Source organism: Anas acuta, chromosome 3 (genome assembly GCF_963932015.1).
Source record: "Anas acuta chromosome 3, bAnaAcu1.1, whole genome shotgun sequence".
Lineage (NCBI taxonomy): Eukaryota > Metazoa > Chordata > Aves > Anseriformes > Anatidae > Anas > Anas acuta.
Window position 1 is genome coordinate 30,404,093 of NC_088981.1, and position 72,089 is coordinate 30,476,181.

At 37.5% G+C, this 72,089-nt stretch overlaps 2 long non-coding RNA genes across 2 annotated transcripts in view; both read left to right on the forward strand.

Annotated features, from left to right (window-relative positions):
- The first annotated feature begins 6,941 nt into the window (after positions 1-6,941).
- LOC137853718 (uncharacterized) lies at positions 6,942-46,571 on the forward strand. Its single transcript, XR_011094677.1, has 5 exons — positions 6,942-7,071; positions 28,455-28,683; positions 30,811-30,910; positions 43,704-43,853; positions 45,496-46,571. It is a non-coding gene; the product is annotated as an uncharacterized lncRNA (long non-coding RNA).
- An 11,745-nt stretch (positions 46,572-58,316) lies between these two features.
- Positions 58,317-72,089, forward strand: part of LOC137853719 (uncharacterized) — a 17,401-nt gene continuing 3,628 nt past the window's right edge. Inside the window, exons 1-2 of the long non-coding RNA XR_011094678.1 lie at positions 58,317-58,604; positions 67,834-67,925. This is a non-coding gene — a long non-coding RNA (uncharacterized lncRNA). The remainder of the gene's footprint in view (positions 58,605-67,833; positions 67,926-72,089) is intronic.

The window sequence follows — 72,089 nt, forward strand, 5'->3', positions numbered from 1 at the left end:
CTGCATCTTAGCATCTTCCTTGGCAAACAAAACAGGCTCACAGTGTGCTCTGTCCTTCAGAACAACTGAGCAGGCTAGTTTGGAGTTAGTGTGGGTCTGGTCTGCATGGTGTGCTGGGCAGAGCCCCTGTAACCTGCAAAAGGAGTACCTCCCTGTGGCAAAGATGGCCAGCTGCATGCTGATATTAGCAGGAGTGCACCCAGCAGGGCAAGGGAGGTGAGGGCCACGAAGTTGATCAGAGGGCTGGAGCACCTCTCCTGTGAAGAAAGGCTGAGAGAGCTGGGGCTGTTCAGCCTACAGTAGATAATGCTCTGGGGTGACCTCATTGCAGCCTTTCAGTACATAAAAAGGACTTATAAAAAAGATGGAGAGCAACTCTTCGCTCAGTCAGATAATAACAAGACAAGGGGTTTTTAAACTAAAAGAGGGGAGATTCAGGTTAGAGATTAGGAGGAAATTCTTCACTCAGAGGGTGGTGAGGCACTGGAACAGGTTGCCCAGAAAATCTGGATGCCCTATCCCTGTAGTTGTTTAAGGCCAGGTTAGATGAGGGCCTGAGCAACCTGATCTAGTGGGTGGTGTCCCTGCCTATGGTAGGCGGGTTCATGCTGGAGTTTCCTTCCAACCCGAGCCATTCTATGATCTGGAGTGCTGTGTGTGGTTTTGCATCCTTCAGTAAAAGGGTTCAAAAAAGGGGCACCAAGATGGCTGGGGCTGGAGCGTTTGGTCTGTGAGGAGAGGCAGAGGAAGCTGGTCTTGATCACCCTCAGGCTTTGGTGGGGGGACTACTGGCAGCCTAGTCCCTATGAAGGTCCCTATGAGGTTATGAAGGAGAAGAAGCCAGGCTCTTCTCAGTGATGCGTGGTGGGAGTACAAAGGAGCATAAGCTAAAACAGGAGAGGTTTGGATGGATGTAAAGAATAGCTTTTTCATCCTGAGGACTGCCATGAAGTGGAAACGGCTGTCAAGGGAGATTGTTCCATCTCCATCCTTGAAGGACTTAATGACCCAAAGAACACCCAGCTCTGACCCCAGAACTGACCATGGTTTGAGCAAAGGGCTGGAATAGAGACCTCATGAGGTCCTTCCCAGCCTGTGTGTTCCTGTGATGCAGTGGCTTTAAGACAGATGATAGATTCATGAACGGAGTCCACTCCCAGATCACATAACTAGGATTAACTACGCTGGGCATGATTAACCAGATGAGGGGTCTACAGCTCTGTCAGGACCTCAAGTAAATCTGTGGCTAATGAATGATAGGTCTTAGTAGGCTCAATTGACTACAACTTCAAAGTTCTCTTTAACTTTATTAAAAAATAAATTTATTAAAAGCAGGTATTTGAAACCATTCTAATTTCCCCCCTTCTTTATTGCCTTGTCTAAAATTAAAATAATTTGGCTTTCAGATGGGGAGTATGATCTGCCAGAAGAGTGAATAGTAACTCAGGAGACCCAGTTTTCCACTGAGCTCTTTTGTATTCTGTTAATGAAAATGGATACAAATGAACAGGATTATGTAATTATCCCACTGAAAAAAGCTCTCTGCTTCTATCTGTGAATCAGCTAATGCTGGCTGGTGAAGAGGAGAAAGTTACTACCTTACTATTGGGAATTCATATGGAAAGCAGTATGAGAACAACAGCAATTTAAAACTTTTATTTTAGGAGCTCTAGGTGATCTCAGCAGTAAAATATGCTTCAAGAATCTGATGCCTTTTTTTTCTGTCAAGATCAGAATAGAAATTATATAGACAGTTGCAAACAAAATGCAAAATAAAAAAGTCAAAAACCTCCAAACCCACATTATATATATCTCGCCTAACTTTGTATTTTGTAACAGGTTATTACTCTGACTATGACTAACTACAATGACAATTATATTTATAGTTGTTGCTGTTACTATTTCTACTACTATTACCACTATTATTGCTTCCCTGGATGTAATGGCTTCAGTTTTGAGTACATTAGGATGATTTTCAAAATGGCCATGAGTTCTGTTTCAGTAAATAAAGACTTTAGGTGATCACAACAGCTCTTTCAGATGCTTGATATGATAAATGCTAATTTTATTGTAGGCTCACGATCTTTTAAATTTAAAAGATTCTGTGTATGCCTGTATGCCAATCAGTTGTCATCTGAAAGTATGCACACCTGCATTGTTTTAGGAATAAATGATATATTATTATTATTATTTAGAAAAATAGGGGAATATATAGATGCAAATACTGGTGGCAGTGTTGGGATAGCGGGCACTCTCTGTGGGCAGAATTTTCCTATGCAAAGTGGGGTGTCTGCTCAAGTCGTTATCTCCTCTCTCCACTCTCTTTGCTTGTTACCTCCCTTCCGCTGGAGGGCACTGTTCTGGGAGCACAGGGTATGGTCACAGCCTGGTCAGCTCCTAGAAGAATCTGCAGCATCAGTTTAAAAAGTCCACGAACAGGGTTAGTACCAACTCATGAATTTATATGTAATGGATTAAGATGTGCTTGGCTTTCTACCTATAGAGTTGGACCTCACAAGCTGCCACTGATAGGTGGAGATGAGCAATGCAGTAATGGTGTTATTTTCTGCTGGCACTGCTAAACACACTGGAGACATTGGGTCCATGAATGCAGGAAGGGAAGTGCATAGTAGCTTTTGACTTGTGCAGTAGGCATATGCTGATATAATAATATTCTAAGCAGTGAACCTGTTTTTAATGGCTGATCAATTACTCATTTACTTTTGCTTTATATCTGAGTGATCAGTTTGTGAGGTAAATTTGGTTAGCAGTTTCTCTTTTTTTTCCACAGAATGTTTATGAAACTACAGTACAATGGCTGCTATGTAGATGCTGATGAAGAAAATATGCATTTATTGTGAAAATACTTACAGTTGGAATGACTCCATACTGGCCCACAAAATGAATAAAATCACAGACTTTTGAGTAATGTAAAATATCAGTGTTGCCCATTCATCACTTTTAGTACAGACAGTCACACTTAATTGGCTCTGGCACTAAAAGAAAAGTCTGGTATGGACCAAAATCAGTCTACATCAACAAGAAGGCTCTGAAAATAAAGCCCAAGGTGAGACCCATATTTTCACAGGGTACACCAGACATATTAATTTCCTCATCTTTCCACAGTGCAGACCATCATCTTCCAGTTGCTTGCAGTTTATTTTTTATGATTTTGTCACATTTTACATCTACAAGCTCTCTCACTGGGAGGTAGGTTGAAATTCAATTATTTCATTCCATTATGACTGCCTTGCAGCTTGAGATTTCTTTTTCTGCAACCAGTTCAGATACATATTTGAACCTTCTCTGTAACCCTTTGATATCTTTTTGATGATTAGCAACTAAGTAGACTATTGTTTGACTCACAAATGCTCTCTAAATGATCTTTAGACAGAAGTTGGGAAAACAAACATCAGGAACTAAAGGGAGAATCCAGAGGAAGGATACCAGTGTTTGCAAATGAAAACTGAATAAGCTTCTTTAGCTTAAATATGCATATGAAGGTATCTCCTTCTTGTATTCTGGCCACACATACTGACTCTGCTAAGGCAAACAACCTCTTCAGCCAAATAACACATAGGTTGTACAGTTATGGATGTTGTATACATACGTATGCTATATAGAAAATCTAGACTAGACTAGAGTAGGTCAATAGGAAGGGACCTTCAAAGATCAGCATGTCCAAATGCCTGACTGCTACAGGGCTAACCAAAAGTTAAAGCATGTTACTGAGCGTGTTATTGTCCAAATGTCTCGTGTACCATGTCAGGCTCTGTGAAGCCTGTTGCAGTGTTTGACCACCGTCATGGTAAAGAAATGTTTCCTAAAGCCCAGTCTGAACCTTCCCTGGCTCAGCTCTGTGCCAATCCCAGGCATCCTGCCATCAGTGACCAGGGAGCAGAGCCCGGCACCTTCCTCTGTGCCTCCCCTCCTCAGGGAGCTGCAGGGAGCAGTGAGACCACCTCTCAGCCTCCTTCTGTCCAGACTGGACAACCCAGCTTCCTCAGCCTCCCCTCACAGGACAGGCCTCCCAGCACTTTTGACAGCTTTGTTGCCCTCCTCTGGACACTTTCAAGTACCTTAACATCCTTTTTATATGGTGGAGCCCAGAACTGTGCACAATATTCCAGGTTAACCTGTGGCAATGCTAAAAACAGTGGGAAAATCACTTCTGGCTGTGCTATGTCTAACACATCCTAAAATGTGATTTGCCCTCTTGGCTACTAGGGCACACTGCTGGTTCATTCTGAGCCTACTGCCAACCAGCAGCCCCACGTCCCTTTATTCAGAGCTGTATGTACGTATGCATATGTATATGCTACTTATGTTATATACAGTATACAGAGCACTGCAGGTACACACTGCTACATAAATGAGTGGCAGTGCAAAATCCCCAGGTAGACAGAGAGCCGGGCTGACTTGACAGGATCACTTATTAACTGAGACTTACAATGTGTCAGTTGGCCACTTGAAATCCCTAGTGTTTCAGTAGTATTGAAGGTTGCTGGTTTCACATAAATTAGGAACACAGCACTTTTCCATTATTATTCCCTCTATACACCTTCTGTCTTGGCCCAGGAACACAGACAGAAAAGGTCTTCAGAGGTGGGCAAGGTCCTTTTCCGTTTGGTGTCAGTTGAAGATCCTTTAGGAATTGCTAGATGTTCAGGTTCAACAATTGTCTCCTTGTCATCTTCACTGGATAGTGAGATATTACTGGAGAAGCCTTGACTTGTGTAAGAAACTTATCTATTTTGAGTTTTAGTTTTCACAGTTCTATGGCTATCCACCAGATTCAAACAGGAGGTCACAGTGTCGGCGCTGGGGGTGACTGCAAGATGTTCTGCCAGTTCTGGTTTCTCAGTTACACGGCCTGTGTAGTTCTGAGAATAACCCTTGACTGTGAACTGGACTTCTTCCTTTTAAAATATTTGATCCACTGTGCCTTTTCTATCCTTAATATATTTACTTTTTCCTGTGTGGCACAGGCACTACCCTTCTGTCCTTGTCTGTATGTAGTCCAGGGTCTTGTAGTCTATTCCTGACTGTATTTCATAACAACACACTTGAGAGAAGACCTTGGCCACTGTGCAAAGAGAAGTGTTTGAGGATATTTAACACTAGAGATATCAGCCCTCAATGATTTAGTATAAAACTTGGCAGGAATAAAGGCAGTAAGAATGCAGATAATTGGATTTAAAAGTGGCTTTGACTTTATAGCCATATAATAGGCTTGCTAAAATCTGCTGTTGATAAGCTGATATCCCTTTTGTTGGGATCTAAAGACATCCTGTTTTCCTGAAACATTAAGGGAATGAAGGGCTTAAACCTCTGAATGTTCTGTGTCTACATGATTCATATTTATGATTTTCCCTGGAAGGGAGTACCTGATATTCACTCAGTATAGACTTAAAAAGAAAGAGAAAAAAAAAAAAAAAAAAGCAGAATACCATTTTCATGTCACAGTAATCACGGTAACATAATGAATGAGACAAGCCATTCACTCCACAAGGGATGGGCACCCTTGAAGTAGGCAATCCATAAATCTCTTTATTGTGTTTGTCAGCAGTCATTTTTAAGGGCTTCTTTCTCAATTCACAGGTTGTGGTTATTAGTAACCTCATAGCTGTGCTGCAGATGTCATTGAGGCTTATTCCTTGGAGCCATGTCATCAATCATGGTTTTCACATGGTTTTCACATAGTGGAGTGGAATAATCCAAAGCATTTTTTTTTTTTTTTCCCCCAGTAATCATGACTTCAATAACTTAAACGGAAAATGTAAGATATAATCATCATGCACACACACAAACCACATTGAGTTGACTACTTAGGCTGATGCAAGGCAGTGACATTTTTGGTAATGCTGTAAAGTTCTCTGGGACTTACCTTGTGTGCATGGAAAATAAATGCAACCACAGATCTGAATTATGTACCAGAATTGCTGCTGATGCAGCTGATGATGGAATTGCTGTAAATTTATTCCAGATACCACTTTTCACATGGTCCGCTGCAGTGTTACTCTCCCAAGTGTTGCCATATTGTTAAAAAATCTCACAAGATCAGAATTGTCCAAAGGCACATAAAGAAACTTTTGCTGAGTGCTTGTGACCTCAAAGTTTTGTTTCATGGCAAGGATGCTTGCAGCAACTTATGAATGTTGGATGCTTGCTAGAGAAGTAAAAGAGCAGTTGAAAATGTGTATGCTTAATGGCAGCACAAGAGGTTTTTCATATATTTCAGCAAGAAAATGCCTGTAATCTCAGAAAAAGTCTTATCTAGTATACAATTCTCAAGTGTGGTAAAATATGATATCCCTTCTTATATGATCAACTTTAACTATATTTATATGTGTATGTATATCTTCTAATGATGATATTTCCAATCCAGGAGGTGTAATAAGTACATTGCAAACCTGGCAAACAGTCAGCTTCTTCCATGAAATGAGTTGCACCTTAGCAGTGAATCTCATAAATTTAATCAATAGGCACATACATCTGAGTGGTGATTTATATCTTGGCTGTTGATCAATGACACTGTACATTTGCTGCCTGTTTACAGAGTAGATGGAGTATTTTGGATCCTTGCAAGTGCATACTGAGCTCACCACTTTACGTTACCTGCCAACTATTTTTCAGCCCGAGCATATTTCTTCTGTTCTTCAATTATGGATTTAGCAGCAAAATACAGTTCAAATTAGCTCTTCCTGAAATTGCTGCAGCAGCTCTTCACATTTGCTTATACGTTCCCCACAGACTTTGCCAAAAACCATAAGCAGAATCTACCCTGATGTGTAAACTCAGGGCATGAGATTATGCTTGGATCTAGTTTCACTTCATCCACATTTGGTGCTTTCTAGTTTAAGTCTGGAGTGGGTCATCTGACTTCGCAGGCAGGAGAACAGCTGTGCAGGAGAATGTTTTGATATATGACTTCTGTTCTTCCAGGTAGTGTGGAGGAAATGGATTCAAACAAACTCGTTTGAAGAATATAAGCCAAGCACAGCCATGGGATCAAACGTAGAAATGGAGTGCAAGTTCATCTACTGTTAGTCACCATTTTTGAGGAAACAGGTACTGTCAAATCATCTTCTCATATCTTTTTCAGCTGTTTCTCCAAGTCAGAAAGTATCTCCTTCTTCAGATATACTATTAGAAAGAACTGACCTAATAAATCTGCTGGGAAACTATATCAGTATACCAAGTATACTGTAGGAGTTTGGTGTAAAACAGGACTCTGTACTGGCAAAGTAATACATTGCAGGCAACAAAATACCATAGTCTGTTCCTGTCTGCCTGGACATAATGGTGGCGGCTTCCTGCTGCTCATAGGAGAGCACTGGATATTCAGGCTGCCCTTTGATAATTTTCTGGCTGCTAAAAGTTATTTATTCTCTCTAACACAGCCAAAACAGTCAAGCTCATTTTCTGCATCTGACCCTTTTCGTTGGCAAGTCTGATTTCCTCCTATTATTCTGTGCACCAGGAAAGTGTGCATTACATTCCAGCCCTGTTTTCCTGTACAGAGGTGCCATCCATTATTGTGTCTATACTTTTGTGTCCCTATCAGAACTCGCCTATTTTCAACACAGCAGATCTGTCAAAAATATCAGCTCCCAAATGAAACCATGAACATGGGACAGAAAGTTCAAATGTAGGCTGTTGGACAAAAAGTTAGACACCTGGGTCAAAGTGGTTGTGCTCTCAGCAGTATCTAAAGGGATTTAGAGCTCTCACTGAAAATAGAACTAGGCGATTTTAAGATGACCATGTTTTAATGCTCTTGGAATTTGTCAGGTTGATGGTGTTTAATTATGTGACGTTGCCTGGTATGTAAGTGTAGCAAAAATCCATAAGCTTCTGAACAATATTACAAATGTGAGAAACATAAATCTTTCATTTCATTACCTTGTTCAGACACTTAAGGCCCATGACAATACTTACTCTGTCACTACTTTTTTGCCACAGGGAAATTCTCATTCATCATCTTAGAATCGTCCTTTAAAATGCTCACAGATTTTATTCTAATGATGCCTTTGTTCAACTGCAGAAACATTATAGAAGGCCCCTAAGTGATGTGGCAGAACAATGGGGAATAACATTAGTTTCAAGTTCAACATGAACTGGTTTATGCTACAACAAGCCTAAGTCCCCAGAGACAGCTGGATTTACTTCCTCTGCTCAGTACATTAGTCCCATCAGATGATTCACATATACTTTGTACAACATTACACTGATGGCATTAGAAAAATGTGAAATATCAAATGGCACATATTAAAGCATCTGTCAAAACACAAGAGCTTTATGGGATAATTTAAAGATTTTTAGATTATTTGCTAAAACTTCACTATTCAGGCTTTCAGTTCTTCTTGGAAAAACAGCAAAATGTTTTTGCCACTGAGTAAAACTTTCTAATGCATACAATCCCTTTGGTTTCATTGAGCAATGAAACAGCCTGGCACTAAGTGACAGAAATAAAGCTGGCAGAACCTGTCCATATGGTTCCCAACTACTCCACACTGTAGCAGCTTTGTGGCAGCATGTCAGTGCAGTGCAATACTTGCACTTTAAGCTGAAAACTTTCCTCAGTATACTATAGCAAAAGCTCAGCACAGACTCCTTTGAGTAGCTCACTCAAGTTACCAGTGTCGTCTGTTTTTTTTGTTGTTGTTGTTGAGGAAATGTACATTTTTCTCTGCTCCTACCAATTCTTAAATGCTCTTCCCTTCTCCAAAATTGTTCTGTGGAACTGTAGACTGTTCTGTGGGCAGTGTGTTGCTGGGATTTGGAGGCTGGTATATCTTTTGTGGTAAAATATATTCAGAAGATTTAGAGTGCAGTCCTTTTAAGAGGATTATTTCATTATAATGATATATATATATATATATAAATATATATATTCAATTATTTCATTATTGCTTTGCCTTGCAACAAATTTGAAAACATATTTAATACAAGCTTATTTGAAAAGGTACAAGTTTTAAAGAGCACTGACCTTAGATACCACTGCTGAATGTGCAGACTGAGACTGGTTTTCACAGATGCTGCTGCGAAAGAACTGGCTAGAAAGTGTTTCAGATTAGACCTACAGAACTAAAAAAACATTGAAAGCATGTGGTCAAATGTTCAGATTTAGGACCTCACAAGTATTTGTAGTAATTGAAAAGAAGCGAGTCAACGCAGTATTTACAAATCTGTACATCTTGATGCCATATCATAACGTGTTGAAGATTATTATCTTCTGTAGAGTACATCTGAAGACTTATATAAGAAACATATATTGCAAAATAAAAATGAAGTGCTGAAAGATGTGTAAAACTATTACAACCTCTGATTTGAATGTTTGAATTCTCCCCCCTTAAGTTTCTAGTATCTTTCCTTTGTATAAATTACAAATCAATATTCAGAACACATGAGATTCATTAGTGTTATCTCCTGCTTAGCATACACTATCTTAACTATTACTTGTAAAAAGTTCTTGTTAATGAAAGTACCTCTTCAGGTCATTTCTTCACAGACTATGATCTAAGATTAATAGCTATAGCTCAGCAGACCATTGTTAATGTCCATTCTGAGGAATGATATGGATTTAATTAATTATATCACATTAGTGAATTGGAGTAGAACATGATGCTGAGATGTTCATTGTCTCCTACAGAAAACATTTTTTTTTCTAATACTTTTTTCTAATTAGTATTGAGATATTGATATTTAATATACAGAATGTGAAATGTTCAGCTGAAGCTGTTCAAATTATTGGATTCACATTTTATTATGCAGTATTATAGTTAATTGCATATTCAGTCTCTAGTAAAGCGTGACCTGTGGTTAAAAAGTAGACAAAATAAAGAATATTAGTTTTAATTTTTTAATATGTTCTCTGAAACTGACTTGGTGTTTCTCATCTTGTTGCTTCTCCATTCTCCTCATGTGTCCTTTGGGATCTGGACAGTTTGACAGAATGGTTATGGCTTTTACTGTACTATTTTGTGTCACAAACACATACCCTATTCTAAGTCATTTGTGTAGAGGGCAAAGGTAGTAACGGAGGTTTCCTTTTTTTTTTTTTTTTTTTTTTTTTTCCTTATTTATGGAATTTTACATTAATCTAAAAGATCTGTATCTCATGGTGTATCTGTCATTGCAGAATGCTTATTACTCGTTATTTAGGCTGAAATGTCAAAGCTAAACAGAATGACTTGACTAACTCAGTTTTGGCTGCCAGACTTTAATGAACCTTAATAATGAAAGGGGGAGGATACTTAGGATCATTCTGAAATGCAGGACCTGTTAAGATATCTGAAATTAGATATACAAGATTAAGGTAGCCAGTACCACTAATTGATTGTCATCAAACTTCTGTTTAAAATGTGTGCTGCACCTTTGCACAAAAATATTTCCAACTGATTATCTATTATTTATGTGATTTTTTTTGGTTTTGTTTTGTTTTTTCTTTTTTCATATTAGTTATCTAATATCAATTTTCTTTATGTTTTTGGTATTAAAACAATTTTTAAAAGTCCTCATATGAAAGGACTACAGTCTGTAAATGTAGTCTGTAATTATCAATAAAAGTTGTAGTAAAGTAAGCTTATCTGTCTAGATCTTTGGTTTGAATTGTACACCTGACATTAGAAATAATTTTCAAATCTGTTTTTTGGGGCATTTACAATGTAGTCTCTTAATTCTATTTCATCATTTAATTTGATACGTGTGCTATAATAGCCACGAGGCTCACCCTTTTAAGGAATTCTTAATCACTTTATTGATATAAAAACATTTCTAGTCTATGGTTTTGAAGAGACTTAGGGGAACTGCATTCTGAAAATAAGAAGCACACAGCATTATCCTCCTAGACTTAATATGGATGATGAATATGAATTAAATAGTCAACTTTAACAGTACAAGTTTCCACCTAGATCTTTGTAATATACTTTTGTCTACCTCTACCACCTCAAAAAATAAGGTAGAAATATTGACCAGGAAGCACAAAGTAATGCAGTAGGCAAAGCAAGTTTTCATTGCTTTGTTGACTGTCCTATCAGATGCCTTGTGCTAGCTTGTCAGATCTAATCACAGCTCCTTGATGTTGTGCCTTCTGGATGAGTGATTTGATTTTAGGTAAATTGGACATTCATATTTATGCTTTAAACTAGATGTGGCATATAACGTTCATGTTTTGATCGCTGCTCCAGTAAACACAAAGTTTTTTATTATTATTATTATTTTACATGTAAGCCTTAGAGTTGCAAGATTGTACTTGACTTGCAAAACAACAAAATAAATCTTACAAAAATGTCAGCATTCAATAAATTATGCACTTCACATTGAGCTGTGGAGACATATTAAATGAAGTATGGCTTAAAGATAAGGTGTTAAAAGTGAAAATTATAGACGTACAGTCAGTTTCTTTAAAACTATCACTTATCCCCATTCCATCACTCTAGCTGTCATTTTATCTTTTTTTTTTTTTTTTTTCTTTTCCTACGTGTTTGGGCTAACGTGTCTGAATTGTGACAGAAACTGCCATATTATGAATAATTCTTGATAAATGCAAAGGAAGATGAAATCTCTGCAAACTCAATGAATATTTAAGGTCATATATATAATATTAGTTCTGATATTAAAAGCTGAGGGCTTTTCTTGAACTGAGAAAAGTTTCACTGGAAACCTGGGATCTTCTCTAGGTAAACATTGTATGTCATATGTACATATTACAAAATTCTTGCCTCTGACAAGTACACACTCCCAGGCTGACATTTTCTTTTATTTTCTGTGGTTCTAGTCCAATACATAGACCTTCTGTTACTTTTGCCTTCTCTTAGTAGGTACTAAACATACTCACTTTTGAACTTCACCACTGAGTTATCACTTTATTTTTATTTATTTATTTATTTTAATTTGTAAGAAAGTTCACAGCTGAAATTTTAGGAAAGAGTGAATCTCAGAAATTTCAGAAGTTACTTTTGCTTTGGATCAGCACGGGAAACTTCACTTACCTAACTCATCTGTACCATAAATGAGAGTAAGCCATTTTTTCCATTAGTAAATAACCCTTCTTTTAACAGATGACATTTCCTGATTTCATTCACAATGGAATCAGGAAAAGTAGCTATACATGAAAATATCTGCACTAGCTACAAGAAGCTAATAATTATCTTTAAAGCAACCAAAGTCATGAAATTTGTACTTAAGATTCCAAAATTGACCTAGGTTCTTATGCTAATTTCCACACACAATCAACCTCCTTAAGTACAGAATTAGTCATACATCAAGTGATCACAACAGTTTGAGCCATTTCAGCCAATGTCAGGATGAATGCTGGACACAGTTTTGACTGTGACTTGAATGAAACTTTGGCCAGTTTTCTTTACAAAGGAAGAAAATAGGAGGAGGGGTATAGAAGTATTTGTTACTTCCTTGGAGCTGAGTAGTTTCAGTGGACTATGTTCTGCATTTGTGTTAGTAACTCTTACCTTATAGTTCTTGCTGAGAAATAAGGGTATTATACTATATTAGTGTGTCTAGAGTGAGCCACAGCCTGGTGCTATAGACTGTGTTAATAGCTCATTTCCTTTTTAATTTTTTCTCTCTTGATAGCAGAGGAAACTGGAGGATTCAGGACTGCAAGGCAGTATCATAGTGGTAGCTATGTGGGGGAGTCTGGATTGTACATGGAGGATGAATATAGATAAAGAATTTAAGCTCTTAAGGAGTTAGGTTAGCCTTCTTGAAATTTGAAAACCTTTGGGTTATCAAATATCCTAAAAGTCTATGAAGTGGTCTATTTCTTTGGTGAATATATATTTTAAAAAATATCTGCATTTTAATTTTAATTCAATTGTAGGCAAAAAAAGAAAAATAAAAATGTGAATACTGCATTTTTTACATTCTAATTTTTATTAAAAGTGTAATGCTGTCATACAGTAAAGTGAAAGACAATCATAAAAATTAAATCAGATTTTGTACCGGCTGAGTTTAAATTGTGTGGCTCATTTGACAAATTCCACTTGCTTCACTGATTTTCATTACATCCTGTATTGTCTTAAGGGCACCCTGAAGTTCTGCAGTCTCTGATTCACTATCCCCTGAGAAGTCTGAGAAACATTCTGTTGACTTACATAAAGAGTGTATCAGAGCCAAGCAATCCACCCAATTTTTGTCTGAGTTTATGAACTTTGCAGTTACTTGATGAAAGTTCTCAAAGAGGCAAATATTTTTGGAGACGGGACTCAAATTTAACCACAGAATCTTTGTGAAATTATTCTTAGGGATAATTAACTACTATGATAGCAAGAGGAAAGATGCTTAAGAAACATTTTAGATGACTCATCATCACTTAATAGTTCCTGCATATATTTTACAAACTCCAAATCCTGTCTGTAAAATCTTCCCGTAAATGGTCTGATTCTTATATTTGTGTCTGATATAGATGTAACTTCAAAATGATCCAGTGACAGGTAATCTTTAGTGGCAGTGCTAATTTGCTGCTTCATTTACTCTTACATACTCCTCCTATATAAGGGCATGGTTTATTAAAAAATAAAAACCTATAATACCTATTCTTTTAAAGATGTTATGGAAATACAGCAGCATAAACATGCTATTCTATAAGACATATCATTGTTGCATGTCTGAGGAGCTCCTAAATAATCCTTGCTTTTAGGAATATAAAAAAATATCTAATGTTATATGAAAGACAAGTTTTTTCTATTTATATTTGAAGCTCATTTATAGTTATGGGAGCTTTTAAGGAACAGTTTCTGAAATACAGAATGTGAAGGTAGGATGCCCTAGATTTTTCATGCAAGTTTAGTGAATGTATATGGAATATCACAACATGGGAAGAAAAAGCATATTTTAGTACTTCAGTTTAGATACAGAAGAGGGAGAATTCCTTTTAATCCATTGACATTCTAGAAGTCAGAACATGGTTCTCAATTTCTGTGGAAAGATGGCATTTTATTGAACTATATTAGTTAAAAGCTTTAAATATTTTTGGCCAGAAAACCTTATACTATTATAGTACAATGTATAATACAATATAGTACAATATATAGTACTAAACTGTACTATTCAAGTTCCCTAGTTCCTGGTCAGACTAGGTCTTCTATCATGAGTCACCATTCCTCACTGAAATCAAAATGTGAGTTTTCCTTCTCATCACTCAACATTTGTATTCTTCCAAACTCTTCCTTGTTCACTGAACATAGTAGCGTTTTAGTATATTCACTTTTCATTTTGTGAAGGACAAATGATGATGTGCTTGAGGTGTGTATCTCCCTGGTTTCCATTTCCTTCTACTAAGTTCAAACACCTTCTGTGGAAGACAGGTTACTGACCTGTAGCCTAACCAGTAATTATTTGTTTCTATCCCTTGGTCCAGTTCTAATAAGGAGTTCTACTCCTTATTACAGAGTAATAATCTCCTAATAATAATCTCCACTCCTAATAAGGAGTCCTACTCCTTATTACTGTGCTTATCCCAAACTTGCCTTTAAAATACCCAAGAATGTATGTCCTCTTGTATGGTTGGACTTGATGATCTTTCAAGGTCCCTTCCAACCTCAGTGGTAGTGTGATTCTTTGATTCTCTGATATCACACTTATTCCAGTTGTTTCTTTCATGCTTACCCATATTTTTGAAGTCCTTCAGAGAACAGCCTTTTGGTTTACTTGTCCAACTGAAATATATAAGAACAAGCCATGTCCAAAACTTTATGTAATAACATAAGAACAGTACGTACATATCTGTGAGACAGATGATGGCTGACAGGGGAAAATGCATTGTCTTGGAACACAGGAAAGAAAAGAAAAAAAAAAACACAAGACTACAAGGGATGCGATTTTACTAATTTGTGGCTTTGTTAGCCTAGCCCATCTGTGAATTGTTCTCAGGATAACATATGAAGTGCAATTAATCTTTTCCTTCTATTAGAATCATCTTCCTATTAGAACTTCACTCCTGTGTTTGAAAGGCCAAACCGGACCTTGAGGAGATTCCTCCCTCAAATCTATTGTTTAGTGTCTGTGTACTAAATAAAAAATGTAACTAGAAAAGCATAACCTTGAAAGCATTTTCCAGCTAGCTATAGTGGGAGGTGTCCCTGCCTATGGCAAAGGGGCTGGAACTAGATGATCTTTTAGGTCTCTTCCAACCCAAACTATTCTGTGATTCTCTGTGATCAGTGTGAAGCAGACTGAAGTTTGTGTGGTGGACACTTTCACTACCTGTTATGCACAAATCAAGGTGTTAGCAAGGGTCACTGTGCACAAAATCGCACTTCCCATCAGACTCCTGAGTGGTGAAAAGAGGGATGAAAAACCTAGGTTTTCTAAAGGATTTTGTCTCTTCATTTTGATGGCTCTTATGGAACTTGAGAGAAAATTTGCTGCAGCATTTGTTTTGCATTCTAAAGAAGTTAAAGAAAATTGTTCAACCTTGTCCTGTGTCCCCATTTCCCATGCTGTCAGTAGAAGTGGCCATGTGGCTTTCTGTGCCCTCCTGTTTGCATTCTCCCCGATAGCTGGAGAGATTGCTTTAACCCACGAGCTGAGCAGAGGCACACTGCACTCATCCTCTCCCCTTGCACCCCCCATCTCCTGTATCTCTGCAGATGGAAAGCAACGCAGATGCTGTAAGAAATCTTACTGCACTTCAGACTTTGCTGTGTCTGACTTTTTCCTTACACTGTCAAAATGCTGAGTTCTCACAATTATTCTCTTCTAAGCAATTATACTGTAAGTTATCAGTTCACATGAAGAGTGGCCAACATTGTGTAAGGCAGAGCTGTTTTGATGATAACGAGTGATGCTGCAGTGAAGTCAATTACATTAGACTGAAAGAGCTCAGATTCTCAATTCATTAGAGTTATTCTCACCTCCAGATCACCATTTCAGGTTCATCCCTAGGGGCTGTGCTATGTACGGAAAGACATTAAAGATAATGCCTTAGGCCCTCTGATGTCCTTGGCAGCAAGAGAAGGTAGATCTTTTCACTCATTTCTCTTGGCTTCACTTCTCTTCCTGGCACCCTTTCTGTGGCTGTGTCATGCCCCAGGCCTGGAGCTTTGGAATAGCAAGTACATATTTTCCTACATTGCATAAGCAATACTGAATAAGTATGCAATACTGCACAGATATAGGACAAAGAAAGTCAAAATAAAAGTGCCCCTAACAAGGACTAGTTAACTAAATTAAACAAACAAACAAACAAACAAACAAAACAATAAAAATAACATTCAATTTTCACAGTCACAGGATGGTTTAGGTTGGAACAGACCTCTGGACATCATGTAGTCCAAACCCCTGCTCAAGCAGGGCCACCCAGCAGGCTACCCAGGCCCATGTCCAAAATATATAATTTTATATTTAAGTGTTCAATAAGAAGGTATGTTGATTGGGGAAATAAGAAAACTCAAGTGAGTAAAACTCAATGTCATGGTCCAGGCTTCCTCCATGTACGATTATATTGAAATTAACTGATTTTATCAGATGTGAATCTAATCAAATAACTCAAATGGAGAACTGCAAAACATTTAATAGCACATTGTGATCTGATAGTACTTTCTTCAAAGCTAACAAAAGTCGTAAATAATTTGCAATAGCAATGTTGCATGAGCTCATTATTTATCAAATTATTTTGCCAAGAATTTGCACTGGCTAGGAATGGAGAGTATGGTGGCAAGGCTCTGTGAATGCTGAAGGAAAATAATTGCAGCCTAAATGAATTGATTGTTGTTTGTGAAGATTGCCACAAATGGCAGTTGTGGTTGTGCTTTTCTGGAAATGATATGGGAAGTCCACCTTGAAGGATTAATGCAATTATCAGCTGTTTGAAAGGCCATGAGAGGCTGGCATTCAGATGGTTGGCTTTCCTGTTAGGGGATCACTAGTGGACCTGAAAAGAAACGTCTTTGTCTGAGTTTGTACTTTGGACGTATAATAAGATGTTTTGGCAAATTCCTCTTCTGTTCATTCCATAATCACTCTAGATTTAGCAAAAACAAGTTTTTGTTTTTTTGTTTGTTTGTTTGTTTGTTTGTTTTGAATTTTTGAATTTTGTCTCAGGAAAGGAACTGAAATCTGGATGGTTTCTTGATTATAAACTTAGTGCTACTCTTGCTCCCCTTCCACCTTCACTCTGAAAAGGTATGCGTTTGTCTAGTTATATGGGAACTACTGAAATACACAAGCAGCTAATGCCAAAGGATGAGAGTTCATGGAAGTACTTATTGCAGGAGGTATAGGCATTTGGCATTGTGCATTGTCACAGTAGCTGAACTAGCTATTTTCAAGCCACTTGTGTACAGAAGCTGTCCTCTTGTTGCTCTGCAAGAGCTAAAATTTCAGGTACTTCAGACCCAACTGTGACATTACCAGGTGAAATGGAGCACCTGATTGTGAGAGTGCTTCTGGTCCATCTCAGTGCAAAGTAAAATGAGGTCAACAATACAGAGGTAATGAACAGAGCTCTTGAAGAAGCAAATGCATGACTGTATTCTTATATATACTACTTTTTGGCTGAGTTATTCCAACTCAGGAACACTAATACACCTACTTTGGGTTGTTGAGCTAACTTGAAGAAACTTGCCCAAGTATTTCAGTCTAGTACTCCACAAGGACACAGCCAAGGTTTAGCTCATAAGTGCCTGATCAGATGGAAAAAATGTTAATAAGATACTCATATCAATACTATTTTGTTAGATCATGTACTGATTTTGATAGTGTCTGAAATGAATCCTATATGAATATTTATAGTAGGTCTGTATTTCTGAAACAGCAAAAAATAAGTTTTTATTTCATGTCAAATAAATATAATCTTCTCTGATAGATACAGGAAAAAAAAAAAGAAAAAAAGAAAAAAAAACTAGTGGGTGTTTTCTTACACAGGAAATTCAATATTGAATGTGCTGTGGTGCTAAATTATCGATTTATGACAGAATCAAAGCATCCAGTATCACGTAATGGATTAGAAACTCTTTGACAAATAGAGAGCTGAGGTTAATGCATGGAACAATATTGCAACCCCTAGTATTTAAACTCTCATGATTGGTTTAAAAGAATGATTACATTTGACATTGATCAAATTTGTCAGTTACATCAAAATAAGAATATTAGTGAACAGGCAGAAGAAAGTTACACTACAAAGAGACTTAAAGAGGACATAATGGCAGAATGCAAGAACATGGCATATAGTTATGAAAAAAAATGAGTAGGAAAGAAATACAATAAAAAATTAGAAGATGGCTATGGCTACCCTGAAACCAGCAGGGTCAGGAAATACATGGTGATGATATAAAAACAAACAAAAAACCCCATACCCTAAATATAAGACAGGTGTGCTTGGTCATGTATAGAACATGGATGAAAATAGTATAGCTTTCATAACACTGGTGAGTTAGTATGTGGAATAAATTAAGAGCTTTTGGTCTCAATACATAGGAAAGATTGGAGAAACTAGAGGAAAGGGCAAAATGTCAAGCAAAATGCTTTGAATGACAGCAAGTCAGACTTCTGAAGTAACCTATTTGAAAAAAAATCAAATCATTTGAGGTCTTACTTCCCAATGCAAATGCAGATCTTGACTCATTATAACACTATAGCACAAGCTTAGTTTTCAACATGTGCTTAAGCAGCTCTGTTTTCTTTATTGATTTATTCTCCAAAATACTGGGGAAATATGGAATTTGAGCATACAGAGAAATTTTCATGCTGAAAGACCTTGATAAATTACAGCTTATTAGGAGGCAGTGAAAGAGTAACATGAAGGAAATCATCATGCAATGGGAGTAATATGGAATAACTGACACATGGGAAATGCTATTTGCCCTGTACTTTTCTTTGGTGTAAATAATGACTCTAAATGAAAGGCCTTTTCAATACACTTTAAACTGTATTGCTTAGGTTGATATCCCTGAGATGATCTTTGATGAGAGGTGAACAAATGGCAAACTTCTCTACCTCTGATCCCTTGCATTTGACACCCATTCATTGAAATAAGTCAAAAAAGAGAATTTTGCTTCTGATTCTATTAACAAGCTGTCTGTCTACTTTTTCTTTCCTCTTTGATTTTTGTTTGTTTGTTTGTTTGTTTGTTTTTGCCCCATCCCTCCCCCCCCCCCCCCCGCCCCTCCCCCCTCATTTTCCTTTAATGCAGTGGATACATCCAGAATGACTGAGGAGTTGGGAAAATTTGGCTTCTGCAGTACAGCTATGAGAAGGAGTTGCTTACTGTATGCTGGGGAACATAAGTATTTCAACTTTTGTTACTGTGCTTGCACAGTCCTGAGGACTATCTAACAGGAAGAAAAATGTAGTTGCAATCAAAATCATGTAATGTTTTCCACCTATACACACAATTAGCAGCAATAAAATGTTTGCTATGGGGAAAACTATAAGCAAATCTTTTCTCAGTGTTGGAACTTATGGAAACATTCAGGTATGGAGGTGAAATCAAGAACAAATGATTAATGACCTCAGCTAAACACAGTGACTCAGGTTGGCAGCTCTTGAGTGCATAGTGTGGCTCAGAGAGACCAGCTTTAAATCTCCTCCTATGCCTTGCTTTTCCTCCTGGCTGTGTGAAATGCTGTTAGATAAGTTTCTGAAGGCTTCTCTAACCTGTGCTGACTGTGAGCTTCCCGAAGGGGTCTTCTGACACAGCCCATTATTCCAGACTACATCCCTTATTTGTTGCCTCAGCACTCTTACCCTGACTATATTCGTCTATACCTCACTGCGGTCCTTTCCAAAGGGTTTCCTAATGGGGACTTGAATTTGGTGATAGCTACTTTATCACTGAGGAAAAGCTGATACGGGCTTTCTGCAGATTCTTAAGATTATGAGCCAAAGCTGTTGAGTTGATTGTCTTTGAGTTCAGAGATCACTGCAGAGATATCCTCAGGACTGTTACAAAACAAACTTTCCCAACTCATAATCACAGAAGTGAGGTATTCTGATTTGTTTCTCAAGAGACCTGCCATTTATTAAGATCTTGGAAGTGTAATGGGAAAAGCTACAAATGTTAGCCTCACGAATGTCAGTCTTTTTGTTTTAATAGATGAAAAGAGGAAGAATCACCTCAAATGCCAAGTGCAGTATGAAAGGTACAAAAAAACTTTGATTTAAATCTGATTTTTACTTCATTACATTTCAAAGCAAAATGTTTTGTCTGCTTTTTTTTTTTTTTTTTTTAATAGCTAAAACTACCTTCAGTAGTTTCACAACCTACCATAGCATTTGGAGATCATGAGAAGAAGGACTAAAAGTCTTTAAGTCTTGAGTATAGTTTCTTCCTGGGTGACTTAGAAATATAAAAGCAGATTTGTAAATGCTGCAAGATTTTAGACTCAACATGATTTCCATGTCTACCTTTTACTGAAATTCACAGGAGTTAGGCGCCAAAGTTAAACGATAAGATTTGAGAACATAATTTCCACTGGATTTTCATGAAGTTCAAGCTCCCAGTATATGTAACCCAATATTCAGGGTGTCTTCTACACATTTACCTTTAGTGTGAAGAAATGATAAAAACCTGAGAAAATCTGCCCTTCGGGACTGATAGCTGCTGCCTCTTTCTGAAGTGGACATGATGCCACAGCAGCTAGGCATGATCAGGAAATGTTCTGAATAGAGCACTCAGGTGCTTTCGAGATGTTTTACAAATATCAACAAGCAGATCTCAAAAATAAATAAACATTCACATTGGGAAATGATCGGCTTTCATAAACTGGTTTGAGTGCATGCATTCTGGGAGGCTGTTGAGTTTTGTTTGCCTCCTCTATTTTTAAGGACTTCCTACTGCCTACTCCTTTTTTTGCCAGGAGTTCAAACATTAAGTAGGAACACCTTGTTCTGGGTGCTGCTTTCCAAAATAGTCATTGGAAAGCACACAACAAAAATATTTTACTGCAGGTGAAAACAAATATCCCCGAATAGCAATTACAAACAATTACTTAGCTTTTTAAAACATTTGCATTGTGTGTTTGTTTCCTCTCTCTTTTTAGACACTCAGTAATAATTTGTTAAACTCAAATTATTTTAGAAAACATAATAAACATTAAGCATGCATCAAAGCCATCTGGAAGTGCTATGTGCTGCACACAAAAACAGTGGGATTCATCTATGCACATTCAGCACTGGAGTTTGTTCCCTAAATTTTACATCAGCAACCCTCCTCCTTCCCCTCCCCGCTCCCCCCCCCCCCCACCCCCCCCACCCCATAAACAATCCAGGTCAAGAATCTGCTTTAAAAAAGAAAAGAGTCGACAGGCACTAGACCCGGGACATTTTGGAAACCCCATGAAACATCCTTATAATTGCTGGCATTTAAATCCTGGTGAATACCAGGCCCCATTTTCAGATGTATCTCAGGAGTTCCCAGGGGTCCAACAGAGGTGCCCTGGTCAGGGCTGATGGCAGAAGGAAGAAGGTGGACCAGAATTTTGCTGCTGTAATTAATGTTTTTTTCCTTCTCAGTTCCCACCAGTGACAGAGTAGGGCAGCATCTTTCCCACTGAAGAATGGAATATTGAAATACTTGCATTTAAAAATTACTTGATGTGAGTTTTTATCCTTGAAAATGGTCATATTTGTGATGCACTAAGTCTCCCTCAAAACTTTAGGACTCGATAGCTGAGGTGTTTTACCTTCACATGTGAAGAAGCAATTCTTGCTCCAAAGAACCCGTAGTTGAAAAAAATAATTAAAGACTGAATTTGGCCAAACAAGACTTGCTGTAGCAGACACACTCAAACACAAATAATAATACTAAAAGTTTTCTTAGTCTTGCATGATACTCCTTGAAGTGAAAACTATTGTACATGTATTTTGGGGAGACTTCACCTGAAATAGCTCTAAGTGAACTCAGGCATTTCAGGCTTGTACCGGATGCTAAGTAAGAGAGGCAGTCCAATCCAGTTCCTAAGATAGGTGCAGTGAGCTAAATCTGTCAACATCTGTCTGTCTGCTTGCCTACCACAGCAGGAACTTTAAGCTTAGTCATACAATGTCACTTCACCTTGGGTTTTCAGTCATGTTTATTGTGATCTGTTACTGCTCCAGTAAGGAACTCTGTTGACACATCCTGAGGGCTGACACATCTGGTCCACGCTTCTCCTGGCTTTAAGGACCTCAGAAATGTTTCCCACTGTTTTTGTTTCATAGTTTCAACAAGTTAAAATAACTCCAGTAATATTTGCTTGTTACGTTACTAATTGCAGACATCTTTTGGTTTGTCTGTCTACTTACCCTTGGATAATTCAATTGATGTCTCCAAATACTTCTTTATGATGATCCAAATGCTATGGCATATTTTGTAGCAAGAAAAATCGATTACATTCAAGTACTGTTCTACCCATAGTCCCTCACAGGCACTAATATTTTGCTGACATGTCACAACATTACAATGCAAGAAAAAAATCATTTTACTTCTGAAGTGGTAAACATTGCAGTAGCCCGAATACAAAAAGCTTCAATTGCAGAACTCCAAAACAGGAGCAGGGCTATTCCGTTATAGATCATCTGAGTATATCCCAAGCAAAACCACTGCATATGTCACCAGCTTTCACGGGTGTAACCTTTCATTGGGCTTAACTGTATTTTATTGTTGCTGATAGCTGGGATGCAGGAAGAAGGTATTAGCAGTCAGAGCTTTTTCTGCAATTTGTCATGCGTGTCAACACAGCGAGAGACATCCTTGAGCTGTCAGTGACAGCGCAATTGAATAGATAGCACGAGACATGCCCTTCACTTGGCTGACATGCACGCTGCATACGTCAGAGCACTGCTCAGCTCAAGCAATGTCTGTCCCTGAGCATTCCCAGCGAGGGGATGCGTTCCTCACCCTGCACCTGTGCTGCTCTCCAGGCTCCAGTTCCTGATTAACACAACGTCAGCAGCAGCCACAGCTCCAGGCTTTGCCCGTGCTGCAGCTCCAGTGTGAGATGAAAAACATTTTCAGTTCATATGAGTAATGAGCATTCCAAATTAGACCTAGATCAATTATTAAATGAAGATGATTATGAAATATTAAAATGAAGCTATTATACATAATGTATTTGTCAGATTAAAAATTGGCTTCCGTGTAATATCCTTCTCTGCCTGATAATGTATTTGGATATTTAACTTATTTAAAAGGTCTATAAAAAACAAGGATAATTGGGAGGGAGGTATGCATATTAAACAAGAACTGGACCTGTTAACATCAAGAGGAGGAAGTTTTCTCCTGTCTTGGGCATAGATTCCTTCTGGTCTGTGGTGAGGACATGCAAACATGTCATCCCAGGACTCAGTGCTGTTATTTTTATTTCTGTCTTTGAAGACAGTACTGTGTTGTACACATTCAGAGAGAAGGATTTCAATTTAAGACATAGCCTTGTCACTTTGATAGAAATTCTGGTGGCTTCAGTGTGTTTTTGTGGTAACAAAATGAACTTGCTAGTCAGCCAGGGGTTTGTCATGACAGAACGTACAAACAGCAGAGTCACTTGTTCCCTGGGCTCCTTCTACAGCCCTGCTGTGATGAGATATTTTGCATTGCATCTGTTGAGTCAGTGGAGCAGCTTTCTCTTGGTGCTTGATGTGCCAGGGATGTGATGTTGCTACAGAACCTCATTAAATTCAGCTCAGAGTTAGAGATGGTTAGAAAAAAGAGGAACCATTGACAAAGCAACTCTCACATCGGAAAACACTAGTTTGATGGAATGAGACATTTTGGGAGATTAGTTGTTCATTTTCAATTTTACCATGGGAACCAGGCAGGTAAGATGGCCAAAAGGCATGGTTCCTGGTGCCCATTGGGTCCTCATGCCTCCTGATGCCCCTGAGGGTGAGACAGGCCTTGCCTTACCCCACGGGCACCCACTGCCTGGGATGGGGGTGTCCCATCCTTCAAGCTGGGGTTCAGCTTTCCAAGAATGCTGTAACCCCGGGTGCTGGGTCCTGCTGGCTGAGACCCGGGGATGTCAAAAGGAGAAGGGGTGAGTGAGGTCCTCGTGCACTGCAGCTGTTCACAACATACCAGAGTTTTCTGCTGTTTTTTTTGTTTGTTTGTTTGTTTGTTTTCATCTTCAGGATGTATCCTTCCCATTCATCTCTGCCCTATGTTAGAATGTTAGCAGCTTATGTGTTTATTATTATTATTATTATTATTGTTGTTGTTGTTGTTGTTGTTGTTGTTGTTGTTTTAAACAGGACCTTCTTCCAATAACTTTTGCTGGATGAAAAGCCATCACATCTCCCTAAGTTAACACATGTGGGTGTTTTGATGCTCCAGGCAGTCAGTCTGCCTTCTGCAAAGTTGCCCTTTGAGAAAGGAAACTTTTCAGGCACTGGTGTTTGTTTCTGCAGTTTATTTTTGTCTTTTCCAGGAGGAGTGTCATCCTCAATCTTGAATTCTGAGATATTATTAGTTAAAACCAGATATTTAAGAGACTTGAAGAACTGTGTTATATAATATTAAATATTAAATAATGTTTAGTTTGTATATTTATAAACTCTAAGGTCATAGATTGCTGGGTAATAGTAAATGATTAAGCTTGTTTTGGAAAAAAGACTTTCCTGGAGGTTGGAAAATCTCCTTTGAAGCCTTTTCTATCTCTTGAGTAAATACGTGCAGTTATAATTAGACAGTTTTGTTAAACATGTATTATGTAACCAAAAGCCTGGAACAACTCCAATGCCATTTCTCTCTATTGTGTAAATATGTAATTAAGCAAGATTTTTTCCAGTGCTGCTGCTGATTACATTCTCCTCGGTCATGCAAGAATGGGATTTTTCTGCTCTCAGACGTACCACAATCTGAGCTCTAAGACAAGCCCTGATGCAGCACATTACTACTACATTCCCGATGGCTAATTCTTTGCTCTCTATTAATTTCTTCGGGTCTCCCCTTATTTCAAATAGGGCAAGACCCACGAGAAATTTGACATAACATATCAGTCTAAGTGAAGACGAGGTACTCCCAATGGCACTGAGCATAGTGATGACATTAAAATTTTTCCATTGTGTGGGTCTAGTCAGAGGGACATAGCTCAGAGGACCAGAGTTTTAGTGTCCCCATGTATACCAGAGCATGCTGCTGGTGCACAGCAGTGTGGGACCACTACTATTATTGCCTGAGAGGATTTGGGATGCAATAGGTGCTGTGGCTGTGCTGCACTAGTGCTTGAGGAAGACAACACAGAGCCCATAGCTCCTGCCTCTTGCAACCCTTATTTATAGATTGATAGGTGAGTCCTGGATTCTGGTAGTCCCAATTGCAAGCAAGGGGAGCTAGAAAACACTGAGGTGGACAGGGTATCAGAGGAAAACACCCTTACTACCTACTTCTGGCCCACTTGTCTGGAGACTACCTTACACCTTTACACTTTACGTGCTTCTGAGGGAACTTTTTTTTATGCATAGGGCAGAACAAAACAGATATTTCTGTGCGAGCCTTGTGACACTGCTGAAAGCATGTCTGAGAGTAGAGAGAAATGGGGAGCATGTCAGCACAGGACAGATACCAGTTAAATTCAACTCTAGCTTGATTTGTTGTGGTTTTGCCAATAACTTTCCAATAGTGGATTTTCATATTTAGAAGTATTTTTTGAAGAAGAGTGAGTAACTTTGAGGATTCACAGGGCTCGGGCAGCTTTTTTATTATTTCTGGCTTGGACTGTATTTCTATAAGAAGATGTGACTGTTAACTATCATTTTGAAAGACCTTTATGATACAGGAGGCAGCTAGAGCTATTAAAAAACATAATTAACATTTTAGTGAACTTCTGAAATAACTCAGGCACAGATGAGCCATGAGGAGCTCAGTGGAATGGAATGAATCTACTGTGATTGCCAGTGAGATAGAGCAGTGTCATGCTCCTGCCAATGATTTCAAATCACTCTTCTCAGTGATTGTCACCCTCATTCCTACTGTCCCATAAATAAACTACAACACTGCTTTTTATGCTGTGTATCTCTATTGAAATTGGAATAATGTGTATTGAATGATCAGTATTGAAATCACCTCACCTCCTCAAAAGCAAGGTATTAGAAAGCATTATATCTGTGTTTTGAAAAATCAGAGCTGTTGCTCCTGAGAACTGCAGAGTGCTAAGGCTTATCTCAGCAATAAAATTGATCTTTAAAAACAGAATGACTGAACTTCTAGAGATTTACGGTACTTCAGAGATAAAAGAGCACTGTTTCTTTAAAAGAAAATCATCCATCTCTAATCTACCGCAGTGTTTTCAGCATATGAAAATAATGGATGCTAGAGGGAGAAAGGTTTATGTAAATTACAAAGACTTAAAAAAGCCAATGACAAAGTTCATCAAAAGACTGTATGAAGTGATCCCATGGTGCAGAATGTACCTTCAATGCCTTGAAATTGTCAGAACTATGAAAGGACATGTGCATAGTCCACTTTTAAATTGTGGAAAGCTATAACACACTGTGTCAAGGTGTTCTAGAGGATCAGTAGGTTAATATATTAATGAATATAAATTGTGAATAAATAGACTGTGAATCTATTACATTAATTATTACATGGGCAAAGTAAAGCAATAGTGAAGATGAAGAGAGGAATACTGAAAGTTTCCTAGAACAAAAAATTGCTTCAAATATTCAGTGCTAGAGAGGAGTGGAAGTTCATTAGGTCTTTAAAAAAAGAAAAGTCAAAAAAAAAAAAAAAGGAAAAGAACAAGTTTCCAGCTTTGATAAACTGTTGTTGTATGCCCATTGTCACGTACAATAGTAGCAGCAATTTGAGTTACTCATGCATTTCACTGCCTTCCAATTTCACTGTATGAATTGTGGTTGTCATTGTGGGGATCTCAATGGCATCCTTGCTCATTCTGCAAAGATAAACCAACAGCAGATGGAAAGTTAAGTGCAGGACACAGAATGTAAGGGAGCTATGCCATTATACATATACTCTATATGTCTAAGGCAATCTTACTTCCATGTCTTTCTCCTTAGCAAGAACAAACAAGCTGTCCAACAGCAGCTTTTGGTAATCACCATTTTCCAGATTTCAAGCACAATCTATACTTCTTCATCTGGAGTTTCAGAAAACCGGAATCACACAAGGTTGTTTTTTTTTTTTTTTTATTCTCCAACTCCATATTCTGGTTTAGCTCTGAGTGAGCCTGTAGGTGTACATGTAAAACAAAAGGGGAAGAAAAGCCAGGGCAGTAACATCACAAGCTTTGAGGACTGCCCAGGCATGTTGGACTGTAGAATCTGGATGTCTGTGCATGAGGAAAGAAATGGTGGTAAAATCAAGAAAAAATAAACAAGTTAAAAGGGAAAGAGAAAGAAAAAAGTGATTCACTTTTTTGAAGTGTGTGGTTTTGGAGTCCAGGCAAGCAGCACGCTCCCAGCTTTATTCCAGGCCTTTCGGACTGAAACCCTGGGAGAATCCTTGTCTGTCCCACCCATTTTCTTTTGCTTCCCTCATAATCAATATAGGCCTGCTGTCAGAGAAAGTGTGAAACTGTTTGACTAAAAAAGCTGCCATGTTAACTGTCTTGAGACCTTGAGGCAGTTTTGTTACTTGAACTGAGCAATTCACCTTAAAATAACAGTGTGACATCTCCCTAGAGAAATGAAATGCAAAGCCTGGTCTGTCATAACTAATAAAAGCAGAACTTTGTCAGTCAAACAGTCAGCAAAGACCTCAGGGGGAAAGGAATTAATGGGATTTATTAATGTGTTGCTGTTGCCTGAACATGTGTGCTATACTGCTGTTGAACTACAGGATTAAAATGTGCCACAGCATTCTTTCAGAGAGATGCTTTACGTTGTATATTGTTATTGACTATTAAAATCCTAAAAAGAAAAAAATATTAATTGTATTGAAAATAAATTTTTTCATCAGGACAGGCTGAAACAATATACATCAAATGAGAATTCCCCTAATCCTTATTCATGCCTGAGACCACAATGTATTTCTCATTCAAGAAACTAGAGATGACTGGAGCTGATTAAATTATTGTGGATTTTTTTTGCCATACACATTGGTTCACTGTTTTGTAAATTTCAGGTCACTTCATATTGTAGTTATTTTTACTAATACCAAAAATAAATAAAAAAAAAGCTCTTTTATCTAAAGTATCAGTAGAGTTTAGCACAGAAATAGTTTAAACATGGGTACATCTGCCTCTTAATCATTGTTTTCAAATGCTTCAAGGTACAACAAACTTCACCAGAACTGCATAGCTTGTATGAACCAAACTGAAGTCAAAAGTTTTTTTCTAATCCTGTGGTGTGACTTTGATCACTTAAATTATTCAGGGTGTACTTTTTAATAAGAAATACATTTTTCACAAGATGAAATGAATTCATAAATATATCTGATTATTAACAATGAAAAAATGAAATTCACAATATTCTATGTTACAGACAAATTAGCAGGTCCCAGAGAACACATGTTCATTTTCAAAGTCATTCAGATTTCCTCTTTTCTTTCACAGTGTAAGAATTCTGACAAAGCTGTAGTTCAGCATTTTGGCAAGTGCAACGAAAAGAACTGTGTATATGTAAGAGACACTTCAGTCTCATGAGAAGCAGTCCTTGCAGGATTTCCTGGACAGGATCAAGAACCACTGGAAATATTCAGAGATTTTACTGGAAATCGCTTGAGAACAGACTGTCTGACAGGCTCTGTTTTGAGTCAACTTTGGATTGAAACTGAACTTTAGCGTGAGTATGTGAACAGGTCTATTATCTCTATTCACACTTCACAATCAGTTAAACAGTTTCATTAAATACTGTGATGCAGAAAATCACATTCTGGTCCTAAGAAATATGGGTCATACAGCTAGTCCTTGCTCAGGCAAATAGTTCCACTGAGTTTAATTTTCAGGACAGCCCTTCTGTCAGTGCTATGAAACAGTGAAGCAAATAAAAGGTCTACACATTTTTAGTAAATCACCCTTATCAGTAGGATTTTGAGGCCCCATAGCTCTGCAAGCACTAAATATGAAGCTGATCCAGCACGTGGGTATGGATCACTGTGTCCCTTATATCTGCAGACTGCAAGGAGAATTGTAGTGCAACTGCTCATGCATGTAAAGATCAGTACTTTTGAAATGGCTGATAATAAAGGGCAACAAATGGCCTTTTACTTCCTTCTCTTAGAGCAAAGTTAAAATATTCACATCGACAAATCAGCTCAGTTGTACCTATTTATAGAATATAAAATGAAATAGTTTCTCATTGTGTGGGAGGATGCATTATTCCATTGGGAAGGGTTTGGGGCTCTTGAAGGTGTTTATGGGTGCTTTGTCTTCCATCACTGTCTGTGAGACTACTCTGCCTCACTGCAGGTTGGGCTGGACACATCTGTGTACTGGGTCTGGCTGGGATGTTTTCCCTGCAGCAGCCCATATAGTGCTGTGCTCTGCACTTGTAGCTAGAACAGCAGTTGTATCACACTAGTGTTGTGTCTGCTGCTGAGCAGTGCTGGCACAGCATCGGACCTCTCTCTAACCCTCCTAGGGGGTGGGCAAAAAGTGAGAAGAGAAACATCACCAGGGCAGCTGACCTAAACCAACCAAAAGGATATTCCATACCATATGATGTCACACTCAGCAATAAAAGGTGGAAAAAGGAAGAAGAGGGGAGGGGTGGGCTCTCGTTGTGAAAATGTCAGTCCTCCTCCCGAACACTGGCTACGTGCGTTGAGGCCCTGCTTCAAGGATGTGGTCAAGCATCACTCATTTGTGGGAAGTAGAGAGTAATTTCTTTCCTCTGCTCTTCTACATAGCCTTTATTTATTTATTTATTCCCCTCCCCCCCCCTCCTTTTTCCCCTTTCCTTTTTTTTCCCTCTTTATTTAAATTGTTTAGTTAATAATAATCTTTGCTTAATATTTTTTCCCCTTTAATTAAATTATCCTTATCTCAACCTGTGAGTTGTTCTTTACTTTTCTTCTTTCCCTCCTCATCTAAGGAGGGAGAGTGAGAGAGTGGTTGTGGTGTTTAGCTGCCTAGCATGGTAAAACCACCACAATCCATAGAGCAGATGCTGTAAATCTTAGAGGGGGTGGCAGCTGGTGGTGTGCTCTTTGTCCAAACAGGAGGCATTATACCTGCATGTCTGAATTAGGCTGGCCCTTCACTGCTTCCGGACCCAAAATGGTTCTGTCAACAAGATATAGCCCTCGTTTGGCCATTGCCATCTCCAAAAGGTCACTGCAATAACTTTAGCTGCTGCCATTCATTAGCTTGGTCTAAAACCTCCCTGGTTGGAGGCCTTGCTGGTGGCTGTCTGGCACAGCTGGCCTCTCACCCTGAACAGGCCCCAACCCTGATAGCACACATTTCCCTGCACAACCTGCCCCTCAGATTACTTCTGGCCCCACGATGTCCCAACACGATGCTGAAACTGAGCCACTGAAAGAAAATTCAAGACCGAAGAGATATAATTCCCAGAAGCTGGCACACAGTGGAAGAACTCACAAGATTTAAAACATAATCCTGTCTTTTGCCATTAGCAGAACTTAGCACAAGACACATTTCTTTCAGCTGATCTTTCCTTCAGTGCTATAATAAATTCTCCATATACCGCATCATCTCCCCACATGGTCACTCACCCACAGAAACCTTAACAGGGACAAATCGGTCACCTCACACAAAACTATACGTTAACTGAAAGCCTACTCAAGTAAGCACTGAAAGGAGATGAATAGAGGCACTGATCTTGTTTCTATTGTGAAGTGGTGGGGTGCTGTTCATATTTGCATGTAAGTAGCTAGCTTAATTGTACAGATTTTAATGTTTTTATTTTTATTTTATTTTGTTTTAAATGTTGTTGTTTGTTGAATAGAGTTATGTAAAACCTATGGATTATAATCCTATGAGAATAAGCTGGAAAAGGATAAAAACTGGGAAGCTGTTTCCAAAAACCTAAGTTCCAGAATAATGAGGTAAAATTACATCTTTAATTACATGTAGACAGTGTAGTATCAGAAGAAAACCCCCAAAGTTTATATTCCTTGCAAAGATCATCTGAAAGTTGATGAGAGAACTGAAACATCAACTCATGATTTGTGACAAACAGAAATGTAAACTCAGTGTATTTTTAACTGAAACAACATATTTAGGGTAGAACCGGAGTATATTTCTTCAGAGCAGGAAAAAATATGCTACTTCAATAAAGTGTAATTACATATCCACACGGATGTGTTTTTGCCACAGGTGGGATAATATCTCTTAAGGCTCTTTTAATGCTCATATTACCATGATATCAGATATTCATTAACTAAATTACATGATTAATTTAAAAACATGCTTGTATGTAGTTCTAATATTTATTTCAAATGCATTAAATAATTTCAAGTTATATATGCTAATCAATTTATGCAAAACAGATATTGCAAAATATATGAAAAGAAGAAAAAGGATTCTAAGAGATTTCTCTTAAGACTGCAGAGAGTTTGGGGTTCCATTTCCCCATACTGAGAGTATGAGATAGGCTCCTCTTCTCTTGTTTTAACAGATTTTTGTGCTGAAACTAGCACAACATAGCTCTGAATAGGAGCAGATGTTTTGGCTGTAGCATTCTTCTATTTGTTTTGCTGTCTCTCTTTTTTTTTTTTTTTTAAATCACTCTGGGACACAGTACTGGCTGTTTTATTTCAGAAACTTATCCTCAACACAAGACAGTTAGTATTGCCTATCTTCTCTGTTTCCTCCATTTAGGACCAAACTAATATATTCAGATTCATTTGTAATCTTCAATGACAATTTAATTAAAAAAAATAAAATTAGGCAAGTATCAACTGAATATTTTCATGAGATAATAAAATTACTTCTGTAATCCTTCAGGACTCCACTGCAGCCTAATTGCCAGTTACACTTTTAATGGGGAGAATCCTCTGGATCTCCTACAGAGGATAAGGTGTTACGTTTTCAGGTATATTGCGTTAAGTTAGAAACCTGGGTATAGTGAAGAAACACATATAAAATGCTTGATAATATACTTTTTTTTTTGTTTTTGATATTAATTATAAGAACTTTCTGAAGAGATTGAATAAGAATGGATGTAAACAAGGTGGAGACCAACATTTTGCATTTTGATATGGTATCACTCTCCTGCAGCAATGTGGGCCATAGGGCTGAGGAGATGCATAGGATGAGGAGGCAGACAGCGATGAGAGCAAGGAGTCAGTGCGACTGCTAGGACAAGTGAAGTTACTCACTGTTGGTAAGAATTAGCCTACAGATAGGGTTTTTCAGACAGATTCTGTAAAGGGCATAGGCTTGTGTGTGTGTTTTACTAGTGTGAAACCCTTTGTACTTCGAAGGAGAAAGTGTGGGACAAGGGAATAGCCTTGTAAGGACTTTATGTCAGTGTAAAATTTCTTACATCTTTATGGGACTCATGACTTTTATATTGTACTATAATTCTGTACCCACTTTCAGGTATTCTGTTCACTGTGGTGAATTTTATTCACAAGTGCTAGAAGGAAAGAACCGTGTCCTCAGAAATAACCCTACTACTTGAATACAATGCAGTAGACATTATTAACATCTTTTCCATGTTCCTTACACCTTGTACATAAGCTGCATGCATTTTTTCCCATAATGCAGAGTCCTAGGAAATACCTCATGCTTTGAGGGAAAAAAAATAATCCACAGAGTTCCTTGAAGTCCTGGTCAGTGGCAAACTGGTGGTCCTACTACCTGCCAACTCTAGAGCCACCTTTCAGACTGGTGCTCTCTGGAGAGAGCTATCATAATGCCTGCTGCACTCCCAGTCTCTCTGGCAGCCTGATGGGCTGAGACCTTCCTGCCCATCTTGATCCCCCGTCTTTCTCCCCATCTTGATCCTGTCTCCATCCTTAAAGCAAAAGCTTAAATCATATCAGCCCTTCCATTTTTTCCACCCTTACAATACCTCTACATTCACATAAGCCTAAGCTCATCTGCAATTTAAAGCAAAAATACCAGCAGTTAAAAGCTGTTATCTGAAAAGTAAAACTATGTTTTATGGTGATGTTTGTTCTGTAGAAAGAATTTATATTTTTTGTTGTTGGTGGTGGTTTGGGTGTGTTTTTGCTACCACCTGCTAAACAAAGTACTCAGTGCATCTTAAAACTCTGGACTATTGCTTTGAGCAATATTGCTTAATACACCACACATTAAGGAACAAAACCTCACGTGAAAACACAGCTCCATTTAGATTATGCTTTCAAACATCTGAAGAATTATTTTGAGCCTCTTCTGAGAATCAACTTGATTCCCACATCAGTTTGCTCAGAAGTGCAATCAAAATCTCTTAAGAACAAAACACATTCTAATTGGCGTACTTAAAAATTCTTAATTGTGACTCGGAGATGGCAGCATATTTTAAGAATACATTTCAAAGAAAGAATGTTTTTTCCTAAAGAACTGTTATGGTGGTTAGTTATGCCTTCAAAAACTACGTGGAAACTTTACAGTTCACCCTCCAATTTAAGTTCTTAAAGATTAAATCACTCCATCGCTCCAGAACATATAAATTACTAATGCTTAGCTCAGCAAAAGTAAAGATCTTGTTGCATTGTGTGTTCTTGAAAGTTTCAATGAACCCAGTACACAGACGTTTCAGAAAATGATTTAGGCTCTTTTTTTTCCATGAATGGGACTGAAAACCTGTAGAAATAGATATCTATACCCATAAAAAATAGTGATACACAGGTTGTTTTATGGGGCTGTTTCAGGCATTTCTTTGTCTGTAGAGTCATATTTTCTTGGGGCCATGGGAGGCCTCCACCTCAGCTACCTTCAGCTACTTGAAAATCAAGCATCTCATCTGGCCAAGCCAAGGAAACCAGCCATCTGGGTCACCCTGGGGTGGGCATCAAAGTATTTCCTGAGGGTGAGCCATCCTCACCCTACTGCTGCGATTTTCCCTTTGTGACACAAAAAAGTCAAGAAAACTTGCTGGGGCTGGGTGCCTGGCTATCAGCAGGGATAGTTACATGAGATATACTTCACCACATGAATCACTTTATAGGTTCATATATATCTGCTATAAACACCTACACAAATGTTGCCTCCCTTTTTTGAAATTCAGTTTGTCATAAAAGTATTGTTTTAAAATGCTACAATTCTGATATAATTCAGGCTGAGAATTAATGTCTTGGACCATTGAAAAAGGATTTTCCAACCATCTTCTGACATAAAACAGAACTTCTGGTGTGAAATGAGGCCTTCATCCAGTCATGATCCAGGTTGCAAGATAACATTTCTCATCCATTTCCCTACTGGTGTCTCATAATTGGCTTCCTCCTGCTGAGTTATGAGATGCTGTCAGGTTTTAAAATGTAAAAGTCACGCTGAAGTATTCACATAAGAAATTTAAAATTACAGGTGCATTACCCTAGAGCAAACACCTTCAATTTGCAAGTCCCCTGAAGCATTCCTTGTAGAGCTCTTAAGAGCGAGTTCAGGTGTACTGTCAAAAGATAGGCTTGTTTGCTTTTATTGTCTTTCACAGACCCCTTAGGATTAGTCCAGAGATTTGTCCAGGGACCCCCAGATGGATGGATGAAAAAACCTATTTAGAGTAAAGCAAATTCTGTGGCTTCCATTTTACAGTTACATTGGATTTTATTTTTGATGCAAGTGATTTTCAACAGTATGAGTGAAGGGAAGACATGCTTGTGTGGAATGTAAGCACAACTAAGTATGTGGTAGGTCCTAAGACAGAAAGGGGTTGGCTCAAACAGATAAATATGTTATCATAGATGAACAAGGGAAGGAAATGTTGTGAATTATGAACTTCTAAACATGTAACAGCTCATTGGAATATCTGGGAAGTTCGAGATGTTTGTTGGAAGAAGTCAAAAAGTCACAAATACCATAGGCTGAATGAATGAGACATAGTAAAGCTTGTAAGATAAATGTAATTTTATGATTATAAACATCATAAATCATAATGTTGGAAGGGAAATTAAGAATTTCCCACCCAGACAGATTCATTACTTTTTGTCATGTTTTTCTAACTTTTCTAAAGTCCTAGAATAGCAATTACAGTTTTCTGCACTTTTTATTGGGAAGTTATTCAACCTGTCCAGTTTAATTCTTCTATATACTATTTATCTTTTTTAATAACAAAGACTTCTTTTTTCTCTTCTTCCCTTACTTTAAACTAATCACCCTTTTTCTAAGCACATTTGACTTCTGTCCCAGCCACACCCCTCTAGTACTGAAAAATGTGCAAGATCCTCCTTTGCCTCTTATAAAAATGATATTTCACTAATTCACAGAATTTTTCCAACTTTTAATGAGAGTTTGGCTTCCATCAGATCTCTGACAGTGAAAGCAAAATCTTGCTCAAAGACCAAAAGTCCCAAAGAAGGAGGTGGGAGGAATTTGTAAGCTTTCAATTTATGAAGAAAATTTATAAAAAAGAACATCAAATGGATTTAGGTATCTTTTCACAATTCTAATAAAAAAAAAGTCATGAAGCTTGTGAAACTCTGGAAGACATATAATACAAAATCATCATTTAGGCGTATGACCTCCTCTCCCACTTTACATAAATTTAATAGGAATCAAATACAAACCATGATAAAGAAATAGATGTATCAGTTTGGAGTCTTTTTAAAGCCATTTTCCTGGATTATAAATGTTTTTTTTTGTTGTTCCCCCCCCCCCCCCCGACATTTTCAGTTATCATAATGTGTTAAATATATTAGTTCTTACTTGAGGAAAAAAAATAGATTTTTGCCTGCATTTGCTTCTCTTCCTTGTCATTAGCGCGAAATATATTTCCCGTAGTATACAGGAAGGATATATTGTACCATGATTGTTCTGGATTGTTACAGTAAGAAAGCTTTACTTACTGAATTGGTCTTGGAAACATCTGTGGTTATCAATAATAACTGAAAACATAAGCAGGAAAAAAAAAAAAAAAAAGAAGAAAAAAGAGGTGTCTCACAAAGGCTTGCCAGAAGGTTCTGTAGATCTGTATAAAATTAAACTATATATAGAAGTACATGCATAGCACTTTGAGGGTTTGTGAAATTTGTCCATCATTTTTTCCTGACTTTTAGAAGAAACAAAAAAAAAAAAAAATACACCTGGAAAAAGTATGTTTCCTTTTTAATATCACTTCAATTTTTAAAGTTCTTTCAGGTTTTCTGATTTCTCAGAAATCATTGATTATCTGATCATTAAGAAAAAAAAAAAAATAAAAAAGATGGATTTCAGGTCCTTAATATTAATGTGAGAAACAAATGACTGGTTTATGAGAAAACAGTAATCATATTTTTCAAGTGTTTGAGCAAAACTGTTAGCACTTCAGTGCAATTGTGTGAAACAGCATAGTAATTGAAGGCAATGCTTTATTATGAGAATTGTTACATGATATTTTAATTCTTCACAAAAGCTCTTTTTTTTTTTCTTTTCTCTTTTTTCTTTTTTCTTTATTCTTTTTTTCGTTTCTCTTTTTTTTCTTTTTTTTTTTTTTTCTTCTATTTTATACAAAAATATTTGTATATTTTGATCTGGAAACAGCAGATCAATGAAAACAAAAAACAAGGGTGTGAAAAACGTTTGACAACTTTCATGACTTGTCTTGAAGAACCAGACTTATTCTGTCTTACATTTATGGGACTTACTTTGCCTTACATATTTTACTTCATATTGCTTTGAGAAAAAGGGTGGTGAGACACTGAAACAGGTTGCCCAGAGAGGCTACGGATGCCCTATCTGGGAGGTGTTCAAGACCAGGTTAGATCAAGCCCTGAGCAACTTGATCTAGTGGGTGGTATCCCTGCCTAAGACAGGGGGGTTGGAACTAGATGGTCTTTGAGTTCCCTTCCAACCTGAGACATTCTATAATTCTATGAAATGAGAAGTTTAGCAGTGGCCAGGCCTCATGAACTGGTAAACCTAGGTAAACCTAATAAAGCCTGGATACTATTATCACAGGTGGACCCCACTTTCTGGACCCCAATTTGCTATCCACTGCACCCTCTGTTGTTTCAAATTGTGACATGGGGACCTCTGGAAGAAAATTAATAGAAAGTTGACCAGTAAATAAACTTTGTTTCCATGAAGGATTATGAAAAAAATATCTATTAGTCTTCAAAGCACCTTTCAAGTAAAAAATGTAATTTTTGAAACAAGAAAATATGGATATTTTGATTTTGGACTTTCTGTTTTAAAGGAAATATAATATTTTGCTGCTATGCAAAATAGCAGTGCTTTCCACAGCATATAAAAGTATTTTATTTTATTTTATTTAAGACCAGAATATATATTTTTGAAAATTTGTTTGAATTCCAAAATTACAAGAGGATTTTTGCTTTGACAATTGCCTAAACAAGAACATGAAGGCTCAGGTATGACTGCAAAAATAATCTGGGTGTGGATATCCTCAGAAGCTGGCTGATTTATGCAGTCTGTTGCTCTGAATAATGTGTGACAGACATCTTGCCTAGTGGTGGTAGCATTTCATTAGATTTAAGAGGCTCAAGCATGTTTTCAAGTCTGTGGATGTCATGCCATTCAGTAGTTTATGTGGAAAATAAATCCAGTAAGAGTCGGAGACACAGGAACTTGAAAATGCTTTCAAATAAACTGAATTTAAATGTGTTGAAATAAGCTATTGTGTTGAATATGTAGAAGAAATACTGGTTTTCATGGTGAGCTATGAGTACCAATGTAACAAACATTAATTATTAGAAGGGTGAGTTGTGAAAGAAAGAATTTCTAAAGCACTTGGCATTGACCCAGGTCTGCAGGTGCTGAAGTTATTGGGAAATTCTTCCATTATATTCTCTAGTTAGGCCAATACTGTGTGTTTTTAAATATCTACAGTAGTTTGACCTGTTAGAGGCAACATTTATGCATCATAAGGGTGAACAAATGGTACACTTTAAGTAAAAACCTGAAAGAATACTTCTGGTTTTCCTATTTAACTCTGGTAACAACTGGAAAATTGCAATAATTTAAACAATTAGCAAGCTGAGCTTGTTCAAAATTAAATAAAAGCAAAAATCCTTTTCAGATATGAAAATGGTCTATTAAGATTTTCCTGCTAATTTCTTAGTGATTTTACCTAATCCTGTAAAGGCTTTGGTATGGGTGTTTAACAAAAATATAAAAAAATGATGACAATAAAAAGAGTATTCAGTAGCTCTTACATGTCATACTATTTCTAATACTGCAAATGGAAAAAAATAATCCTATATTAAAGCATTTTAAAGAAGGAATTTGACCTTAGTGTAAGGCTCAGAATGGAACCAAAATCAAACAAACTTTTGATCTGGCCTCGGTATCCTTGGTTTGAAAAAAAAAAAAAAAAAAAGGATAATTGAAAAACACCTTTAAGTTTCAGATTGCTGTTTTTTAGCTTTTCCTGTATGTACATACTAGTACAGTTTGTTAAAGTTTTGTAAGTGAATGGTCAAGCCATAAAGCCATGTAGACTCAGCTGATGTATGCAATGTAAGAAGGGGAAAAAAAGGTATAATTAAAAATATGTAGTTTTTGCTTGGATAATTCTTGATATCACAAGAGCTTGTATATTATTCTGGCATGTTAGTTAAATCCCTAACTGTTGTATTGGGTGTTGGGGTGTTGCTGTACTGAAGATAGCATTTCTGATGTATAAGGAATTGTATTTTAATGTTAAAAATTGTTTAACAGAACTTATCTAAGAACTTTGTCCATTCAACTTTGATAATAAGTTAGTTAGTACTTGAGATTTTTAAATGTTAACAATTTCAGCTGGGCCCTGAAAATAAGACTTAAACTCTAGTTAGTAAAACACAAAACTTACAGAGTAGGTTAGCCAGAAGACCAAACAAAAAACAAAAAAATTCTAAAATTTTCTGAGATTGCCAATTCATGTAAAATCTTCATACTGATTGGCTATTGTACTAATTCAGCTGGACAGCTCCTCAATTTTATTTTTAAGGGCAAATAAATAGGTTGCAATGAATTTCCTAACCAAAAAAAAAAAAATAAAAAAAAAACATATCTACAAAACAAACAGAAAAACAGGAAAAAATCCTGAGGACAGAGAAGTGATCAGCAACAGCATTTCAATTTTTCATGACACCTCTTACCAAAAACAACAACAACAACAAAAAGTGAACAAACAAAACCAGCAAGTTTCATGAGATTTAAATCTTTCTGGGCAAAAAAATCACTCAGGTTCATTTGTGATGTGGACGGGATAGCATTCTCATGACCCTCTCCCTGTTGCCAAGATGACCTGATCTCATTTGGTCTGGAGATCTGGCCTTTCTTTTCTGGCTGTAGCAGCATTGCTGGGATGTTTGTAGGGCCTTGGGAGGGAGGACCACCACTATCAAGGAGGATAGGAAGGGTCCCTGTAAGGGAGGATCATCACCAGCAAGGAGGATAGGAAAGGGCTGTTCCTGTCACAGAGAGGTGGTGCAGCTCCCATGGTTCCCATGTCCCCATGATCAGTATGGGAAGGCAAAGGTGGAACCAAGTAAAGTGAGGCCAACCAGTTGCAGGAAGGGTACAGAGATTGATGCTCTAGTGCCTTCACTGCATTTTTTTCTTTTCTGGGCTGCAGATTCTGCTTCATCTGATTATCAGTAATGAAGTCTAGGAGTTAAATTGCTCCTGATCTTTGCTGATCTGAATGCTTCTAATACAGCATTTAAAGATAAGGTAATTTTAGAGATGTCTCCTGCAGATACCCAGAATTGCAAAGAAGCATTAATCTTTCCTCACATCCCAGTTCTTCCTACAGGGGTTCCCCATTTTTTCATGATGTGATCAAAAAATTCCCCAAGGAAGTGTGTCTGTAAGAGCTAAATCAGAACATCATCTTTTTCTGAGGGCACTGTTGGCCCCAAGGATGGGAGGTGGCACAGGGGAAGAAGGATCCCAGCAGGATACATGAGTGTGGGTCCTGCCTGGGCTTCTTAAGCCCAGCTCTGACTCTTTTACACTTCAGCAAGCACATCTATAGGTATTATTGTTTTATATATTGCCTAGAAATTTTAGAATATGTTAACAGTTAGGAAGTTAAAATAAGTTAGAGATTAAATAGCCTAACATTGTAAATGCAAATATGACATAAAATAGCTTTAACTTTAGGTATGGCCTTATTAATCTTACTGTCTAAATTTCTGCCAGTTAAATACTACCTAAACTGAAAACTTAATTTCTGTGGCTGCATATTTGTTATGTCTCTCTCTAGAATTCCAGAAAAAAACTTGACACCTACTGGATTTGGTTCAACCAGTTACTTGTCACTTGTTCTTGTTTTCTGGAGCTCATCTGGCCCTGGGTTAGGTCCATCAGGCCTGGTGTCCCAGAGGGACCAGAGCTGTGGCCAGCCATGCTGAGGAGAGAACAAGGTGTGAGAGGATGGAGAGGAGGCCAGGTGGGAAATGTCCCACTCAGTTTCTGCTTTTACAGAGATGGATGGGTCTGTAGCCAGGCTCCATCAGGGATGACTTGGAAAGCAGAAGCAACTATGTTAAGAGATTCTGAGGTAGAAAAGCATTTTTTATCCTTCTTAAGCTCTTTTGGACATGGTCTTATTCTTTTTCTACCTTTTTTGTTTGTTTGTTTGTTTTTGTTTTATTTCTGTCCCCTTGTCTAACCCGTCCCTCAAACTTGTAATTTTGGAAAGCTGTGTTGGATTTTGTTCAATTCTAATTGCACAACTAACATCTTGGTAAAATACCCAATTCTGTCATTTTTCTTGAACAGGCTTTTGTACCCACCCCAAGTCCCTTCCCTTGCCATCCACATTAGCTGTTGAAAAATTTCCTCTTACTATGTGGAGAGTGGATGTAAATCTGTTTAGCATAATAGCAGTAGATTTTCCTGTCGTGTATTACGGTACTGGAAACCTTTTAAATATCCACAAAGCTCAACCATTTTATAATCATCTCTTCTGTTCTCCTTAGTACCTCAAAATAATTCCTGAGTTGAGCCAACTAATATCCTCTTGCTTAAGTGTTTCTGAAACCACTTCAATTGTGTGCGTACTGAGGGAAGGTTTCCTCCACACTTTCCTCCTCCATCCCTGTCATTCAATGTTCCAGTCCAATGGTTTTTCCATTTCTGTTTCCAGTGAGCTCATTTTAAAGTTCCAAATGGCTCTTTACATTTATATCTTCTGTTCATTTCTTTCATTTCCATTTCTTTACTTTTTTTTTCTTTCTTTTTCATGTCATTATTCATATTAGGATGTGCCACTATCTTTCAACTCACAAGTTACATCCCCCCCCTTTTTTTTTCTTTATGTATTTGAAAGGTGCAAAAGGTGCATTTTAATTCAAATAATCAGTATTTTCCCCCTTCCCCCGCCAAAAAAAAAAATAAAAAATCATTTTTTCTTCTTTTACTCATAAAAAAATCAAGAATTCTCAAACATAAAGTTGCTCATGGGGTAACAGTTTCTTGACTTAGTCTTGTAAATTTTTAAGCAGAAAATATTCTATGTATGAAAAAATGAGCTATGCACAGCCCATCTTTTCTTAAATGTCAGGTTCTTAACTGAGTTTGAAATAAAAAAAAAAAAAAAACAAAACATTTTTGATTGAATTATTTTGCTATTTATTCTGTATCTTGGATGAATATGGATCAGTACCTCTAATAAATTAGTATTCAAACTTTAATTTCCAGTCCAATTGGAAAGGACAATAACAACCTTCCTTGGAGAACAGGGGAAAATGGGTACTATATTACAATGGATTTGCAAAGTCTGCTTTTCAATGAGATGTCCTAAAGGTACAAGAAATATTTCAGGCTCCAAGGATCCATGGCATGAACTGCTCTAAGAGTGAATTTTATCAAATTTTATCAATTAAGACCTAAACTCAGAAAAAAATGTTATGTGAACACTGAAGACTGTGAGCCAAGCACAAAAAGGGGAGCATTAGGAGAACATTTCAAAATTAGAGAACCTCTAGGGAGGAGGACAGATAGGAGGATGATGAATTCCCCAGGACAGATAGGAGGATGATGAATTCCCCACCAATGATAATAAATCATATGTACATGTTGCTTGTGTGTGAAAAGACTAATGATTACATGTTTCAAAACCCAAAGGCTGAAGGAAATTTTGCCTCAGATTCCACTTTATTTATTTCTATGCCTAAATTTGGAATGTATTTCTTATTTATTTTCTTCCAGGTCAAGAACCTAGCTATATGCTGAAAGAAATAACTTGTTGTTTCCAAAAGTGCTTGAGCTCAGAAAATTGGATCTGGCTTGTTGTTCTCTTTTGGGAGAACTGAAGAGCTGCAAATTGAAAAAAACAAAACAAAACAAAACAAAACAAAACAAACAAACAAAAAAACATGGATACTGTTGTTAATGCAGGCTCACATCTGCTGAAGCCTTACTCATTTATATTCAAGGACTTCCCTTCTATGATATGGTAAAATGATCAGGCTTAAAAATAGGTAACATAGGAGTTGTGGGAGTCATTTGTTATGAATATATTATCCAGTGTATTTAGCTTGTTTGTTTGTGCACTGAGCATGAAGCATATAAAGATAGTTGCTATTCATAACTATTCACTAAATAATGACTAAATCACTGAATAAAAATCTTCAATCTGTGAGCATTTCATTGTATCTTGTCTGTTAGCAATAGCTGGTTGGTCACTTGAAGCACAAGTCCTTGTTCAGTTTCTCCAGCTGACAGAAACATTTCTGTAGCAGAGCAAATAATAAACAGCCAAAGTTCTGCCTCAGAGGATACTCAGCACTTCTAAAATTAGTGGTTATTCACTGTGTTTGCAGCATTAATCTCATTACTTCCATGTCCTTCAAAAGATAATATCTTCTTAATGAGATGCTTCTTGGATTTGGGCAAAAAGAGATACGGTCCCGGCAAAAAGCTGAGGTTAAAGTGAAGTCTGGTCTTCAGGCCTCTGAGAGGCAGTATTAGTTCCAAGCTAAGGTGCTAGAAAAGGTGGGATGAAATTTTTTTTTTTCATAACAATAATTCTCTAGACTGATTTTCTCCTTCTTCTGGAGCCCTTACCATTAATCCTATGAACTCACTACTCCATGTGGCTGTTAGAGAGAGAAAATGCTGCAGCAATGCTTTTGTGCTTTCTGCATGTCCCTGCTCCTTCCTCTTGCCCACCAGATGGCAACTGGAGAACCCAAAGTCTTGCTCCTGAAGCTTGGAGAGGTGCTGGAAAGGGATGCTCTTCATGCTTGAAAGAGTTGAAGACTGTTAGCCGGCAGGAATCCCCTGGAGTTGTAATTCACTGAAAGTGCGTAGCAGGGTACACATAGCACATGGAAAACAAGTTTTAATAGTCAGAAAATCAATAATCAAAAATATGCATTTCTAGAGCAAATATTTATGTGTGGTCTTCATTTTGTTTATGGTACACATTTCTCTTTCTCTTGTGTCACTCACTGAAATTTCCCTTGAGAAATAAATGGATTTTTATTATTATTAATATTATTATTATTTTGATAGATTGACTTTGTGTAGATTTATCTGAATATGCAATGAAGATTTATTTTTGCTGGGGGTGGGGAAAGCATGTTGTGCTCTGCAGCTGAGGATCGCTTCATATTCACAGCCACAGCCCTGGAAGATGAAGGCTGCTGTCTCACATGAGGCTGGGAGCTGCTAGTCCACCGGGCACTGGTCCATTAAGGCACCTGAGGGATGGCTGTTCCCTGAGGTCATCATACGCAGCTACCTGCTACATTATGTATTAAAGCACTTGGCAGATTGCATTTTCTATCTGTTTAGGAAATAATGGCCAACAATATTCTTGTACAGTTTTCTCAACTTGCTATGTATGTACAAACACCAAAGGGGCAAGTGATGTTGAGATGGAGAAGTGTTTCCACAGATCATATCCACTACTCAAGTGTGAGGCCTTCCTAAGCAGATAATTTGGTAAGTAAAGTATTCTTCCATCAGTTACTAGATCTTAGTGAAGAAGTTTGAGTAAATCCTCAGTGTTTTGTGTTGGCTGTGCAATCAGGCTGACACAGCCCATGTATGTTAGCACACGCTTTTGCACCAGAATATCTATGTTAAAATATGATTCTGGAATAAATGTGGGTGTAGAGATTGGCAAACTCACCCAGCACAAATTTTTCAAATTTCTCCTTTTCCTTTTCCTTTTTTTTTTTTTTTTTTTTTTTTTTTTTAAGAGGAAGTCATCAGAGTTATATTTTTCCTGATTAACACATTCCTTCATCAACTATAATTGCAACCATTAAATTAGATTGCCTCCTGTTAATCTTCCACTGCTTCGATCCTATTATGCAGAGAAATAATGTAAACTGTCAGAATTAGAGGATGCAAGTGCCAATCTTGAAACTAGAGAAAAATATTGTTTTAATAAAAAACCTTTCCATCATAGTGAACATTAAAGCAATACATACATGGCATTTTCTTAAACCACCAGAAATCTGCATAAAAAATGGAAATCTTTTCATTAACAGGAAGAAATAAACATCATAACAAAGCTGATAGCATTCTCACATGCATCATTTGTATAGCTCAACAGACAGCTTAGATTAAAGGAAGCCTCAGGCAAGGAGTCGGAGAAGCAAATAGGAGCACTTGAAGTCTTAATTTATATCTCAATATAAAGTTTATAAGGCTAGATAAAAAAGTAGGTAGTGAAAACATTAAGTCCCAGCAGTCGAGCCTGTCTGATTAATATCTCTTTAAACAGAACTTATATTAAGACAATTCAGGGAAGACACAGCTGGTTTAAAAGGCACAAAGCCTGGCACAGCTGCCAGGCTTGGCACATAAGGGAGGTGGAACACTTCTACTAGAGCTACCTTATGTTAAAATATGATATTAATCTTGCAGTGAGTTTTAAAGATCTCATGATCTGAGTGAGCATATTAGCTTTTGCAGCACTGAAACATTTACAGATGTTCCTATGATTTTTTGAAGACTATCAAAGATTAATTAGAGCTGTGGAATGTTTAGGAAAATGCTGCCTTTTTAACTGCTAAAATAAATTATAAACTATACCTAGTTTTCCAGTGCTTAGATAAACCAGTGACCTCTGGACTGAATAATTGATCTTCAGTGCTACTATGGTCCACTACTAATCAATTATTTTTTGGTACTTCAGATAGTAGGGGAAAAAAAGGCTTATTTCCAGAATGAACAGAATTATGTTAACACTGCTTTTAAGTGTAAAGTGTAATTAGAGAAATCTACTGTTTGTTTATTATCTTGTTATAAGATGGCTTGGGAAAATTGTCATTGGTGGATCTTAAGCACTGATTGCATGTTCAGCAAACAAGCAAACAGACAAAAGAAAAAAAAAAGAAAAAAGAATAAAAGAATAAACAGCAAACAATTTACATAAACCCCCAGCTTATACATTTTCATTCTAAGGTTTCTCCATCTTTTTTTTTTTTTCACAAGATTTTTTTTTTTTCTTTTCCCCTGTATGTTATCATGAAGGTGTTCTCAGAATGCATTCAGGCTCCCCTTTGTAACTATTATTATTACAATAAGCACTTTCTCTGCAACAACAAAGGTTCCCTTGACTTTTTTTTTTCAGGTTTGTTGAACAAACTACAGTCGCCCTGTCCTTGGTGCAGCAACCTGGCAGTTCTCCAGCTGTGGCCTGCAGGGATTATTAGATGTCCTCTGCAAGGACAATTATTTCATTTGCCAAAGAGTTTGAGAGATGCTTAAATGTACACTGCATGTTATTATGACCTTACTTTCATGCATATGTAATTGCAGTCGATGTCCTCAGAAAGTTTTTCAGCTAATAGCAGGTGAACATGAACTCTGTGATCCTGAATTTGGGAGAGGTATGCAGCATCCTCTGTGTAGGTGTGGCCAAGTTTGGAAGCTGGAGACCCCTGGGTCTCAGGCAGAGACAGCTGGGACACCAGTCTGGTCCTGGATCTGGTGCTGCTAGCAGACCTTGGTCAACCCAGGGTGCAGCCACCCCTGCTGCCCCTTCCTGGGTGCACTGGTGGGAGCTACTGTAGGTACAGACTGGGAGAGGGGCTTAGATGCATACCTCTGGTCTGCAGCATGATACTTTGATCATACACAACTTTGGCTGGTTGAGTACAAATCCTAGATGATTTAGAATATTACTGACAGCATCTCGAAGGGATAGTCACTGTGTTGCAGCAATGACTTCAACAGCTAATGATGAAAAGTAGCCTCGCTATGGAGTGCTCTCCATCACAGAACATATTATTTCTAGCACAGCAGCATGCCATTTCTTTAGCACAGTTTTGTGTTGCTAACTTACACTGTCAAATGTTAAAGTGTGTCAAATGTTTCATTAATTATTTTAATGTCAACCATAAAATCACTTTCACAGGTGTGACTCTCAGAAAAAAAGACATCTCTGGGGATGGAGTTAGCCATGTCTAACTTCTGTGTGAAGGCAGTTCTTAAACTTGTTTGAACCTTTGGCTTTCAGTGCCTACAGATTTGGAACAGAGAACAACTCCTGGATTATGGGCTTCCATGGTCTTAATGGCATCATCACTGCAATTTAAGAAGGCAGCTTTTTTTTGCATCTTTCTTCTATCCAAAGTGCCATATCTTAAAAGGTAAGGGAAAAAAAAAAATGGGAAAATGGAAAATGGAAAGGATGACAAAGAAGAACAGCTGTGAGACACGAGAAAGAGGCATGAAAAGAAATGAAGAAAAGCAAGGCAGATAGGGAAGTGCATATATAGAAGAAAAGACAGAAAGAAATGAGAGAAGAAAGCTTCACAAAGATGCTGAGAGAAACTAAAGTGAGAATAAACAAAGTGATTCAGAGAAGAAGAAAGTGGGAAAAAGAGTAAATTGGAGCAGTCACTGAAAAGTGACATAAGAGAGCCACCTGAGCTCTAGCAGGACAGTGATGAAGAGATCCAACCTGTTAGTAGTAGTCAGCAGTATACATCAGGTGTGGTGGCAGCATCCTATCTTCTTCCAGGCATATCCTTGGCCCTCAATCCTTCCTTCCTAAACTGACAGCTGAAAAAATAAGAGGGTGCTCTCTGAAGTAAAGGGATAAGTTAGTCCCTGCCGAGTTCATTTCCTGTTTGTAAATACCATTCGTCACAGCAGGAAAGGTCTTCTGTCACCGACAGGGTGAGACATCATTAAGGTCTGAGGACACCACAACCTGCATGGTGCTGCCCTCAGCATATCTTTTTATCCTCGTTTTTCTATTTCATTGTGACTCTGGCAGTGGCAATATCTGTACAGCATATAGACTTTCAAATGATGAGAAAATGCTTGTTGGAGGTGAGTGAGGTGTTTATATTGAAGAAATTCTCATTCCATGTCATTATCTCTCAGTCTGTAATATCAATTTCTAAACTACCTACTTTGGGACCTGAGCAAAATGTGCATTATCACTTAATTCTATGAAATATTTTCAAAAACAGTTTATGTATCTGTGGGAATGTGGAGTGTGGAGTATAATTAAATTATAATTATGTGGTAATTTTCATGGTAAAAGTTATTATATATTTGCAATCCAATTATAGAGTAGTTTCATGATAATTGAAAAGTTATTAGTGGAACATACAGCAAAGCATAATAGGAAATCATCATTTTGACCAATTTACCCATTGTTATTTGTCTAAAAAATATAAGGGTGGAATTGCATGCATTGTACTTGTAGAAAGGTACTTTGCCAGAAGGGGTTTGTTGTTTAGATTTGAATATTTAGTGTTTAAATGGTTTCCTTCTGTCACCCCCCAAACTTCATGTTCAGTCCACAAACCATGAAAATACTTATGGTGGACTGGCGGCTCTTCAGCATATCCTCAGGTGTTTTTTAAGATAAGATAGAGATGGAAAGCAGAAAAGTGCCTGTATACTGGGTGATAAGGGTGAAAACACAGCGTCACAGTGATTTATTGTATCTCTGAGATATATATGGAGAACTTTCGTTGTTCCTTTAAAAGAAATAGAGCTTTGTACTTGAGGCTAGGCTTGGTACTCCTAATTGGGAAATGTCAGAATGAGTTGCAAGTGTGATGAGACCTCTGTAAGATTACACAGATGAAGTACAATAAAACTTTTCCAATACAAGGATAATTCCACAATTTACTTACTGGGCTTTGCATTGTGTTTCAAAGTGTTTTGAATAACAATGGTCTTCATGGTCACAGGATTGATGACAGAATTACTATTTACTGGAGAAACATTTCAGGTAAACTTCAGGCAGCAGCTCTTTTATTTCTGCACTTGCTAAGTCTTTAGGAACTAAGTTGTACTGTTTAAACCCATGCTGTTTTAGAGGGCGGGCAAAAGCCTGGCTCTTGATGGTATTACTGTTGGGAAAGAGGAAGGTAGTCCCAAAGATGTTTAGATGTATGTGGTAAACTATAAGGTGGGGAGATTCATTTGAACCATTATTTTTCACTTGCAAATCAAGGTAAAGACCTGGTAGAGCTCTCTTTTTGTCCAGGAAAGGGGAAGAGGCTCTGGCTGAGACCAGGATCGGGCCCAAGTGCTATTGCTGGATGTTGAAAAGCAGAACTCAGAGCATCACCAATGCCTTTGAACAGACCAAGCCAAACCTCTGGTAGGAATGACTGCTGCACCTCCAGTGCACCACTTGAGCTGCAATTGATCTTTCTCTTCCTCCCTCTGATGAGGTGTCAAGATGTTTCAAAAAATGATGCTGGTTGTGAACATGGACTGCAGCATGCTTTTGTCTCCCAATCCCTGTTGACAAACCGAACCCAAGAGCTACACCAACTGCTTTGCACAGCCTGCTGTCACAAAGAATATCACCCTCAAGGGGAGGACTAATGCTGCTGCTGCTTCTTCTGGCACTGTTAGACTTTGCACTGATTTTGGGAATCACACAGGAAGAGCTTCCATGGCCCTTTATCCCTCTCTCTAATCCTGAAGAAAAACTGCAAGGTGCTTCTCAAACCATAGTAGCTTCTGCATTACTGTAAGGCATGAAAATAGGGGCATCTATCTACACAACACGAAATATTTCTTAAGGTGTAAATAAATTTGCTAAAAAAAAACACACCAAGCCAAACAAAACAACCAACCAAACAAAAAATCTGATTGTTTTCTATTCTTTCTACTGAAGTTTTATCCATGAAGAGGGGAAGACTGCAAAGAACTGACAAATCACTTATTTCAAAACTGGAAATAAATTTTTAAAGCACTCAGAAAAGTTGCACATGGAGCTATTTTAAAACTAACAACAGAGTGATGACATCTTGGAATGAATGACTACAGAATTAGAGAGCATAGGGTAAATTAGTTTCAGATGGATGACAGATATATTTTTAAAAAATGCCTAAGTGAGTTAGAAACCTAAATCTTCCTTTCAGACGTGACTAAAAGCATTTAAAAACACAACTTTTTTTCAAAATGTGACTTGATCTTCTGGGTAACAGAAACCCTTTGAAAGCTGCTTAGATGTAAGACATTTTTCTTTGTGAAGTACAAAATGCAAGAAATTTTAGATAGCCTTATTCGGAGAGGTTTGTAATGAGCTTTACTGAGTATTATCAGAATGAGATTTCAAGAAAATAGTTTCTTAGAAGCTTCAAGACTTTGCTAAAGGATCTCAGGCTATTTACTGACATTTCTGTTGCTCATTTCCCCAGCACTAGAGGTAGCAGATGAGAATATGAGGGAGATTAACAAAAGAAAATTATGTCTAGATTTTACCAGTAAGCAATAAGGAGAAAAATTGATTTTTCCAGAAATTCAAGCAAAAGGTACACATGTATAGTAATTTATCCTACAGTGTTCTCAAAGAGTAGGTTATGAATGAAAAAGAGACATTTATCACTGTCACTGAAATGTGTGTTGCTGAAACATCTTGCAACAGTCAGGAACAATTCCAGGGAGACCTTTCCTGTAGGAAGTGCTGTGTGCCCTCTGTTCTTGCACCAGTCCCTGTGGTTTGTATGCTCTGGTCTACACCATGGAGGATAAATTGGTTTGAGTTTATTTAGTTCATTTAGCTATTAAAGTATGCATTATTCTCCTGGCTCAAGAGATATTGCTGGATTTTCACATCTTACAGTTTAAGAACTTTTGTTTACAAATGGCAAACTGTTACTGCTTAGTTTGCCAATACTTTAGGTCCCAAATCTACAGACTTTATGACAACCTTGTGATACAAAAGTGGGATGAGGATTATTTTTATCCTGACATTGCAGGCATGTGATCTGAACAATGTTAGAACTATGTATTGGAAGTGTATGTATCATAACATTGCTCCTTTAGGATAAACAAAATCAACCTTTCTTTATGAATCCATATCAATATTCATATGAATTCATATTACAGCTGTACTTTGCACATATATACAGTTAACAAACTATAATAGCATCTCTGTTGAAACATAAAAATTTGGCATTAATTTTCCTTTAAAGAGTAGAAGAACATGGCAAAAGAAGCATCATATTTCTAATGTTTGTGAAGTTGGTAATTCCAGTAAATCATGTCTTGTATGCTTGAGTCAACATTCCAGGGTGTTACTTTTTTTTTTTTTTTTTTTTTCCCAAAGACTGTCTTGAGTACCTGACTAACTTTCTGCATGTATCAGGGTCCTGATTAACCTGCTAACATGACCGGAAAATATATCATCATATAACAATGTATTTAAAGAGATGTTATCAGAACCTTTACAAGTAGTTTTTAAGTTTGGGTCTCTATTCAATATTAGTTACCTTTTTTCAGTATTTTGATGGGACTTTGATGAACTGGTTATTTTCAGGAAGCCATGTTATGGCCAGGAAAACTGGAAGACCATTTTGGATAAACAAAGCTGAATAACCTGGTTACATCAAATACAGATTATAGCAAAATAAGCTTCATTGATTTTAAGGCAGACATTTTCAATAAAACCAGCCACCCACAGACATATTTAATCACCTTTGTAAAGAGGATTTGATTTTCTATGGCAACTGAACATCTGTCACATCCAGTGACTTCCCAGATACTTTGAATTTTTTGTTCCAAAACGGATGTCCACAGCACCCTTTGTGTGAATATTTGATGCTCCATCTGGTCCAGGCGTGTTCTCCCGCTACCACCTTTTTTCCTGCCTCAAATTTTTAAGTGGAAAATCCATAAACAGGTTTTACTTTTGAGTGCTTAAGCCCCATCAGTGTCACTAAATTTAAAGTATATATTTACATTTAGGTTGAAGCACACATGCTGTCCTGGATATGACTTTTTTTCTCAGTCAAAATGTGTGCTTAGAATAGTAACATTTTACATTTTTTGTAAAGATTTCTTTTCTTAAATCAGATTTCTTTTTCCTCTCTGTGTCTGGGAGTTGCAGAGGCTGCTGGCTTTCTGTGATACTTCGCATAGTAAATGATTAGCCCTTAATGAACTGGTTGGAATCAGATATTCTTCTTTTTTTTCAGAAACATCCTGCCTGTTACTACTCTCTTGCAGCAGCTTTCCATAGGGAAATGAAGCTCCAAGTTAACACAAACCACATCTCTGTTCCCTAATGTGTACCCCCAGGGACACATCTGTAGGGTGGCTGCTCCTACCTGGACTCTGTGAGCCCCAGTAAGGCTGTGGGATCTACCTCTGCACCCATAGGCAAAGATGGGTCACTTTCTCAGCCACACACACACTGCAGGAGAGTAGCAACTGCGGCTGCACTAGGTGGGCTTCACAGCATCCACTTGCCCATTTGACTGCCTCCTGGCAACTCCTCTAAGCCAACTAGTAGCCAAGGACACTGGCACTAATCCTTTCCTCCCTTCCATATCTGAAATGCGTGTTCTTTCTTAGTTTTGATGTATATGTAATATAATTGTCTTTCTGAGATACTGCTGGAGAGAGATAATTAGTCCTGGTGATTTTATATTAATAATCAACTTTGCTTTGATGATTTAATTTGAATTTTGGTGATGTATTTTTCAATAATATGAAACAACAGCACAAAAAGAGCAGAGAGATCTTCTGAGTGGTAAAACATTTGAAAATGGTCTTGAAATGAACATTGTTTTAAAGCTTCCCTTACTGTCTATGCATATTACAGGCTTTAAAAAGCTTTTTTTTTTTTTTTTCTATGAAGATTCTATTTTCATGTGAAGTTAATAACATGAGGGGAATATAATTGCAAATTGTAGACAGTTTCTTTTAGAAAGTCAAAGCATACAAATTTTGAAATTATGTTGTCTAACTTTGGTGTTGCAGGGTGATGACTGATATTTTCATTTGTGGGGACTAACCAACCCAAACCTTCTTGAAGCACTAGGAAAAGAGCACTAAAAGTGCAATACAACACTTTACCAAATCCCTGTATTTTATTTATTTGTATTTTATTTAGTTCTGAATTTTATGTGTTTTATAGTATCATTTGTATACATATACCTTTGAAAAAAAACACTAATTCTAAATAAAACTTCATGTCTTATTAACATTGAATTTTTGGCCTATTTTCAGGCACATTGTTTCAGTGTAGCACAAATTCTGTACCAAACATAATTCTGTACCAAACATACATAATTATTCTTGTATCATATAAAGAATTCACACTGACTCCAAATAAGAAATTACTTGTAAAATAAATATTTTGCAGAAAAGTCAGGGTTCTAAAACTTGTATATTCTTACTAAATCTGGTACTGAAGTCTCATTTGTGCAAACTGGAGAAGAGCCAATTCTGATTCTTTTTTTTTTTTTCCTTTTTTTTTTTTTTTTTTTCCCACAAAATGTTAATGTATCTTTCCATGTCAGAATCTATAAAAGTCTTCTACCAACAGTGTACTGTAGTTTGATATTACATGGACAAATTCTGCCCTTGGATATTCATTTCCCTGTTTGTATATATGACAAGAACATGACCCACAATCTACAAGTAAGTGAAGCTAGGACAAAAATTAAAGTTTCTAGCTTTATATAAAAAGACAGTAAATAATTTTATTTGGGGCTCGGTCAAACATGCTAAATCCAAAATTTAATGCTGCCTTTTCAAGACCAGAAAGTGAAAGTCTAAATTTCAGAGGCATTTATATTGTTTTCATTGCATAGCCTAGTACCTCAGTCTATTGGAAAACCATGTGTAACTAGCTTCTCTGTTGGGAGAATGTAAACATTCTTCCAAGGATATGAAGTCCTTATGGATAGATTTGAATATATCCTATGGTGGGTTGTTCACAGTTTCTCCTGGTAACACTTTCTCAAATGTATGGTCATAGCATGTATGAACTTATATCTCACCCATGAATATATTGATTGTCAGGCTCCAAAGCTGTTGGGTCAACGAACTCTTTCTACATGATTTAACATCTTTTGCACTTTACCTTCAGTTCATTTTGCATTCATTTCACAGTACTTCAAAAAAGGCAGAAAGCATTTCCCAGGAGGTGGTTGCATCCAGTGCCTCAAATGAAGCAGAAATTTTGAGAAAAATAGTATGTTGTTACAAGATTGAAGATTGACATACAAATATTCACAAGAGGCTGACTTTAGATTTCAGAATTACTGATAAACATCAGGGCCAACTAATAGAAAATGAAAAAAATGCATAAAAGAACACACCCATACTCAAGCACACATGGACATATATGAAAACCAAATGAATTAAAATTACTTTATGACCACAAAAAGCACCCCAATGTAGAAAAGTGTTTGCCCTCCAGCACTCCCCCCCCCCCCCCCCCCCCAGTATATAGTATTGTGGTGAAAAATCAGACAGAAAAATTAAAAAAAAGTTTTGTTTCACAGAAAAGACCATGTTAGCATTGTTTTGTTTGTACAAATAAACTAATACTAGTGAGTATAGTCATTCTTTTGTGTATTTACATGTATGTGCTGATGTAGTGGTATATCGATGACATACAACTGAGAGGATATACACAGTTATATCATTTCAGAGTATATTATAAGGAAAGAAAGCAATCTGTGTGAGTGATGAAGTCAGCAGGTGAGTGGGTCTGGAATATTTAATAGGAGGAATCCAGTGATGTTTTCCAATAATGTTTCCTCAGAATGAAAGGAAGTTCTTTGATTATTAATAAATGTATTCTTACATCAGGCATTAAAAGTGACTCTGTCAATGATTCTGCAAAGTCTAAAAGCAATATATTGCCTCCCTACTTTTGCAATCATTATTAAAAACAGTATGAGATTTGTTCTCCCTGCTGGAGACCAATATTCCAAATAGTTTCTGTAAAATAAAACTATTCTTTCAGTGACAAATTTTGCACAGTATGTCCTGGTTATTTAAGTAAGATGTGGATTTTTCTTGGTCATGATTTCCAACAATTTTAAATTGGTAGTTGATCTTGTAATGCTCTATGTACAAGATTAACAAATTTCTTAAACTTTTCTGTAACTTTAAGCAAAATTTTAATTTATGATTCCATAATGCCTTGTAGGACTGTCCCATCAGCTAGTTCTATTGAATAGCTGTTCTCACATAGTCTTTTGCTTATTTTTCAGCTATTTTCAGTGGTGTATTGAAATCTCCAAACATTTCCTTTATTGATATTTGTTTTAATTTAAATGTGATTTTCCATATTAATCAGAGCTTCTGGTCTATCCAGTTAGCTAGAAGAATTTCCCAAGTATCAAGGAATCACTTATTTTCATCCTTCTGCTAATGCTTCTGCATTTAAACTCAATTGCCCTCATGACAATCAGACTTGAGAGTTCCACCAGATTGATATCACATGATGAAAATGCACAAACAAACAAGCAATTATTATATATATATATATATATGAATATAAAAGAAGAGGGACAGTAGTTTGCTGAGAAAAAACATGTATGTTTCTCAGTCAGTCACAGAGATTACATTCATCCCTGGTGTGCCACCTAATGCAACAATCACAGTTTAATCCTGGCCTAGGACAGTGTTCACTGACAAAGGTAGCCATACCCTAGGGTTTATTGACAGACAGGAAGATGAGAGCGCCAAAGGTATTTGCTTTTGTGCTAATTGTTCCTTCTAGTTTTTACAGTATTTACTGTCAAGGGTAAAGATCTCATAGTCTCTCTGGTTTCTTCAGACATCAGTTCATCTGAGACCTCAACTATATTTGCTTGCACACAACGCGTGTTCATGTGAACATGGACATAATATGCTTCTGAAGTCCTGGTTCACATCATCCATGATATCCTCTCTGGTATGATTCCCACAGGCTGTACTATCAACTATTCTGATTTTTGCTTATTTTCTATTTCAAAGAACTTTATGACCTTGCTTTTGTCTCCAAAGAACAGGCACAGAGAGTTCATGCCACATAACAGGAGCCACCTGATGGAGCCACCTGAACAGAGAGCTGCAGTATGCCAACGTCAGGTGGTTAATGGAGAAGAATAATGTCTATAGCAAGTGCCTTTGCCTGCCCAGGACCTGACAGGTTTGAAACAAAAGGTCTCAAATTAAAAAGGCTGAATGTATTGTTCAAATAAGTCAAAACAGTGTTCCAAATTGAGGAACAGCTGCTTTCTTATTGACAAAAGCATTTGTTACGTTTGCCTGAATTCACAAATTCCATGAACAGTGTTTTTCAACAAATGAGAGGTTTAAAGTTTTTTTCCTGCCTGCATTAATTTTATATATTTAGAGAAGAGCTTTATAGTTCTGAGGAAGTGAATCACCTGTCTCTTTTACATTGTGAAGTAAAAAACACATTTTAGCTCAATTTCAAGGAAACAGATTGATATTTAAGCAGACATTTAAGGACTTTGTGGAATACTAGCAGTTTACAGGTCTGCCCAAAATGCTTTACTGAGACAACACTTTAATGAAAATAATAATTTAGACTTACCTTATACTGCAATACAAAACTAGCCAGGTACTTCTGATAATGAGATTTGCTCAACAATTTTAACAAAATCTTTTTTTTTTTTTCCTAATCATTCAAGAGAAAGAAATTCAATATTTTTGAGTGAAGAAGAAAATTTTTTTACACTAAGAAGTAATAGAAAATAATTGGAAAAGATAGACAGTATTTAAAAATATAAAAATTAACTAAAGCAGATTAGCATAAATCTGCCAAAGTGTGATAAGTGCCCTCCAATTTATTTATTTATTTTAAATTTCATTTCTTTGATATTATTATGGATTCTATCTCTGCACTCTGTTGTCAGAATCTCTGAGATTTCCTTACCTTTCAAAAACAACTAAGAAAGCAAATGTTAGTGACAAGCCGTGAGTGACTGTGATGTTATTTTATTACCTGATCTTTGTGTTTGGTCACATTGGATGCAATGTATTGCTGGGGAAAGTCAAACAGCTAGCATGCTAAACAGAGGATGTTTTGCCACGCAGGGTCGCAGCATGGGGCTTTGGGGTCTGTGTGCTCTGTTCCCACACAGTGTGCTGCTGTTGGCCATGAGAAACCACCCCCCAGGCAAAGGGACACTTCAGTGTCCAAGATACTGCTTGAGAGTGTAGCAAGGGAAGAGGTGATGGGGGTCAGCTCAAAGTCTCCAAGAGATTAAAATATTTCCCTTTCTCCTCAGTGACTCATTCTACTCCATCTCAGCTGCATGGGAAACACAAAACATTTTATTACAATGGGAATTTATATGCAGATGAGTTTCCCATTGCATTCAGAAGCAGATATGCAGATTCAAATCCCTGGGGTTCTTGGGAGTCAGACCTTCAAATCAGGTCTTCAATGGCTTTTGGTAAATGACATTCCTTAGCACTGGGCTGATGTTGCTAATGCTGTCATTCTCCTCTCTCTCCAGCCAGGAATGGGTTAATATTTGTGAGAGTTGTATAGTTTCTGCACCAGAAATGGCAGCCCAAGGAGAATCAACACTGTTCACTGGAACGGGCTGCCCAGGGAGGTGGTGGAGTCACCATCCCTGGAAGTCTTCAAAAGATGTTTAGATGTAGAACTTAGGGATATGGTTTAGTGGGGACTGTTAGTGTTAGGTTAGAGGTTGGACTCGATGATCTTGAGGTCTCTTCCAACCTAGAGATTCTGTGTGAGGTTCAGACATGATGAAGAGGCTGTGCGTATTCACTCTATACACAAAAAGTAGCATTGTCCCTGTACTTAGGGACTGTGCTTAGTTCTACAGCAGTCCAACACAAAGCTTTGATAATGAATATTTATTTGAAAATAGTTTTAGTGATTGACTCCAAATCAACTTCATAAGGGTTGGTTGCTTGCAACACAACAGCCCCTCTAGGTATTTCCAAATTTCTGAAGAGAAACTTGCAAAGAATATCAGCAATTCTAAAATCTGACAAGTCCTCTTCCCAGAGGCCATGACTACAAAATTATGGATATATCTCCCAAACCATGCATAAATATCGCATGTCTAAATTACTTGAAAAAAAAAATAATTGCTTTTTAACCTTACTTTTTGCATGTCTACATGCATATAAATTTGTGACTTTCCAAATGCCCAAGCTCATGTGGTGATCCAGCTTCAGTCTGCATACTTCATACAGAAAATCTTGGAAACAGAAAAATTCCCAGTGCCTTACAACTGTTGAGTTGATTCTCTGAACAAGATTCGGGATTTATAAAAAATGGAAAGGTCACTGCATTACTCCGTTGCAGTGAAAAAGTAAAAACAATGTTAGGAATTACTTAGGAGAGGAAAAGTAAAACAGAAAACATCAGCAGGCCACTTAAAATATTTTCATGCCCTGCACCTTGAAAATTGTATGTAATTCTAGTGCAACACTCTCAAAAGATTGTTTGACAGTAGCACAGAGAATGATGACTAGAATGATCACAGATTCAGAGCAGACTGCTCAGAGAACGACTAACTAAACTTCTCTGACTGAAGAGAGATGAAGAAGGGTGGTATGGAGGAGATCTGAGGAATCACATGTGGCATAAAGAAGCCAAAAAGAAAATGGAAGTGCACTGTGCCTAGGTACCTTAGTGCTTCAACATTTATAATGTTATGGGTCTGCTATTTGCAGCTCAGTAACCTTTCACCTGAGCTGCCTAGAGCACAAGAACCTCGCCAACGTATATCCCTTGCATTCCCATGCTTTTATTCTGGCACTGTGGGTCTCATGGCTCTGCAGCTGCAGACCCTGGTACTCTGCTTGTGCAGGGTCTCATGGGAAGCAGCTGCCACTGGTGTGAGAAACACCCCTACTCACGCCCCTCTCCCTCCATTTCTCCTTTTGCTGATTTCAGTTTATATCAGGAAAAAACACACATGTACAACAAAGCAGGTTACAGTCATTTGAGTATTTGATTAACACTATCCAGAAATACATGTGCATGGAGACTTAAAATCCAATCAATAAAGAACACTGATGCCTCCGTAGCATGCTCCAAAAGTGCTAATAGCATGACAAGCAGGAACTCCAATAAACAGTTTGAGCCAATCCCTATGAAAATACACAGTACTGGGGAAAAACAATCAGGGACACTAGAGTAAAAGCAGTAGGAGACTGAAGAATGTGAAATTTGGCCAAAGTTTTAAGGTCAGGAGGCAGATACTGTAAACAAGGCCAGGTGCTTTCCATCATGTCCATCGAGGTAGAGGAGATGATAAAGACTTCAAAGGATTCAGAAAAGTGGCTACAGCTGTGAGTGATCTGACTCACCAGGAAGTGCACAGTCTTTGAGGTAATATATAGTGGGAAATGTGACTTAGAACCCTCTTAGTCCCTGGTAAATCTAGGCCTGAAAGAAGAGGGAGAATACAGAGCTGCAAGATGTGTGTAACATATCTAGTCGTGGTTTAACAGGTAATCTCCTTTGTTTTTATCCTTAGTGAAAAGTTTATGCTAAAAGGACCATTGGCAATTTGTTAATTCCAGGTTTTTGTGTATCTCCAGGTCAAATTGGGATTATTCTATCATTTTAATAACAACATTTATTTATTTATTTAGAAGGCCTGTGGGAAACAGCCTGTGCTTGTCACAAGTCTCTGGCCTGTCAAAACCAGCCAGATCAACAGCATAGGCAATACTGGGACAGACTCACCAGGGAATGCTCACTTGATGTATTTTCCCCTTCAGAGCACACACAAGCTTAGCATGTAGCTACCACTTCACTCAGTAAGGAAGCAGAAATAACTTTCCAACCTGTTCTTCCCTTGATAAACTCACAAATTTTTGAAGGAATTTGGAGGTTAACAATTTCATTTAAAGTAAATACTACTTTTGAAAGGCCTTGGGCATCTATAATGAGAGACTGCATTGCCTCCCTGTTCGCAGTGTTTAAGTAACATAGAGCCAGATCACCTCCAACATGGAGTGCTACAAAGTGCATCATTGTGTGTCACAGGTAGCTCAGTAATATACATGCATTAACACAGCATTAGCGTGCTGTTTGTGTTCAGTGGTCTCTTTGGAAAGACAGAGTATAGGATTTTTGAATGGACATAAGAGACTTAAGAGTGGCAACTCAAATTACTTCTGCTGGCTTTCTCTTGTTCCCTCTGTGCTTGACTGGATTGTTACTGGAGAGAATGATCTGAAACTGTATAATACAATCAGATTTTATCAATATAGCAAGAATCACCTAACCCAATGAGACTGTTGCACACAGTGCATGACACTCAGGGGGGTGTCTTCTTTAAAATGGTCCAGACCATGGCAGGAGCAGAGCTCAGCCACAGTAGCATCTGCACTGCCAGCAGGTTGGCAGAATAAAGCTGGTGGGAGAGGTATGCAGGGGAAAATGTTGGAGATCTCACTGTACGTGAAATTGTGCAGTGCCCAAAACAGTTGCAATAAAACAGCATCTCCCAAGGATTCTGAGCTTTAATCATTATGAGAAAACACTGGAAAATGAGATAAGAAATGGTCAAAGTAAATGAGTTAGAGGTAATCAGATAGCATGATGGTGGAGCATGGGTAGTGAGATGTCCCCTCTGAATATCAGAGGGCAGCCTGTCATGCTATCTACTTGACTGGGAATCATTATTTCCAGACCAGATAGACTGTGGCTGGTGTATGGGGTGTGTTAGATACTGGAGGCTCTAGGTGGTTTCCCTTTTCAGGCAACAAGCTCTGTTTTGGAAGTCCTGCTAGTCTCTTGCAATACTTTTGAATATGTTTGTACAAACAAGAGCAAGGCCTTTGGCATCCCATTTTTTTCCTCAAATTTATTCTATTATGACAGATTCTCTGATTCTCCTGTATTTGTGGATATACTTTAAAGCTTAGGATATAATTTAAAGTCCCTCATATCCCCCTCCCAACTTGTGAAATGCAGAAGAAAGAGGAGGTCTAGTGATGGGAAGGGCAGGATTGTGAAAGTACAGAGACCAAAAGAAGATAAAATTAAATGAGTGAATGCTCCATGCTTTGGAAGCAACAGGAAAAAGAAATAAACAGTAGCAAGGGAAAAGGCTTTCTTTTATGCTCTAGATACGACCATTACTGAAAGGCAAAATGGTATATAAACCAAGTGGCCAAATGTAACAAGGAATTTTGCTGACATGTCTTACAGCGGAATCAAGCTGACATCTCTTTGCTGACATCTCTTACTAAAGGGGAATATGCTAGGAATACATTGTTTAGCAAAAACAATAAATTGCAACAGAAGGAAGTGAGGTGAAAGTAGTGGAAACAAAAGCTGTTCTAAAATCTGCACAGAGAACATGCATAAATGGTCACTGAGTGGGTGATCTGGAAAATATTGAATGTGGGGCTTCTGAAATAACCAATTCAAAAGAATCTCATAAGAAACAAGAAGTGTATGACATGGGAAGAGCACCAGGCAGAATGATACATAATAAGGGATTCTCAAAGTTCAGAAGAGGCAAAGAATTACATTTGTTCTGCTGCTGTTGGATGTATCTAGCTCAGAGGTCAGTCTCCAAGGTCAATCACTGTCTTATTTTCTTTGATTCCAAGGGCCAAAAAAAAAAAGGTGGGGGGGAGCAATATTTATAAAAGCAGCCAATATGAAGACAACTACAAGAAAGTAAAGCTTGTTTTACCCAGGTAAAGCTGGGGTTCATTGAATACAGTGTCATTTTCACAAATTGAGGCAACATCTCAGGACTGAAAGTTTTGATTCATATTATTTTGTTCCCAGCCTGAAATTCAAGTGAAATGAAGCACAGTACATGCTTATCTAAAAGGCAACACTTAAAGTTAAGTCAGAACAAGAAGCTAGCAGGGTCTCAGTACTGTGCTCAGAGAACATCTAAGAAAATGCATCTTCATTCCCATCATTTTAGCACTTAAAAAAAAAAAAAAAAGTAATATTTATCATGTTGGGTACTTACTTTTCCCTATTTCAGGTAAGATACCTCAAGAACAAGTGGTTTGTTATTTGTCTGGTTTTGGTCTTGCATTCACCTCCATTTTTATGTCAGGAAATCTAATTCTCATAAGCTTTTCTGTAGATGTTAGGAATTTGTGGTAAATAGCAAAATTTATTCTCTGACAATTTGGAGGTTTCCATAAAAGCAAAACCTATTGTCACTTCAGCTGAAGGAGTTATGCTGTAACAGCTACCAATGCTTAATAAAGCATATTCTACTGTTGGAAGCATGGTAGTAGCAAAGAAGGCCATGACTATTTGCTTGTTGCCTAGGTAGCCTCAAGTCACTGTATATGATAGAACAGACTGCATTTTCCACTCCTCTCAGGTCCTACAACAACTCTTATGTCTTGTCACTGAATTGCAAAACATAATGCTGAACAACCCTACCAGTGGATCTCTGACAGCACATCCCGTGCATTATTTTGGAATACTTATCCCTTATGTTCAGTTCCTTTTATTTGGCACTTGTTGCTGCCTTGCAACATCATTGTACAAAAGGCAAATCCTCTGATGCCTACTTCCAGTAGAAATCAGGTGGAGAAAGCAACACCATCAAGCTATGTGTGTAGGCCTCATTTTGTTGGTAGTCACTGCTTATATTTCTCTATTTCTATTGCTCCACAGAGAGAGTGGCTGACATTTAACAGTAAAGATCAGCCAACAAAGCACTTCACTAGGCCAACAGTAAAACTAAGTTTGATGTCAGATTACCTATGTCCCACCTGCTAAATGCTTGTAGCACTTCAAATCATAGAATGGTTTGCGTTGCAAGGGACCTTTAAAGATCAACTATCTTCAACCCCTCTGCCATAGGCAGGGATGCCACCCCCTAGATCAGGTTGGCCAATGCCCCATCCAGCCTGGCCTTGAACATCTCCAGGGCTGAGGCATCCACAGCTTCTCTTGGCAAACTGTTCCAGTGTCTCACTACCCTTACAGTGAAGAATTTCCTCTTGATGTCTAATCTAAATCTGTTTTTATTTTAAGACCATTTCCTATAGTTCTATCACTATCTACCCAAGTAAAGAGTCCTCCATATTTTTTTTTTTTAAGACCCCTTTAAGTATTGAAAGGTCACAATGAGGTCTCCCTAGAGTCTTCTCTTTTCCAGGCTAAACATCCCCATTTCTATCAGCCTTTCTTCATAGGAGAGGTGCTCCAGCACTTTGATCATCTTTGTAGTTCTCCTCTGGACTTGTCCTAACAGGTCCACATCTTTCCTGTGCTGGGGGCCCCAAACCTGGATGTAGTAGTGTGGGTGGAGCCTCACAAGGGCAGAGTAGAGGGGGGACAATCAGCTCCCTTGACCTGCTGGTCACACCTGTGTTGATGCAGCCCAGGATGCAGTTGGCCTTCTGTGCTGCAAGTGTGCACTGCTGGCTCATCTACCAAGAACCCCCAAGTCTTTCTCTGCAGAGCTGTTCTCAATGAGTTCTTCTCACAGTCTACTTCTGTCTAGGATTGCTGTGACCCAGGTGCAGCACCTTGCAGCACGTGGATTTGTTGAACCTCATGTGTTTCACATGGGTCAACTTCTCCAGTCTGTCCAGGTCCCTTTGAATGGCATCCCTTCCTTCTTTGGTATCATTTGCACCACTCAGCTTGGAATCATCGAAGTCCTTGTCATGTGCATTGCCTTGAAGTCCCTCACCAGACAGTACATCATATTGCAGAATCATATTGTTAACCTAGGCCAGCCTAAAAATTGAATTAATTGCAACTTCCTTGGAAGACATTAAACATTCAGGTCTGAATTTCTCTGGGTGTTTGCATGGCAGGAGGTGTCTGTGCATAAATGGAGTGGTCTGCCCTTGTTCCAGCTGTCCCAGTTTACATTCCCTAGCTTCCTAAATAACAATATGATAATTTTCATGTATCAGATCTTCCAGTGCTTGTCCTCTATAAGAAAAAATAGCTTGGGTGTTCAAAAGTATTTAATTACTGTGTATTTCATTCATCAAACCAGAACAAAATTCAGACAATGTAGCCATACATCACTTCACTGAAGTCTATATAAGTGAATAATTCCATTTAACTTGCAGCTTTATAATGATAATTTGTTCTTCACTGTTCTTCAAAACTAGTATATGAGACTCATTCCAAGTATTTCAAAAGGGATGTTTGGTGCTCTATGAAATTCCTACAGACAAAGACAAATGAACAGATGGGAAAGGTTGAAAATTTTATCGTTTTCTAAGTACACAAACACGATGTTTGCATTCTGAAGTAGCTTATTTCTATTCACTTGTTGATTTCAAGCCATTTAACAAATATTGTTGAAACAAGATTTCTGGGCAGTTAGGTAAGTATTATTAGCTTTTATTATTAGCATTGTTACCTTTTCTATTACATTAAAGATCACCGAAGTCTGTTTTGAAGTTTTGCCTAAAGCTTATACTTTTGCACATAGTTAGAATTCTCTGACAAGTAATTCACAGGAAAGCTAAGAAACATTGCTTTCTGCCATGGCATTTTTACTTCAGAGGTTCCCAAGACAAGATACAATTGAGCGAAACATTTTGGATAATGTAGAAAATAAATCTATACGCTATAATTACTGGATATTATGGTTCACCAACTATCCAAATTAAATACAAATACTTTGCTGTATCCTACTACAGAGGGAATTGACTTGATGGAAGTATATTAAAACAATGTATCTCTAAATATGACAAGGAGTTGCAAAAAATAAGTTCAATATCTTGTGACAGCTAAACAATTTTAAGAGCTTCTGAAATAATGATACTTCAAAGCTTGACTACAAAGATTTCCAACCACCTTGTAATTTTGAGTTTCCATCAATGTTTGGCAGTATAATGGCAATTAAGACATTATCAGGGGCTTGGCTTAAGGGCATGGATCAGAAAAAGAAGCAATTTTCTGTGGAATTCTATTGGTCTTCAACTAACACAAAAACAATGTTAATATACCCTTGACCAGAAAACTAGGAACTTATATTAATGATAAGTGACAATACAATAGATGGTAGGTTTATAACCCTACATGAAACTAATGTTTGTACACCTTGTAGTGTTAGAATTATATAATAGCTTTTTCACTAGTGTCTTAGAATTTCAACTTACATGTGGCTATTCAGCCATTAAGTGCTTTAAAGAGCATTCTCCTTGCAATTTGAGGGCAGAAAAAAGGGTCAGCTCACCTAGAGAACTAGAAAAATTGATTTATTGGCTTATCAAAATCATTGGAAGAGATCCTTTCTTTTGTTGAACATAGTTGTTTGGGAGGTCAAAGAAAGTCCACAGTGTGTGGATGCAAATAGATTGATGCCAAAATTTACAGGAATATACCCAATGATCTTATGTACATGCTAAAAGGCTATTCAGATTAGGATGGGTAAATGAACTGGGGTTGGATTTCATTGTAATTTTATTCTTAAACTCTATTTTTTAATTATATTTGTCTCACTTTTAATCCTAGTCACAGAATGTCTAAATTATATAATCAATAAAAAAATCAAAGTTTGAAATAACATGAAGTAAAGCATGTTTCTGAGCCTGAAACACTGGTCTGCAAGTATTGGAAAAGCTATAGTACAGGTGGGATGAGACACTAAACTGCACTTTTCCTCTTTATTTTTTTTTCAAGTAGTATACATCCCATATGGCTTCACCATTTAAATTCTACTAGGTTTCTAATAACACCTAGATTTGATTGATAGTCAATGGAGAGAGAACAGACATGTCCTGAAGACAGTTAATTTCACCTGCCTCGAGAATTTTGCTTGGTCACTTCTACTAGTGTGACAACTTCTTCAGATAGACCACACAGATGGCTGATTCAGGCAAGACTTTTAGACAGTTCATATTAAGTTCTTTGACTTCCCTCCTGAGCTTATTCAATTCATTTGCAAGTTGCAAAACCAAGTGAAAAGCACTACACAATTCATGTAAATTTTGATTAGAGATGATGAGAGGGAATAGCTTTTTGTGTGAATACTAAAATAAAAAATATAAATATTTAGTTGGAGGCATGTGCTTAATCATTCAATGAAAAAAAATGGAAAAATCTCATGAGGAACATCATTTTTTAACTGTTTTTGCTTGGAAGTAATTGACGTTATTGCAAATATCACATCTATTATTTCCTCCTTATGTCAGATGTATTATGTGAATTTGGTAAGGGTTCTATTTTTAGAGCCGATGTACAACTATCGATCTATTCCATTTTTACAAAAAGGTTAGGATGAGATAATATTTTCTTAAGAGTCCTCAAAATCTGTGTTTTGGGCTAAATGCTAAGTTGTGGGAAGAAATATAGGACGGTGGCCAGAGCCTGCAAAGACCAATTTTTGGTCCATAAAGTGCTAAGCAATGTCATGTTGTACGTGACAAGTTAAAGAACCATATAAGAACAATCAGCAAACAGGTTGAAAAAATGCAATATTTTTAATGAATCCAAATAGTGAATGAATATTCTTTGGGTCCCCCTGACTTCATTTACAGAGCATTATTAACATCTGCATTTTGACAGACTACTGTATCTTCTTCCTTCCCCATCTCCTTGTCAAACTTTGAGATAACACACATTAGCATACTCTATCTCTGGAAAGCAAAGATAGCAGCTCTATCATTCAATAATATCCTACACTTGTTGAATTGCTTATTTAAAATATTGTAACTATTTCCTAAATTTAGTGTTTTACCTGTGCCTTAGTTGGAGATAGTGACAAATTGAATCAGAATTACAATTTTATAGCAGGTTTCCTTCATGGATTATAACAAAGGCACAGGTTTAAATACTTCTGGGTCCAAGGGTTCATTCTGTTCCTGCAGTAAGCAAGTCAAGGCACTGACCTTGCATAATGATCTCTTCTGGAAATGCTATGTCTTAGATACCTATCACTGACAATTTGTCAGCAGCACAGGCATTTTAGTCACAAGGGCACTTCACAAAATCAAACCTGTTGCCTTACATCAGACACAATAAGTTGTTTCTGTGTTGCAGTGGCATTCCTCATAAACTAGGGTTATTTATGACCTGTTTGGACTTCATGCGTGCTGGAGAACAGGCATCCTGTGCTGTGTGAGATGGTGTTAATGGTGCTGGATGAGATGCTGCTGAGATTGGTTAGGAAGGTTTGATGCTACTACATGTCCATCAGTGGAAGAATGAGACATTGGAGTTATATGGGGAAACTCCAGTGAGGCAATTCACAGTCCAACGCGAGTGTTGAGGAAACAAGCGAGACTGAGACCAGTGTCAGGGATGGTGACACAGGCGCATTGCTTAAGCATAACTCTAGTGAAAATGAAAAAGGTAAAATGATTTTTGACAGCTGAGAATCCAGTGCAGGTTATCCTGTTATTATAATGCTTCCTTTGAGGGAGAGAGCCAATGTTTCTCAAGGGTGTTAGGGCAATCTGACAAATGCAAAAAAGATTTCGTATTCTGAAGATGAACATTTCCAGCCCTGTGTACAATATCTCCTTATAACCACACCAGCATGAGAGGAGCAGTCTTGTTTTTTCATGATTTTGGTGAGGTACAGCAAAAATATTCTCCCAATGCACCTGCTGATACTATGAGAGATGAAGAACCATAGGAAACTGTTCAAAGTGATGCCTTATACAGAAATATTTAAGGTCATTAAAATCTAGGCATGGGAATTTTCCTACCTCTGTAGATAGATTGATTATATTAGCATTTCTAATCATTCATGTTATAGGTGAGTAATTTAACGAATAGGCAGAATTTGTTTTAATTAAGATAAGAAAAAAAGTCTACATTTATGATGCAGAAAGACCCTTTTCTGACATAGCAATAATGCTTGCCAGTAGGATTGAAAAAAATGAAAAAGTACAAAAAGGTTTCTGCTGTACTACATACAACATGAACTAAATATTACCCTGAGTCCAGTCCCACTGAGCCAAGTTCATTCTGGTACAATGCTGCTGACTTCAGATGACTTGTGTTGAGTGTGAATTTAGTCTGATAACTTTGACAAAACACAGTGGCATCTAGAGGACTCTCAAAGACATGCTTCTCTGTTTCCAGAACTCAGGCCTAAAAATCTACTTATATTTAGTTTGTGAATTTCTGGTAGAACAACGTGTTCAGGATTATATTGAAATAGAAACATGGACCATGTTTTACAGGTCTATGATGTAGTATAGGATATTTATGATATCAAAAATCAGCAGAGCTCAGGGATTTACGTATGTCTCAAATTTAGAAGGAAAAAAATATTGAGTTTTTAAAGTAATCTTTTGGTCCTGTTCTCATTTCCATGGCTCCCTGTTTTAGCTCCTTGAGCTTCTCTTTCCATACACCAATCCCACAATTTGCTTCATATAGCTAACAATGGAACTGCTTTTCAAATACCAAAATCTAGAGACTTTCCCTAAATAAGCTTCTACTAAGATCAGTGGAATAAGATGTGTACAATGTGTACAAAATTCATCATCCATTTCTCCAATCTCTTTGAAACAATTTTCCATCATTAAGTGTTGCAGTAAAAAATAAATGATAAGAAAATGTTGAGAAAAGCTGTTAGGCCAATTTGATAACTCTCAATATAATAAAAGCCTTTTGAAATCTGATGGTTCTGAGAAGTCTCACGTGAATGGTCATTTCCTCTGTACACAGGAATGCATCTTGAAATATCTAAATTACTAACAATTCTGCTGACTATAGGTCATACATATTTATAAATGACAATAAGACATATTTCAGGACATGGGATTCAAATTTCCTAAGGGAGGACAGGAGGAGAATGGAATGGAAAATGCGGTTGATGGCAAGAGAGTCTTCCCACTATCCAAACTGTGAGTGAATCCCTTTATTTTGTATTGTGCTTTTCTTCTATTTCAAAGAAATCTTCACAGCTGATATTTGGATCTCTCCAGAAATGTGATTCTAACAGCTGCAAGCAGATAACAATACAACTTACATGTATGTTATTGTCATTTGTTCTGATAGTTACATGGAGGTATGGTATTATCATACCTCCATGTAACTATCAGAACAAATGTATTCAACCCTTTACCGAAAGGGTTGTTCTTTACCGAAAGGGTTGTTCTTTACCGAAAGGGTTGTTCTTTACCGAAAGGGTTGTTCTTTACCGAAAGGGTTGTTCTTTACCGAAAGGGTTGTTCTTTACCGAAAGGGTTGTTCTTTACCGAAAGGGTTGTTCTTTACCGAAAGGGTTGTTCTTTACCGAAAGGGTTGTTCTTTACCGAAAGGGTTGTTCTTTACCGAAAGGGTTGTTCTTTACCGAAAGGGTTGTTCTTTACCGAAAGGGTTGTTTGACATTGGAACAGGCTGCCCAGGGAAGTGGTGGAGTCACTATCCCTGGAAGTCTTTAAAAGACGTTTAGATGTAGAGCTTAGGGATATGGTTTAGTGGGGACTGTTAGCGTTAGGTCAGAGGTTGGACTTGATGATCTTGAGGTCTCTTCCAACCTAAAAATTCTGTGATTCTGTGATCATAAAACAGGATGACAGTTTGTTTACAGAAAAGTAGGTTTGGGTTTGCATTTGATGGGTTGTACTGAGGAGGTTGAAAGTCATCTTAATCCATCTAATATTCTTGAAGATGATGTCCACTTAACACAAGACCAATAGGTTCTTCAGTATTTCATTTCCGAAGACAACTAAGCATTAGACAGTTTTTCCAGGGATGTTTTCAATTTGTACTGTTATTAACACCAGTACTATGCTGATTGAAATGAGATCAGTCTCTTAACGTTAGGTACAATGATTTGTGATAACACAATAAGCAGTAATGTACAGAGAAGGAGGTATTGTGCTCATCCTCAAGGGGACATTATAGATTTATGCCAATTTACACCAGATTAGAGTATCTCCCATGACATATGGGTGTAACAGAAATACAAAAACATTGGCTCTGGCCATAAAAGAGATCAAGTCTGCAAAAGTAATTTCCCTTTACCTCCAGCTGAAAGATGACATTTCTGAAAGACTCTTGGTAAAGGAGAAAACCTGAGAATGCAACTTCTGTACCAATTTCAGATCAGAACAGATCAGTACTTTTTCCTTTAACAACCAAGCCACTATTATTGTTCCTCTCCTTTCCACATCTATTATGTTTTCCAGAATAGAAACAGATCCACAAGTAGCTCCAGATAAGTGGTTCAGATTTGATTTACCTGTTGTTATTGGTTGTACTGCATCTGTTAGCATACAGTTGTCAGCTTTCACGAAGTGGCTCTCAACTGATATAGCTAACTGACAGATAATCACTTCTACGGTTGTCCAGCTGAGAAAGGCTTTAAAGCAGATGAGTTTAGTTATCTTACAGTAAAAATGTCTTGACCCTGTCGTGGCAACAAAAAAAATCTTCTCATATTCGCGCTACGCCACCAGGGTTTTCAGTATGAGTAAATAACACAAATGAAGTGTTTATGTAGGGCAAACTTTTAGAAATCTTATTAACTTACATCAAAATCTGCTGTAAGTATACTGTTTCATTGGTATTGAACAAGAAACAGGTTATAACTCAAACTATTGAAGGTGTTGGTGTCACAAAGTAAAAGGTTCATCGCTTTTGTGACTTATAAGTTGCAAAGTCTTAGCATGCTAATTCAAGCATCATTGTTTTCTTCTCATTTGAGAACTTTACAGCTGATGCCAGAAATCAATCTGTTCATCAGAAAGGAGACATCCAAGGACTTGACAACACCATTCTCAAAATGATAAAGATTACTAAAACAATTGCATTTGCTGCTTTTGTTTTTTAGTATTGAGGTTAATTTTCTCTCTGAAGAACAATGCATTTACAAAGTCTGGATTAGAAATATTTACTCAAAAAAAATACCCTCCAGTTTTTTATTTTTATTTTATTTTTTTATGTGGGGACCATAGGTTGTTTTACCAATAATGTTAAAGCAACACTGAAGCAGAAAAGACATAAATTATGTCTAATGTTTCTAATGGGAACTATTAAAACCAGAATGTTGTGTTAATCTGCATTTTGATACATATTCCAACTGAAATAAATAGAAACCATCATCTTCACTCAGTTAAATGACTTTTTTTTTTTTAAAGCAAAACTCTACATTTATGTTATGTGGAACTGTGATAAACAACAAAATCTAGGTAGAAACTTCCGGTATTTGAAACTATTTCTGTTCAGATAACTTTGCATAGATGGAATTCTTTCTGTTAGAAAAGGGCAGCTTTCCATTTGTTTCAGTGGGTAGTTAACATGTCTCAGATACTCCTGGGTAAACTAGTATAATGTCATGGAATTATTGTAGGGGACATGAAAAGGGAGGTCACAATGAAATCACCCTGTTCTGAGATTTGAATCAATCCCAGAAGGGAAATGTTCTCCAATGTCTTGCATATTTTGTAGTCAATGGTCTTGTGCAATGCAAGCATAAAATGGTTGCCCTTTCCATGTTTCAGTCCTGCTACAAGGATGTAAAAATCTGCTTTCCTCCAAGGCATAGTGAAAGCATTTAAATAAAAGACTCAGGAAGAAAATACTTGTTCATCTGGTTATGAATTTCCACACCGGAAAAAAAGGCGACTTGAAATGAAATAAGAAAATACTGTGGATGGGTGTTATTTAAGCATAGAGTTTTAGTGCATCTCATGCATAGTTAACTTCCATTCTTCTTTAATGTTTCATCCAAAGGACACAACGGGTAGTGCTGGGATTATTCTGCAGCCACACATCACCTGCTGACAAATTTATAACACTAATTTCTGGAGTCTGTAAGTCTCCCAAACTCACCCTGATAAAATACAGCTTCCTCTTTCTCTGCAGGCTCTGTTGCAGTGTAGCTCCAGTACATACTTACACATTAAAAGCTAAAGTCCATACAGACCTATGTTTCTGTAGGCTAACTGTTGTAGGCTAATGGCTCATTGCTTGGGAGGAAGCAATGAGCCATTTAAAATCTTGGGGAACAAGCTGAGTACCTGGTAGAGGGATCTGAAGGAATTTTAAGCCAGAACAAAATGGAGTTGTCTGGGGTTTGGGGTGATCTAGGGAGAGGCTTCCCATGCAAAACTGAAAAGCTCCTGCTTTTCAGGCTACTCAGGCAACTCTGCATTTCATATTATACAAAGCTAAGCAGGAAGGGTCCTGTTCCCTGCTCTGCAGTGTGGAGAAATGATCTGGGCACTGCATCTCCTCAAAGTGCACCTCCAGTCATGGGACAAGGGCAGAGAAACACCTGGGACTGACCACTCCATACCTCTCTCTTGGGGACACTGTGTTTAAATATTGTATTATAAAATGTCCTCTCCTAGTGTTGCACTCCTCTGTAGCATACTACTGCGGTGACCACCAGCTACAGCTTTGTGCAGCCAAGGGCATACCAGGAAAGCTCTGCAGAAAGAAAAGCTAAAGTGTTTATAAATATACAAAGATAAAGAAATATGAGGCATTCATAGGAGATCCTGGGCCAGGTGTCAGCAAGTTTAAACTGGGTTAGTCCTACTAACTTCATCAGTTTTTACAAGCTCTGGATCTGGTTTATTGGCTTATGACTGGCTGTCATAGCATATAAACATCCTGAAGTGACTGGAATGTGAAAAAGGAGTAAAAAAAAAAAATTAAAAAAAATCCTGTCACTTTAATTGCTTTTGCTCATATCTTTAAGTACAAATGTTTCCTCCAGGTTTACATCTGAATCTTTTAAAATAGTAAAATATTCAACACATTTATTATTCTCTGCGTTAAAAGCGATTTTAGTCTATTATGAATTTGCTGTTTTATAATTCACTATTTCATAATCTTTAATGGGAAGAGAATGGAAAGGAAATTAACTCATGTCAGTCGTGTTGTTTTCTTCTAGGATTCATACCTAAACCAAGAGAGAAAACAGATTAGTTGTTTCAGTACCTTGCACATTCTTTTAATTTGTCTTTCATTCTGCTTCTTTAAAAAGTTGTGTCCATGAATGTGAAGGACAAATGCATTAAGCTGAGTGAGGCACAATTCATACAGAAACCTAA